Here is a 72,089-nt window from a genome sequence, read left to right on the forward strand (position 1 = left end):
AACTAACAATTCCAAAACTACTGTCTTGTACACAGTGTAAGGGGATAAAGAATATGTACATAAGGATATATGAATGAGTGATGGTATAGAGCTGCATAGGCAAGATACAGTAGATGGTATCGAGTACAGTATATACATATGAGATGAGTATGTAAACAAAGTGGCATAGTTAAAGTGGCTAGTGATACATGTATTACATAAGGATACAGTCGATGATATAGAGTACAGTATATACGTATGCATATGAGATGAATAATGTAGGGTAAGTAACATTATATAAGGTAGCATTGTTTAAAGTGGCTAGTGATATATTTACATCATTTCCCATCAATTCCCATTATTAAAGTGGCTGGAGTTGAGTCAGTGTCAGTGTGTTGGCAGCAGCCACTCAATGTTAGTGGTTGCTGTTTAACAGTCTGATGGCCTTGAGATAGAAGCTGTTTTTCAGTCTCTCGGTCCCAGAGGGTCTTACCAATGAGGAGATGGGAGAGGCAGGACTTGCAGCACGATCTGCGTCAGAAATAGAACTGACTTACATTTTAGCCCATGGCAACCCAGACGCTCTTTGGCGCGTGTGGGTGCACTAATTGAATAATATAGATTTCTAAATGTATTTTGCAACGCTCGCTCACAAGACTCGAGCATTGTAGTCAGCCTATTACTCAAGAAAACAAAAAAAAGAACACGTTTGTATGCAGCTTTATTAACTCAATTATACATATATATTTTGTTTTTACATTGTTTGCAAACTGATATGTTACACGAATTAATGTACTGAAATAAGTAGGACATGTGACATAGAGAGTTGTCTATTCATAGTATGAGGCTAGTTTAACGACTCTCCATTGAAACATGCGGTTGATGTCAACAAACCTACTTCCAAAATAGATTACAATAATGAGATGTATCCACCAATCCAAAGAAATGGAAGGTTGGAGCTCGACAGCCCGTCGTGCCAATTTGTGGAGAACGACTCTCATTGTTGGGGCGGAGAGACATGTATCTTGTCAGTATATCCATAATCTTTGGTTTAATGAAGCTTTAAAAAAAATGTTTTTTACATAAGTTCCGGGTAGCACGGTTTCCGTTTTGTCCGGGGAATGTTGATAGTGGGACACCATCTGCATTTGTGCAGAAACTAGCTGTCTCATACACATGTTTACTTATTTCAAGCGTTTTATCCACAGAAGTACACTAACTAATATAAATGAGTTGTAAAGGAGACTCAAATGACTCTCCTTCCAAACGCAAAGTTGTGTATGTCTATAGTCCTCAATACACCGAGACATGCGACTCGCTATCAAAAGTCCCCAACCGGGTGAGTTGAATGGGAACGCTAGCTAGCTATGGATGCTCGCCAGAGAGGCAATACTTTGGTCATTATTTACAAGTACTGAACGATTTTTTTTTTACTCCGTGTCTCTAGGCAAGTATGGTGCATTCACTCATAGAAGCTTATGGTTTACTTCAACACATGAGGTAAGTTTACTTTGCATGTTTGTCAAAAATAAGGGATTGAGCTAGCTAACGTTAGCTCTGGCAGGGCGTTGTTCTGTTGCCCTCTACTCTCGCACTGGGTAAGTTTGTTAAATGATTGACTAGACTGTAGAATGCTGTATGGAGTGCACCTGGTGTCATTTCTCCAAAATAGGAAACAAACAACTTTTACCCCCAGTCTAGCGCTGACCAACGCGCATTATATTAGCATGCAGCTCGAAGTGCAGAACGCATGCGTATGGACCAAAGCTAGTGCGTTGTCTAACTATGTTGGCTAACGTTAGCTAAGCCATTTCCTTTGTTTAACCAACTGAACTTGGTACTTGTTTTACCTACATTATATGGACGTTTGAGAAGTTATTGCTATTATTTTTCGGTTAGAATAAACCAACTAGTTAAATAGCTAACCTTACCACCCTGCTCCAATGCCAGTACCACATTCTGAACTCTATCTACAGTTCTCGAACAATATGGATTAGAATCCTGTAAAGTAACTAAATACAAACTCAAGAACAGTCCTTCAGTATCTATGGTCCGTTCATTCTTTCAGTGTTGTGAAGCCCCGTGTTGCGACCATTGAGGAGATGGCCAAGTTCCACACAGACGCCTACCTGGAGCACCTCCACAAAATCAGCCAGGATGGAGACAATGATGACCCCCAGTCCGGGGACTTTGGCCTGGGTAAGAGGAGAGGAAAGAGCAGGATCTCTTTTACTTACGTTGACTCACATCAATCCAATGTATTTATAAAGCCCCCTTTTTTATATAAGCAATTGACACAAAGTGCTTATACAGAAACCCAGCCTAAAATGCCAAAGAGCAAGCAATGCAGAAGTAGAACCACGGAGGCTAGGATAAACTCACTAGAAAGGCAGAAACCTAGAGGAAACAGGCTCTGAGGGGTGGCCAGTCCTCTTCACGGCTGTGCTGAGTGGAGATTGGAAGAGTACATGGCCATAAAGGCTATATAGTTTTTCAAGATGTTCAAATAATAATAGATAACCAGCAGGCTCAAGGGAGGAGGGGAGGGGATTGAGAGAAGGGGGGGTTGAGGGGGAGAGAGGTATGTACATAGTCAATGGTAGGCTTCGAGGGGACTTCTACAGTAGATTAACCTATAGCTCATCTCTTGGCAGTAGTACTGTAGACTACTTTACCACTGACCTCAACCGAGAGTTTCTGAGCATTCAGTCAGCCCACTGACACCCTTAACAGATCACAGCAAAATCAGTCTACTTAAACAGAACAATACTCAATCATGAGGCATCAACGCCAAAGGAACGGAATAATATTAATAAATTCTATAGATCGAAGGAAAGTAGTGTAGAAACTTACTAAGAAACGATTAGGCAACAACAAATTCAATCCCTTCTAGACAATTTGGACAAAATGTTTCACTGTAAGAGTGAAGGTGTAGACCTTGCAGTATAAAACCTAAACAACTCCAGAGTGGTGTGTTGGTCTAAGGCACTGCATCGCAGTGTTAGCTGTGCCACAAGAGATTCTGGGTTTTGGGTCCAGGCTCTTATTTGAAATGTTTCTAAAAAATCCCCTATGGGGAAAAATAAATGGTAGAAAAACAATTGGAACCATTTCCCTGTTTGACCCCCCCTAGGTTTTATGGGTATTATGACACCTCCACTGTGGGGGTCTGTAAGGAGGCCTGTGTCTTTTGACCGTAGTGTACCTGTAGGTATGAATGACGGGACCAATTTGGAGAGAGATGTAGGAATATGTCCATGTAATGCTTTGTAGGTTAACAGTAAAACTTTGAAATCAATGACTGAGAGGGAAGTGGGAGAGTACATTCATGCAATGGTCTCATGCTAGCAGTAGAGGGTGCTCTAAATCTGGAAAAGAAAACGACACACCACCGGGCGAAAGGTTTACACGGCTGTTTTTGGCAACACAATATGGTTACATAATCAATTTACATTAGAAAACCTCCATTGATGCTTAAATATATACAAATGACAGATTGGCATTCCTACTGACAGAAAACACTTCACAAATTTACCCCATATGTGTCTTTCAGAATTAAGATTTTGGGGGAATCTCAATAGTAAATATCAACCAAGGGTGAATCTCAATTGTTTTTCCTTTATTGTATTGGTTCCCTGTGTCCTCTCTCCTTGTCTCCTCAAAGCCCATTGGCGCAGAATATCTTATGTGTTTTGAGAGGGAGGTGAGGACATGAGGAATCAAAGAAATATAATTTAGATTCTCCCTAGGTCAGCATGTTATCAACACTCTAGGGCTGTGGGTGGGAGACAGGAAAGATGCAACCCCTTTCTGTTGTTATTTAATGGGTTAACACTCCTCTTCTGCTAACCTTTCTATTCTAAAAACGTCTTAATCTCACCTTATCTCCATCTTTCCATTGATCCCTCCCTTCACCACCTTTCCTTTTCATTGTCTCTATTTATCTTCTGCTTCCTCCCTTTGTTTCTTCTCCACAGCTCTGTCTGGTTCTCTCTCTCGCTCTCTCTCTCCATATTATGTCAATATACAGTGTTTAACGATGTGCAAATAGTTAAGTACAAAAGCGAAAATAAATATGGGTTCTATTTGCAATGGTGTTTGTTCTTCACTGGTTGCCCTTTTCTTGTGGCGACAGTTCACAAATATTTCTGCGGTGATGGCACACTGTGGTATTTCACCCAGTAGGTATGGGAGTTTATCATAATTGGGTTTGTTTTCAAATTCCTTGTGGGTCTGTGTAATCTGAGGGAGATGTCTCTCTAATATGGTCAAACATTTGGCAGGAGGTTAGGGAGTGCAGCTCAGTTTCCACCTCATTTTTTTGGGCAGTATGCACATAGCCTGTTTTCTCTTGAGAGCCAGGTCTGCCTTCTCAATAGCAAGGCTATGCTCACGGAGTCTGTACATAGTAAAAGCTTTGTTTAGGGGACTCTTCTCCAGGTTCATCTCTCTGTAGATGATGGCTTTGTTATAGAACGTTTGGGAATCACTTTCTTTTAGGTGGTTGTAGAATTTAACGGCTCTTTTCTGGATTTTGATAATTACCGTGATCGCCCTAATTCTGCTCTACATGCTTTATTTTATGTTTTATGTTGTACACAGAGGATATCTTCGCAGAATTCTGCATGCAGACTCTCAATTCGGTGTTTCTCCCATTTTTTTGTGAATTCTTGATTGGTGAGCGGACCCCAGACCTCACAACCATAAAAGGCAATGGGTTCTATAACGGATGAAAGTATTTTTAGCCAGATCTTAATTGGTATGTCAGATTTTGTTCCTTTTGATGGCATAGAAGGCCCTTCTTACCTTGTCTCTCAGCTCGTTCACAGCTTTGTGGAAGTTACCTGTGGCGCTGATGTTTAGGCCGAGGTATGTATCTTTTTTCGTGTGTGTGTGCTCTAGGGCAGTGGTTCCCAAACTTTTAATGTCCCGTACCCATTCAAACATTCAACCTCCAGCTGCATACCCCCTCTAGCAACAGGGTCAGTGCCCTCTCAAATGTTGTTTTTTGCCATCATTGTAAGCCTGCCACACACACACACACTATACGATACATTTATTACTCATAAGAATGAGTGTGAGTTTGTCACAACCCGACTCATGGGAAGTGATAGAGCTCTTATAGGACCAGGGCACAAATAATAATAATAATCAAGTTTTGCTCTTTATTTAGCCATCTTACATAAATGTATTTGTTCATTGAATATTGTGAATAACTCTACCACAAGTTAATGAGAAGGGTGTGCTTGAAAGGATGCACATAACTTGCAATGTTGGGTTGTATTGGTGAGAGTCTGTCTTAAATCATTTTCCACACAATCTGTGGCTGTATTTAGTTTTCATGCTAATGAGGGCCAGGAATCCACTCTCACATAAATTGCAATTTCGATGAGGCTCTCTTGTTCAGATATCGGTAAGTCTTGCACTGTCAGGGCAATTATGGAAAAAAAGAAAGAAAAAAAAAATATATGGAACAGTTGAAAACCTCACGGGTAGAGGACGCCAATGCATTTTGCCCCCCAGGATAGGGAGGAGGATGGTGAGAAGCAACAAAATCCCCAAGAATCACTGAAAGAATTGCAGGCCTTGGTGGCGTCTTTTGGAAGGGCTGCCACCTCCACAACCACAGGCTCTTTGGAAGGGCTGCCAGAAGAAAGTTGCTTCTGACCCCAAGACACAGAAGCAAGCGCTTGGAGTTTGCCAAGTGTTTTTTAAAATTATGACTGGAAGAAGGCGCTCTGGTCAGATACAGCATTGGCATGTTTGGCGTTGAAACAGAGCTGCATACAAGAAGAGGCACCTCATACACACGGTGAAATATTGAAATATGGTGGTGGGTCAGTGACGTTTTGGGGCTGTTTTAATTCCAGAGGTCCAGGGGCACTGGTTAAGATTGATGGCATAATGAATTCCAACAAGTATCGGGAAATTTTGGCTGACAATCTTTTTAACTTTTAAAAATGTATTTAACCAGGTAGGCTAGCCTTGTGTTACCTAGCCTCAGTGCAGTGGGCAGCTGGGAGGAGGTGCTCTTGTTCTCCATGGACCTTACAGTGTCCCAGAACTTTTTGGAGTTAGAGCTACAGGATGCAAATTTCTTCTTGAAAAAGCTGGCCTTTGCTTTTAAATTATGACTGACTGCGTGTATTGGTTCTAGTTGGTTCTTGACTTCCCTGAACAGTTGCATATCGCGGGGACTATTCGATGCTATTGCAGTCCGCCACAGGATGTTTTTGTGCTGGTCGAGGGCAGTCGGGTCTGGAGTGAACCAGGGGCTATATCTGTTCTTAGTTCTGCATTTTTTGAACGGAGCATGCTTATCTAAGATGGTGAGGAAGTTACTTTTAAAGAATGACCAGGCATCCTCAACTGACGGGATGAGGTCAATATCCTTCCAGGATACCCGGGCCAGGTCGATTAGAAAGGCCTGCTCGCAGAAGTGTTTTAGTGAGCGTTTGACAGTAATCCGGGGTGGTCGTTTTTTTTTTTTTTTTTTACCTTTATTTAACCAGGCAAGTCAGTTAAGAACAAATTCTTATTTTCAATGACGGCCTAGGAACAGTGGGTTAACTGCCTGTTCAAGGGCAGAACGACAGATTTGTACCTTGTCAGCTTGGGGGTTTGAACTTGCAACCTTCCGGTTACTAGTCCAACGCTCTAACCACTAGGCTACCCTGCCGCCCCGTTTGACTGCGGACCCGTAGCAGATACAGGCAGAGGCAGTGATCGCTAAGATCCTGATTGAAGACAGTGGAGGTGTTTGGAGGGCCAGTTGGTCAGGATAACGTCTATGAGGGTGACCTTGTTTACATATTTAGGGTTGTACCTGGTGGGTTCCTTGACGATTTGTGTGAGATTGAGGGCATCTAGCTTAGATTTTTAGGACTGCCGGGGTGTTAAGCATATCTGGTTGCCTCTGCCAGAAGGCTGGGACTTGGCCATAGGTGGACTTTCCAACAAGACAATGACCCAAAACATACAAAAAACATACAAAACAAAATCCACACAGAAATGGTTCAGTGACAACAAAATCAATGTTCTGCCATTATCGATTGGTTTGGATCTCAATCCAATCGATAATCTGTGGGCTGAGTTGAAGAGGGCAGTTGATAAGCGCAAACCCAAGAATGTGAAGGATCTGCATAGAGGAATGGTCCAAAGTCCCTCCAAATGTGTTCCTTAATCTTGTAAAAAAGACTCCATGCTGTTATCCATGCCAGAGGTGGTTGCTCTAAGTACTAAATGAGGAGTACCAATAATTATGAAAGCTTGATTTTGGTGAAATGTGTTTGTATTAAATATTTGTATGATTTTGGTTGGTTCCATTGAAACATTAATAAAGTATAGTATTTCTCATGTGCATATTGAGTTTCTCTCTAATTATATTGTTTATTTTTTAAAGTATTGTTTGTGCTTTGCCAGTCAGGGGTGGCAGTAATTTTGGAGCCCACTGTAAATGGACTGTTTGAAAATGGTGAAAATTATTAAAAAAACTAAATGTGACTCGCGTTGTTATTTGGCATACCTACGACGGGGGTACGTGCACCCCATTTTGGGAATTACTGCTCTAGGGCAGCGGTGTCTAAATGGAATTTGTATTTGTGGTCCTGGGAAGTGGACCTTTTTTGGAACATCTGGGGTAGAGGTCGACCGATTATGATTTTCCAGAACCGATACCGATTATTGGAGGACCAAAAAAGCCGATATCAATTTAAATCGGCTGATTCAATACTGAAATAACACTTATTTTAACTTAATATAATACATCAATAAAATCAATTTAGCCTCAAATAAATAATGAAACATGTTCAATTTGGTTTAAATAATGCAAAAACAAAGTGTTGGAGAAGAAAGTAAAAGTGCTATGTAAGAAAGCTAACGTTTCAGTTCCTTGCTCAGAACATGAGAACATATGAAAGCTGGTGGTTCCTTTTAACATGAGTCTTCAATATTCCCAGGTAAGAAGTTTTAGGTTGTAGTTATTATAGGAAATATAGGACTGTTTCCCTCTACACCATTTGTATTTCATTAACCTTTGACTATTGGATGTTCTTATAGGCACTTTAGTATTGCCAGTGTAACAGTATAGCTTCCGTCCCTCTCCTCGCTCCTCCCTGGGTTCGAACCAGGAACACATCGACAACAGCCACCCTCAAAGCAGCGTTACCCATGCAGAGCAAGGGAAACAACCACAGGCTCAGAGCGAGTGATGTTTAAAACGCTATTAGCGCTCGCTAACTAGCTAGCCATTTCACTTCGGTTACACCAGCCTAATCTCGGGAGTTGATAGGCTTGAAGTCATAAACAGCGCAATGCTTGAAGCACAACGAAGAGCTGCTGGCAAAACGCACGAAAGTGTTTGAATTAATGTTTACGCGGCTGCTTCTGCCTACCACCGCTCAGTCAGATACTTAGATGCGTGTATGCTCAGTCAGATTATATGCAACGCAGGACACGCTAGATAATATCTAGTAATATCATCAACCATGTGTAGTTAACTAGTGATTCTGATTGTTTTTATACGATAAGTTTAATGCTAGCTAGCAACTTACCTTGGCCTGCTGCATTCGCGTAACAGGCAGTCAGTCTCCTTGTGGAGTGCACAAGGACAAGTTACCTGTACGGTTGCAAGATTGGATCCCCCGAGCTGACAAGGTGAGGATCTGTCGTTTTGCCCCTGAACGAGGCAGTTAACCCACCGTTCCTATGCCGTCATTGAAAATAAGACTGTGTTCTTAACTGACTTGCCTAGTTAAATAAAGATTAAGTAATGGTGTAAAAAAATGTTATGAAAACTTGAAATCGGCCCTAATTAATCAGTCGACCTCTAATCTGGGGCTATATGCTGCTGTAGGCTCTCCTTGGTTGGTGGCAGAAGCACCAGATCATCAGTAAACAGTATACATTTGACTTCAGATTCTACTAGGGTGAGGCCGGGTGCTGCGCACTGTTCTAGTGCCCTCACCAATTCGTTGATGTATATGTTGAAGAGGGTGGGGCTTAAGCTGCATCCCTGTCTCACCCTCCCCTCCGGGCCTGTGGAAAGAGATATGTGTGTGTGTTTTGCCAATTTTAACCACACACTTGTTTTCCCAGAAGTGGTTAGTCTATGGATTCTTAAATTACTTTGAGCTGATTTCTGACGTGCTGTTCCTTTTTCCATAGTGTATTTCTCTCTCTCCTCTCATATGTTTCCACTTCTTTTGCTTATTTACTTTTCTGTCATTTGCTTCTCTCTCCTCCTTTCACCAGGTTATGACTGCCCGGTGGTGGAGGGTATCTATGACTATGCTGCAGCGGTCGGTGGTGCCACCTTGACTGCTGCCCAGTGCCTGCTGGATAAGAGGGGTGAGGTGGCGATTAACTGGGCAGGAGGCTGGCACCACGCCAAGAAGTAAGGTTAAACTGTGTGTGAGGTGACCGGACAAGGACCAGGGTGACATGTTGATGAATGTGTTACCAAACCGTTCCTAACAGGAGGACACACTGAATTATGTTAGACATATATGATCATCTACACAGAAGGCCTCTAAGTCATTTAAAAGACAGCAATGCTTTAAGTATTTTCTGCGTCTCTCTCCTCTCTTTCATTCTCTCTCTCTTTCCCCGCTCTCTCTCGCAGGGATGAGGCATCAGGCTTCTGTTATGTGAATGATGCTGTGCTGGGGATTCTCAAGCTGAGAGAGAAATATGAGAGAGTTCTTTATGTGGATGTGGACCTTCATCATGGAGATGGTACACACACCCCTTTATCCTTTACCTGAATTCTCACATCTAAATGTGCATTGATATTGTGTAAATATTATCGCCATATGAGTACTGTATGTGGATACAAATGTTTTGCTACGGTTAATTGTTTTGGTCTGTCAAGGAACAAAATCATTGTGTTTTTAGAGAACAATGTAATGTTTCTCAGGTGTGGAAGATGCCTTCAGTTTTACCTCCAAAGTGATGACTGTGTCTCTGCACAAGTTCTCCCCCGGATTCTTCCCAGGTCAGTGGCTACATCTAATACAGTACTAACGACCTTTCTACTACAGTTGGAAATCTTCTGTGTGCGGGCCTCTCATTACTTTATTTCAGTATTATTGTTTAGCTTAGCACTGGTATTCTCAAGTTTGGGATGTGCATACCACCCTCCATTTCATCATAAGCTTCCTTTACCTGTGGTCCTTCCTCCTTGGGGGACCGCTTGCATTAAAACTTAAAACTGTACAACTAAAATCGGTGTGAAATCCGCTAACAATCTGAAATCAACCAACTAGTTTGAGAAACATTGATACATTATACTCCCACTCTCTCTCTGTCATAGTAACCCTACCATCCTGTTTTAGGTACAGGGGACCTGTGTGACACAGGGATGGGCAAAGGAAGATGGTACGCTGTCAACGTCCCTCTGGATGACGGCATCAAAGACGACAGATATTTCCACGTCTTCACCAGGTTGTTAAAGCTAGTTACTTTTTATTTACGCTGGTTATGACATAAGATACAAGTCATCTTTTAATGGTTAACACTATCAGCAACATCAGAGACATGCTGCATGTCCTCTGCTTTCTCAGTAACGGAGATTTACAGACCTAATAAGCTAGAATTGCATGTTAGTAGTTTTGTTGATACTCTGCAACCGTTTTTCTTGTTGCAGAACCGTGATATCGTCTTTGTATATCTTGTATGCTATGGAAACAACAATTTTCAAAGTCAAATGAAAACATTGTGTTCAGTACATAGTCTTAACTGTAACTGTCTTCTATTATAATTGTTGTGTTAATATTTAACCTCTGTTTTGATGATTGTTGTACCCATCAGTGTGATGCAGGAAGTGCAGGCGTTGTTTAACCCAGAAGCAGTAGTGATGCAGCTGGGAGCTGACACCATGGCTGGGGACCCCATGTGCTCCTTCAATATGACCCCTGTAGGGGTGGCCCAGTGTCTTGGCCACGTACTAGACTGGCACCTACCCACACTGCTGTTGGGAGGAGGTGGGTCTGACAACACACACACACACCAGGGTTTCTGTTAGCTGGTAATTGTCGGCTTTGGCTGAAAAAATACATTTTAAAGAGGGAGAGATTGAGAGAGGGGCTTTGGGCTACTGTTGATTGCGATGATGGAAGCCTTTTTCATTCAATTAAAACAAAAGTTAGAGAGTAGTCCCTTGTGAAAAGCCTACAACGGGACACGTTTTAATATTGAATTGGACAAAGATGATGAGAATGTTGGCGCTGCCAACAGCAGGCTACTGTGCAACTCGCTATTCAGGTAGGATGCCTTTTTCCCTCCGTTATTATTATTTTATACCATTGTTGTTATTGTAGGCCTATTTATTCATTTAATCCAGGTTTTTAAATGTACCAAACGTATTTTGTTTAGACTTCTTCTTTGGCTGAATTAAGTTCGATCTGTCTTTTTAATCGTGCTCCCTAGGTTAGAAGTAGGCCTGTTGTAAAATAAATATTATTACCATATTGCTGCTGTTTGTTGGGTAAGGTAGGCACTAGTCTTTCTTAGTAATTGCTGCAATATAGCCTGTTCCAAACTTTTGTGAAGGTTTAAGCCAGTTAGCATGCGTTTTGTTTTATTCTGTTGAGACATTTTCTTTGGCCAAATTAAGTTCCAACTGTAATATTGTGATTGCCGCAATATAATATCCTGCTCATATTTCCCCAATGAACAATTGCTTGACTTTTGATATTAACATAATAAAGTTTAAACTTTTGCAAAGGTGTGACTATTAGCCTATTATACTGCAGGCCTATTATATGAAGGCAGTGTGCCCAGCGCACTGAGGTGAGGATTTCTTTTTAAGTCTACCAGAATTAGTCCTGTAATCTAACAATATAATGCTTCTATTTTATTGGAAAAAATATTCTGAATAATATCTGTATAACAGACGCAGTAGCCTATCTGACAAGGATAAATAAATGCATGCCGCTGGCATATTTTGAACTCTCTCTCTCTCTGAGGCTAGTCCTAAGCTTCTTTTTTATATTTAAAATGTTTATATCACACAGTGGATGCCTAAGCGCGTAGGCTTATGCATGCAATGCCCTGATGCATTTAGTGCTCAAATCTCCAACAGGTGGACAATTATTGTTTAAGGAAAGTAAAATCAAGAAAACAATAGGCTATAAAGGGCCGGCGGCCATCTTTTATTAGAGGGAATGACTCTAATATGCTACACTTCAAAAACAGTGTTTTTGTCATTTATTATAGGCTGTTTTTGAGGACACGTAAATGTAATTAATTTGGCTGATAACCTCGTTTATTGATGGCGCTGGCTGTGTGGGTGGACGCCCTTAATGGATTACGCACCCAAGGCATATATGTATGACCGATCTCAAATATCCGATAAATAAGAATCGCAATCCTAACGGAAACCCTGACACACACACCGCCTGAATCCACAGCCCAGTGTCTACGCCACGTACTAGACTAGCACCTACCCACACTGCTGCTGGGAGGAGGCGGGTCTCATATCCGCTCGTACACACCGACACACGCACACTTACACAAAGACAACGGCACACACACATCTGAAACCATAGCCCAAGCTCCAGACCCCTCCGCCCTGTACCAGATGATACCTGTTAATTACACCAGTACAATGAAGCCTTTTTACTCACTACAATCCCTCTTTTTCCTCCCTCACTCTTTCTCTCTTTCCTCTTCTCTCTCTTTAGGTGGGTATAACCTAGCCAACACAGCCCGTTGTTGGACCTACCTGACTGGGGCCGTACTGAGACAAACACTGGCCTCTGAGATACCTGACCATGAGGTGAGAGTAAACACACACACCATACATAGCCCCAAACACACACAGCTCCTCACACAGACATGCACGCACAACCTCAAATACGCTGACACACACACCTTTCAGTCAGTCTTCGCTGAGTCATTCCCTCTAATAAAAGATGGCCGCCGGCCCTCAAAGGGCTTGTTTCCAGGTGAATCAGGAGGGATGGAGGGAGTAGGAGAGGAGAGAGGGGACAATGCCACTCTGTCCCCTCCAGACCTGACAGAGAGGGTCTCTGTGCTTCTCTTTCTCTCCATCTCCATCCCTTTCTTTATCTATGCTTCTCTATCAATCTCTGCCCTCATCTTTTTTTAGTCTTCTTAGAAGGACCTTGTGTGTTTTATTCCGGGGGGGGGGGGGGGGGGCTGGTTTCTTTTGGCAGAAAGGTTGGCGAATTCCCATATAATTACATCAGTAGAAAAATGGAGCAAATGAGGGATAGAGCTACAAAGAGAGAGATTTGTGTTCCATGTACAGTGAGGGGTAGTTATCTTACTCTCCTGAGACAAAGAGGGTCTTTCTGTAGTGTGTGTGCGCGCGTGCGTGGGCCATGATAAAGGCACCTTTTGTTTCTCCTCCACCAGGTCGGGCTGTTACATCATGTGACCTTTAACCTCATTAAGAAGGGGCTTACAGCAAACAAGTCTAACCAGCTGCTACAACACACACAGCCACACAAAATCAAATACCCCCAAAAGTCTCCCCTATTTTGACCCTCTTGCTCTGGCCATCAAAGAGTGGTATCCCTTTTCCGTTAAACACATACTCTCCACAGCCAGCTACCTCCTGTTATTGTGTGTCTCCACTACTACCCAAACAAAACACTATTTAACTCTGGCCTGCTGTGGTCTGGAGAGGATGAGGTAGAGAAAAGGATGGAGAGGGTGAGCAGGAGAGAGAGCGAAAAATGGCCAGAGAGAGACTTGTAGTAGTATCGTCGTGTGTGTGCGTGCGCCGGAGAGGAATATTTATCCACAATGACCAAGCAAAGTGAGTTTCTGAGAAGGGAAAACAAAAAGCACTTTGTTGTACCTGAGACTGAGGCCAGAGCTCCCCTCTCCTTCCCCAATAGGCTGCAGCTTTTTTGGGCTGCCAGTACAGCTCCTAACTAGAGGTCGACCGATTATGATTTTTCAAAGCCGATACCTATACCGATTTATTGGAGGACCAAAAAAAGACGATACAGATTACTTGGCCGATTTTTAATTACGTTTTTTTATTTTTTATTAAATTTAAAAAAATATTATATGAAATGTTTTTATTTTATTTATAGTAATGACAAATAGAACAATACTGAATGAACAATAATATTTTAACTTAATATAATGCCTCAAATAAATAATGAAACATGTTCAATTTGGTTTAAATAATTCAAAAACAAAGTTTTGGAGAAGAAAGTAAAAGTGCAATATGTGCCATGTAAAAAAGCTAACGTTTAAGTTCCTTGTTCAAAACATGAGAACATATGAAAGCTGGTCGTTCCTTTTTACATGAGTCTTCAATATTCCCAGGTAAGAAGTTTTAGGTTGTAGTTATTATAGGAATTATAGGACTATTTCCCTCTATACCCTTTGTATTTCATTAACCTTTGACTATTGGATGTTCTTATAGGCACTTTAGTATTGCCAGTGTAACAGTATAGCTTCCATCCCTCTCCTCGCTCCTACCTGGGCTCGAACCAGGAACACATCGACAACAGCCATCCTCAAAGCATCGCTACCCATCGTTCTGCAAAAGCCGCGGCCCTTGCAGAGCAAGGGGAACAACTACTTCAAGGTCTCGGAGCGAGTTACGTCACCGATTGAAACGCTATTAGCACACACCCCGCTAACTAGCTAGCCAATTCACATCGGTTACACCAGCCTAATCTCGGGAGTTAATAGCCTTGAAGTCATAAACAGCGCAATGCTTGAAGCACAGCGAAGGGCTGCTGGCAAACGCACGAAAGTGCTGTTTGAATGAATGCTTACTAGCCTGCTGCTCAGACTGCTGTATCAAAGGTCAAATCATAGACTTAATTATAATATAATAAAACACACAGAAATATGAGCCTTAGGTCAAATCCGGAAACTATAATTTCAAAAACAAAACGTTTATTCTTTCAGTGAAATACAAAACCGTTACGTATTTTATCTAACGGGTGGCATCCATAAGTCTAAATATTCCTGTTACGTTGCACAACCTTCAATATTATGTCATAATTACTTAAAATTCTTGCCAATCAGTTCGCAACGTGCCAGGCGGCCCAAACTGTTACTCTGACTCTGCGTGTAATGAACGCAAGAGAAGTGACACAATTTCCCTAGTCTAATATTGCCTGCTAACCTGGATTTATTTTAACTAAATATGCAGGTTTAAAAATATATACTTCTGTGTATAGATTTTTAAAAAGGCATTGATGTTTATGGTTAGGTACATTCGTGCAACGATTGTGCTTTTTTCGCAAATGCACTTTTAAGTTTGACGAAGTTGGTCTTCACACAGTTTGCAACGAGCCAGGCTGCCCAAACTACTGCATATAGCCTGACTCTGTTGCACAGAACACAAGAGAAGTGACACAATTTCCCTAGTCTAATATTGCCTGCTAACCTGGATTTATTTTAACTAAATATGCAGGTTTAAAAATATATACTTCTGTGTATAGATTTTTAAAAAGGCATTGATGTTTATGGTTAGGTACATTCGTGCAACGATTGTGCTTTTTTCGCAAATGCACTTTTAAGTTTGACGAAGTTGGTCTTCACACAGTTTGCAACGAGCCAGGCTGCCCAAACTACTGCATATAGCCTGACTCTGTTGCACAGAACACAAGAGAAGTGACACAATTTCCCTAGTTAAAAGAAATTCATGTTAGCAGGCAATATTAACTAAATATGCAGGTTAAAAAATCTATACTTGTGTATTGATTTTAAGAAAGGCGTTGTTAAAATGGTTAGGTACACATTGGTGCAACGACAGTGCTTTTTTTCGCAAATGCGCTTGTTAAATCACCCATTTGGCGAAGTAGGCTATGATTCAATTATAAATTAACAGGCACCGCATCGATTATATGCAACGCAGGACAAGCTAGATAAACTGGTAATATCATCAACCATGTGTAGTTAACTAGTGATTATGTTAAGATTGTTTTTTTTTTATAAGATACGTTTAATGCTAGCTAGCACCTTACCATGGCTCCTTGCTGCACTCTCATAACAGGTAGTCAGCCTGCCACGCAGTCTCCTCGTGGAGTGCGATGTAATCGGTGTCCAAAAATGCCTATTACCGATTGTTATGAAAACTTGAAATCAGCCTCTAATTAATCAGCCATTCCGATTAATTGGTCGACCTCTACCCCTAACCCCCCTGGAACAATGGAGTCCATTCAGACCATCACACACACACACAGGCAGAGAGAGACATACACACACATACAAACAGTGACATTGCAGAACCTCTAGAGTCACCACCATATCTGAAAGTGTGGGAAGGGTGGTTGTTGAAGAGCGTAGAAGAGATTAAACTTAACTGTGAATACATGGTGAGTCCGATTATCAAATGTTACTGTCATCTCCTTAGTCTATTCTCTTTTCATCAAATAAAAAAAGACATTGAAAAATCGTATACATGCATGGCTGTAAGTCCTTTGGATAAAAGTGGCTGCTAAATGGCTTTTATTAATAGATGCCCATAGCTCCGGGTGCCTGTCTGTTTCTGCTCTTTTGCTTATGGAATTGTCATGCAATGTTTGGCTTGACAATGGAGTAGGCAAAAGCACAAATCGGTCTGGGACCTGGCTACAGGGACAAGGCTAGGTGACCTGTATTGTCTGTTAACCCCGATGTCCTAATCTCTGACTGAGTCTTTAACACCTAAAAATACTAATTAGGGTCAAAGGTCATCTAGCCGAGATTAGCTGAGTCGGTTGTTTTTGAAGGCTGTGGGTTTCTCCCTAAATGGCACCCTATTCCCTATGCAATGCACTACTTTTGACCAGGTCCCATAGGGTGCCATTTGGGACATGGCCTGTGGGTTTGTTCACATTCAGTTCTTATCTTAGATTGAGGAAACGGTTTATTTTGGACCCAACCCACTCGAGGGGTTCTATAGGCCTGAACTTGCCTCAGTGTGTGTGTGGAACCGGCCTGTCTCCAGCCATTCAACATCTTTATTTCCTCTCTCTTTTTCTCTTTAGTCTGTTTTTTCAGATTTACACTGAGTGATTCCCAGCACAGCCCCATGCAAAAACAAACACAGAACTCAGACTCCCCTCTTATACCCCTCCCTCTCACCCTCTGTCCCTCCCATCCTCCTCCTCCACCCTTCCCTCTCTCACCGCAGCAAGACTGTGTATGACCAAGGCCCCTCCGTGATACCCAAAACAGAGTTCAGTAGAAAATAAATTAAATGGGTAAGAAGTAGAAGGTATGGCTATTAGGCCCAAAAAAATCCCAGGGTTTTTGGTATTTCTAGTACAGCGTTCTCCAACCCTGCTGTTCCTGGAGAGCTACCGTCTTGTAGGTTTCCACTCCAAACCTAATCCAGTGCCCCTGATTCTAGCAATTAACTGATTGATAAGATGAATCAGGTTAGTTACAACTGGGGTTGGAAAGCCCTGCTGTAGTGAATAGGCTGTGTTCCATTATCCACACTAACAACATACTACTTAGTATGAAACCATGTATTGAGCATGCATTAGTAGTATTCTAGTATGTACATTTGAACATAGGATAAGTACTATAGGCTTAGCCTGTCCCGCCCCTGTACTTCCTGTTTTCAGCCTTGGTACTTCCTGTCCTCTCTGGCGCGTGTCTCTTCCGTCTGCTCGTGGGGAAGTACTAGGCTCCCGGAATACTGGCCTCAATCACCGGAAAACTGAGCTGGGATGAGGATGTGAGTGTGAGAGAGAAACAGCCTGTTCTAAATAGAACAGAAGAGGTACATCACAAATGTAGTGCACTATAAAGGAAATGGGGTCCCATTTAGGATGGGCCGCCAAGGACAATGAGGATCAGTGGGCCCTGACCTGGTGACTGACTGACTGTATTCTCTGTTTTACTACCTTTTTGTAGAAGTTCAGGCCACTTGAGAGAGGTGGTTAGATTGGGGGGGGGGGGGGGGGGGGTCATTTAGGAAGGACAGTGAGAGAATGGGGATAGGTAGAGAGAGACACAATGACTACAGAGAGAGCTTGACATTAGTTTCAGGACTGCGGAGAGGGGGAGGTGGGAGAAGGAAAGATGGATATCGAGACAGCGAGGGAGAGACCCCCGTTGTAGGGCTGAAAGATAGACAAGCCTACGTGCGCTATGTGACTGGGTTGACATTTTATTTAGGAACTCTCTCGATTTGTTTCCCCAGAGCTTTTTCCACAACATTGACTCTTTATATCTGGAATTGTAGTCATTTCTGAGATGTAGAGGAGAACAGGAACAATAAACAAGGGTTGGATTCCTTTTCTATTCTGGCCGAGGCTAGTCTCTCCAAACCACCAAACACAGAAAGATGGGAAGGGAGACAGAGGGAGGGAGAGACATACAGGGGAGAGAGTGTGGTGGGGGGGATTTAGTTACAGTATGGTACATTTATCTGGGCTATGATATGACATTTGAGCATGTTGGGTATTTTGACATGGAGCCTATGGGGTTTGGGCTCTCAGCCCATTCGTATTACCCTATCCCCTTGTATCTCTTCACCCCATCTTTCTGCCCATCTTTTTGGTCTCTCGTCACCCTCATTCAATCCATTTCCCCCTATCCCGATCTGTGGGTTATGATCCGTTCCAAACTGTCTGTCAGTCAGTCCCCTTTTCTGTCTTCCTTGACCCCCCCCCCCCCCCCGCGCGCTCCAGTCTCCCCCAGTTCTTCTCCTCCAGTTTCCCTCTTAATCTCTCTCCTCTGTCCCCCCTCATCTCAGTACTGTAGTTCCATTCCAACCCAAATATCCTGACAGCAGGAGACACACACAGCAGGAGACAGGACTGTACTACTATGGGAGCGTTAGGTTCATGGGAAAATTGGTCATCTTTGTGTTTCCTGTTTTTAGTAATCCCTTGCATGTTGAGTTGCGTCAGGACTGGGGGGAGGTGTACCGGAGAAACTCAATGGGGCTAATTGGGAACAGACGCGCGCACACACAAGGGTCTGCTAAATTACTAAAATGTAAACACAGACACAAACACACTGATACACACACACTCTGCCTGAACCACTATGAAACAGCTATTTGACAAAGACAAAGCACCCAGTGTATTTCAAATGAGCAGGAACACACACACACACACAGCTGTGGGAGTGTGTGTGCGTGAGCTTGTGTTAAGGTGTGTGTACACTCCATGTCTCCTGGCGTTCCTAATGTTCCTTTAGCCATTATGTATTGTTCATTTTTTCCACCAGTGCTATGCCGGATTTACATGATACTTCACTGGGGGGGGGCTAGGTGGCTAGCCAGGGTCTTATCGAGACTTTACACTGATGTTTGTCTCAATAAGATAGCATCTGTTTGAAATGAAATAATGTCTTGCTGCTTCATCACGTCTTTCACTTGCAAAGTTCCTTCAAAGTGACTCTGTTGTGGTTAATTCTGGCTCTGTGTTTGCTTCCGTTTTTGTCTTTCCTGAATCAGTTCTTAACTTAACATGTAACATTTTACTCCCTTCAGTTGTTTTGAAGTGGTGTTTGTAGTGTTTGGCTTCTGTTCCTAGACCAGATCTTCACAACTCAATGCGTGTTTGTGGATGTTTGATTCCTAGACCAGTTCTGCACTGTGGCTAATGCATCTCTTGTTTGTTCATTTCCTGGACCAGTTCTTACTAGAGGTCGACCGATTATGATTTTTCACCGCCGATACCGATTTAAAATGTACATTATTTTTTTTATTTGTAATAATGGCAATTACAACAATACTGAATGAACACGGATTTTAACTTAATATAATACATCAATAAAATCAATTTAGCCTCAAGTAAATAATGAAACCTGTTCAATTTGGTTTAAATAATGCAACAACAAAGTGTTGGAGAAGAAAATGAAAGTGCAATATGTGCTATGTAAGAAAGCTAACGTTTCAGTTCCTTGCTCAGAACATGAGAACACATGAAAGTTGGTGGTTCCTTTTAACATGAGTCTTCAATATTCACAGGTAAGTTTTAGGTTGTAGTTATTATAGGAAATATAGGACTATTTCCCTCTACACCATTTGTATTTCATTAACCTTTGACTATTGGATGTTCTTATAGGCACTTTAGTATTGCCAGTGTAACAGTATAGCTTCAATCCCTCTCCTCGCTCCTCCCTGGGCTCGAACCAGCAACACTACGACAACATCCACCATCGAAGCAGCGTTACCTATGCAGAGCAAGGGGAACAACTACGAGAAGTCTCAGAGCGAGTGACGTTTGAAACGCTATTAGTGCGCGCTAACTAGCTAGACATTTCACTTCGGTTACACCAGCCTAATCTCGGGAGTTGATAGGCTTGAAGTCATAAACAGCGCAATGCTTGACGCACAACGAAGAGCTGCTGGCAAAACGCACAAAAGTGCTGTTTGAATGAATGTTTACGCGCCTGCTTCTGCCTACCACCGCTCAGTCAGATACTTAGATGCTTGTATGCTCAGTCAGATTATATGCAACGCAGGACACGCTAGATAATATCTAGTAATATCATCAACCATGTGTAGTTAACTAGTGATTATGATTGATTGTTTTTTATAAGATAAGTTTAATGCTAGCTAGCAACTTACCGTGGCTTACTACATTCGCGTAACAGGCAGTCTCCTTGTGGAGAGCAACGATAGAGAGGCAGGTCGTTAATGCGTTGGACTAGTTAACTGTAAGGTTGCAAGATTGGATCCCCCGAGCTGACAAGGTGAAAATCTGTCGTTCTGCCCCTGAATGAGACAGTTAACCCACCGTACCTAGGCCGTCATTGAAAATAAGAATGTGTTCTTAACTGACCCAGTTAAATAAAGGTATAAAAATATACAAAAATCGGCGCCCAAAAATACAGATTTCCGGTTGTTATGAAAACTTGAAATCGGCCATTCCGATTAATTGGTCGACCTCTAGTTCTTACACGTTAACTCTCCTCTCTCTGCAGTTGGACGTTTGGTTCCTAGACCAGTTCTAATCATTGATTTAGCACCATCTCTCTTTGTTTCCCATACCAGTTCTTACATTTGAACCCAAGTCTTGTTGTATTTGATTTAAATCTGTTCTACATTGTGGTTAACACGCTACTCTCACTGTTTTTGTTTATGTTGTTGTTTACTTCAGTTCTTCACAGAGTACGGTCCTGATTACTCTCTGGAGATCAGTCCCAGCTGTCGACCGGACCGCAATGAGACCAAACAGCTGGACAAGGTCATCTCCACCATCAAAGGTATCAGACGGCGTAACCACACTCTAAACTCACACACTCTAGTGTTAGCATTTACTTCACAACCACTACCAAAAAACATAACGGTCAGACACTTAGAGAAACCACTCGCAAGCAACAAATGGTCAAACTTTGACCACTCTCTCACACATACACCAAATGGTGTCTTTTGTTGACTGTTGAGTCCAGATGGGACTGCTTTAGTTTAAGGACAGGGTTCTTTTTATTTAAACGTCCAGGCCATCAGTTTATTTAGACACATTAAAAGACCAGAGCGCTGTGTGTGTGTTAGTGTTGCACAGTATACCAAAACCTCACTTATTTTTATACTAGAACATGAAAACGGTACAGTACTAGAATTTTTTACTTTCAGTACTTCTGTCAAATGTCTCATATCTACTGATAGAGATGATCAACTCTTTCTTATAGCGCAGCCGTCCTCTTATTGCGCTGTGCCTGCTCCACTTACTCATTGCTAGCTCTAGCCTGTCCTGAGGAACCACTGCACTCACTGGGAGTCTAGACTGCATCATGTTGGCTCCCCACTCATGCTGCTCAGAAGTAAACGCCCTAGAATAATGCAATACGGCATGTATAAACTTTGCAACTATTAATTACAGTTTGCAAAACAATGTCCATTACAGGCTAGGACACTTTACAATGCAAGAAGATACTGGTAGCTTCCAGCGTTGTAGGCTAAATTTCCTTGCTAGCTTACAGCTGAAGTTAGCTTCAGTTCACTACCCTCATACTTTGTAATTAAGTTGCAAAATAAGCTGATTTGAAAGCTGATTGTCACCAAAAACCAAATGTATTGCCGAAAACGTTATTAATTCACTTCTTCTCTCCTGTCTCTCTCACTGTGTGTGAATGATGTCATTATGTCTTAGAGACAGTGCACACTTTAACAAAAGAAGAGATTGCTTCTATGCAAGTGTTGATCAGTACAATACAATGAGTCCCAAATGGAAGGAAAACAGATTGTTTTTAATCTGTAGCCCCGTGAAAACAGCCAAAACAAGCTCAATAATTCAGTGCCTGCAAACACTCCTAGTGAATTGGTTTAGTCTGTCTTGATTTACCTAGTTTATCAATAAAGATTTACAATTGTGTAGTTACATTGGTAAAAATTCAAATTGATTGTATTATTGATTGATTAATGCATACCTGGCTCTTTTGAAAAATTGACATCAAACATTTAAAATATAATTATATTGAACTCAAAAGATGTCTGGATCAAATAAAGGCACTTTAATTAATTATAAGATTGCATTGGTCCTCCTTTATGATGACCGATCTGTGACATTGGCTTTTTTCCCCCCATGAAATAGTGTCATGATACTCAACCTGGTATCGAAGTAAAAATGTGGGTTTCATGACAAATTTTTGTGTGCCCCCATATGGCCCCCACAGTATACACAGCAGGGGGTGTTGTCAGCACCCCAAGGAGACAAATATACCCCTCACCTAAAACTCGTCACCCGACCTCCACATATACACACACTCCTTGACCCCCTCTTCTTTGGGAGGGCACAGGCCCAACATTTGTCAGCCTGCTGGCCTGGTGTGTTCTGTTCTGGCTGTGGTGAAAACACGGATGTGTGTTTTAATGTTTCCGGTTAATCAGAATGTCAAACACTACTCTCTTTGTTACGACTGGAAAAGTGGGGGGTGAAATGTTAGACAAATTCATCATACAGTCAAACGTACTCAATACTCAGATTGTCCAATTTTTATAGTACATCTGTATGTGGATGAACAAGTTTTGATGTACACACATTTGCACACGTGTTAGGGATTTGTCTGTGTATATGTGTGCTGGAGTGTTGACCCCTGTCTCACCCCCTACCCTGTCGTTCACTCTGGATAGGGGGTGTGTGTGGTGGTCTCTTGGTGTATATGCTGCTGACAGCCACACTACACTACTCCAGGGGGACCAGCAGTAGTTTGGTTGGGATAGACTATGGGCTAGGGAGTAGAAGCAGGGTGATTAGTGGAGGTATGGGGGTGTCTCTGTCTTCAGGGCTGGCTAGGGAGTAGGAGGCTGGGGAGTAGGAGCTAGCGTTTGGGGTCTACGGACCCAAATGGAACCAGACCACTGACCTGTTGAAAACAACGCGGATCCATCAGTGGATGGACCGAGGGATGGAGCGGTAAAATGAAAGGCAGACAATGTGCGGTCGGTCTAGTGTCACATCTGCTCCTTAAGTTCAGAGATCCCTCGTTTCCTTTCCTCCTATTCTGATGGGATTTCAATCCATACATTTAAATGAAGGTGATGTCCTTCCTTCCCTGTGTTCCTTTCTTTTCTCTCCGCTCTTCCTAATTTTTTTCTGTGACTGGGGGTTCAGGTGCTCTTGGTTTTACCAAGTGTATGTGACGACAAAACACACACCCCTTCAACCATGTTGTGTGAGAGAAACATACCACATACAGACAACTGTGGTACTAGTTGAGAGCAGGATGTGGTTGCTAGACAGCTGTGCCAGAGTGCAGACTGGAAGCTAATGTTTACCGCAGTTTCTAATCTAGGGAAACCAATGATTACAACCATTGGTCCCAAACAAGGGAAACCATTTGAACTGTGTCAGGCCTGGAAACAGACGCACAGCACCACACAGGCTTAGGTTATCACGCCATGAGCCGGGAGCTTGAGTCTTGACACACGAATGCACACTATGGCCTAACAATGTGGTCTACTGCCCTGGCATGGCATGCCAGCCGTGGCATGCCAGCATCTATCACCACCACTGCACAGCTGTAGTTAACACAGCATCAACAGAGACCATGTCTTGCCGTTTAGGTTGATTTGTTTTAATAGCTTTTATGTGGAGCGACCAGGGGCAGTTATGAGCCCCGTGGGGAGTCTGAATTAAAATGACTTGTTTGTGTGTGTGAGACTGACTGTCTCGCAGAAGTTTCCTTCTGAAGATGATTACCAAACTTTAAATCACACTTTTAAGTCTGTCCAATGTCCTTGGTGGCCATTTTGGAAAGATTTCAACAATCAGGAGGGAATAAAACCGTTTCCTTTGCCGTCTCTATTGGGCGCACTGCCAAATTACCGACTGAGCTTAATTAATTAAGCAGCGTTTTCATTAGAGTTCTACCGCATGACGGCAGCGGCAGGAGCCGTCTCTCCGATGTTTATCGGTTTATTTACCACATAGTCATGTTTATGAGCATTGAAATTAGTGGATTCGGCTATTTCAGCCACACCCATTGCTGACAGGTGTATAAGATTGTACGTCTGTTCAACATTGGCAGTAGAATGGCCCTTACCGAAGAGCTCCGTGACTTGCAACGGGGCACTGTTAGAGGATGTCACCTTTCCAACAAGTCAGTTGGTCAATTTTCTGTCATGCTAGAGCTGCCCCGGTCAACTGTGTAAGTGCTGTTATTGTGAAGTGGAAACGTCTAGGAGCAACAGTGGCTACGGCGTCAAGTGGTAACAGAATGGGACCGCTGAAGTGCATAGTGCATAAAAATTCTGTCCGAGCAGCTGCACACAAGCCTAAGATCATCATGTGCAATGCCAAGCGTCCGCGGTGGTGTAAAGCTCCCTCCATTGGACTCTGGAGCAGTGGAAATGCATTCTCTGGAGTGATGAATCACGCTTCACCATCTGGTAGTCCGACGGATGAATCTGGATTTGGTGGGTGCCAGGAGAACACTACCTGCCCCAATCCATAGTGTCAACTGTAAAGTTTTGTGGGCGAGGAACAATGCTCTGGTGCTGTTTTCATGGTTAGGCCCCTTAGTGAAAAGTGAAGGGAAATCTTAACGCTACAGCATACAATGACATTCTAGACAATTCTATTTTTCCAACTTTGCGGCAACAGTTTGAGAAAGGCCCTTTCCTGTTTGATAAAGCGGGGTCCATACAGAAATGGTTTGCCAAGATTGGTGTGGAAGAACTTGACTGGCCTGCACAGAGCCCTGACCTCAACCCCATCGAATACCTTTGGGATGAATTGGAACGCCGACTGCACGCCAGGCCTAATCACCCATTATCAGTGCCCAACCTCACTAATGCTCTTGTAGCTGAATGAAAGCAAGTCCCCACAGCAATGTTCCAACATCTAGTGGAAAGCCTTCCCAGAAGAGTGGAGGCTGTTATAGTAGCAAAGGGGGGACCAACTCCATAAATGCCCATGAGGGGCGGCAGGTAGGCTTTCCACTAGATGTTAGAGCGTTGGACCAGTAACTGAAAGGTTGCTGGATCGAATCCCCGAGCTTACAAGGTACAAATCTGTCATTCTGCCCCTGAACAAGGCAGTTAACCCAGTGTTCCTAGGCCGTCATTGTAAGTAAGATTTTGTTCTTAACTTACTTGCCTAGTTAAATAAAGGTAAAATAAAAATATTTGTACAAATGATTTTGTAATGACATGTTCGACAAGCGGGTGTCTACATACTTTTGTTCATGTAGTGTATTTCCCAAGGCACGGATAAACCAATCCACCCTTTTCCCTATGTAGTGCACCACTTTTGACTATTGCCCTTAGCTCTGGTCAAAAGGAGTGCACTATATAAAGGATAGGGTGTATTTGGGATGCAGACATGTAGCCTACATTGGGGAGACTGGCAGGCAGTAGTGATGGTGGAAATAATCGATACAGATACATAGTAGTATGTTATTTTTTGACTATATTTTTGACAATATCACAATATTATTTTGTCGCTAGTTGACTGAACCTGCACCAGAACTTGTTTTTCCTTCATAGCTTGTTCTCCATCTTTTTAAACAGGAGCCAATTTTGTTTTCAGCATTTTAATTTATAACTGATCAAAACTCAGGTTCTCATGGCTCTCATCCCTCTGCAGCAGACATACAGTGCATTTGGAAAGTATTCAGACACCTTTGACTTTTTCCAAATTTTGTTACTTACAGCCTTATTCTAAAAATGGATTTAAAAAATTCACTCTTCAATCTACACACAATAACCCATAATGACAAAGCGAAAACAGGTTTTTAGAAATGTTTGCATATTTATTCAAAGTAAAAACGGATACCTTATTTATATACGTATTCAGACCCTTTGCTATGAGACTCGAAATTGAGCTCGGCTGCATTCTGTTTCCATTGATCATCCTTGAGATATTTCTGCAATTTCATTTGGAGTCCACCTGTGGTAAATACACTTGATTGGACCTGATTTAGAAAAGCACACACCTGTCTATGTAAGATTCCACAGTTGACAATGTATGTCAGAGGAAGAAACCAAGCCATGAGATCAAAGGAATTGTCCGTAGAGCTCCGAGACATGATTGTGTCGAGGCACAGATCTAGGGAACAGTACCAATAACTTTATGCAGCATTGAAGGTCCCCAAGAACACAGTGGACTCCATCATTCTTAAATGGAAGAAGTTTGGAACCACCAAGACTCGTCCTAGAGCTGGTCACCTGTTGTTCATCCTGATCAGTCAGGTTTTTTACATGGACAATACACTGGAGATTATGTACGACAACTACTAGAAATAATAGAACATCATGAAACGTATAAGAAGCCTGGAATGGTATTTATAGCGGATTTTGAAAAGGCATTTCATAAAGACTGGATTTTATTTATAAATTCATGGATTTTTTTTCAATTTCAGTAATTCTCTTATGAAATGGGTAAAAATAATGTATAGCAACCCCTGGTGTAAAATAGTAAACGGCTACTTCTGAGTTTTGAATTGTCAAGAGGAGTTAAAAAAGGGTGTCCACTGTCACCATATCTATTCGTAATGCCCATCGAAATGCTAGCTATTAAAATCAGATCCAATAACATTTAGAAGATTAGAAATCCAAGGCTTAAAAACAAAGGTATGCCGATGACTGAAGTTTTATATTAAGTCCGCAAGCTAGATCCCTGCAATGTCTCGTTAAAGATCTAGATTACTTTTCTGTGCTCTCTGGACTAAAACCAAATTATGATAAGTGTACAATATTCCGTATTGGATCTTTAAAAAAATGCAACTTTTACATTACCCTGCAGTTTACCTATAAAATGGACTGATGGTGAAGTAGACATACTCAGCGTTCATATCACAAAAGAGATAAATAAGCTCTCCACAATGAATTTTAATTGAAAACTTGTAAAAATAGACAAGATCCTGCAACCATGGAGCGGTACATTTCTGTCTATGGAACAATTGCCCTGATCTAACTCCTTAGTCCTATCAGTTTACTCACTTGCTTATGGCGCTGCCTACTCCTGATGATTCGTTTTTCAAATCATATGAGCAAAAAATATTTAGCTTTATCTGGGACGCTAAACCAGGCACGTTTTATTTTGTCTATCTATATAATGAATATGAATTTGGTGGGTTGAGATTATTAAATATAAAAGCACTTAACCTCTCTTTAAAAGCCTCACTCATTCAAAACTTTTATTTGAACCCTAAATGGTTCTCAAGTAGAAGGTTGCAAGTTCAAACCCCCGAGCTGACACGGTACAAATCTGTCGTTCTGCCCCTGAACAGGCAGTTAACCCACTGTTCCTAGGCCGTCATTGAAAATAAGAATTTGTTCTAAACTGACTTGCCTAGTTAAAGGTTTAAACATTTTTTGGGAAATTTGCCTTTGTGCAGATTGCCATGTCTCATTTTCGATTAATTGAAAATGATACTTTTAATATTATGGCTGAACTCAAATGTGTTGGTTGATAAAATACCTGTATTTATGGGAAAGATGTTTGAAAAGGGTATTTTGTTTGTAAATTATATTGTAAATTGGAATGGTAGTTATGTCCTTCATGGAGTTATCAGAATTGTACGGGAAGGTCTGCTCAATCCAAGAGTACAACCAATTGATTACAGTATTACCCCAAAAATGGAGGAGGCAGGTGGCAGCGGGAGGAGGTAGGGAACTGGTCTGTCTGCCCAATACAAAATATCAAAATTGGCGGAGGAATAAAAATAGCATAAATAGGGAAGTATACCAGTTTCATTTGAGGACCAGGATGTTGACAACTGTGCCATACAGATTGCAAAATAGTTGGGAAGAGATTTTTGATGTACCAATTCCATGGTATGAGTTGATTATATAAAACTATGCAAGATTCAAGACTTTGTGCTTTTCAGCTAAAATTACTATATAGAATTCTTGCCTCCAACAAAATGTTTAATATTTGGGACATAAAGTCATCGAAGCTCTGCAGATTTTGAGGATACAGAATCAATAGACCCATTTATTTTGGTATTGCCCTCGGGTAGCCTGTTTCTGGTCTCCGGTTCAGGAATGGCTGAAAATGCATAGCATTGATCTAAAATTGACCTAAGAAATAGTACTGTTAGGACATCTGGAGAGATGTCAGTCAATTACTAATACTCTTAGTAAAAATATTTATCTTCAACTCGCAATCTGTGGATTAGATAGATTGAAATTGTACGTTAAACATCACGGCATGGTTGAAAAATATGTATTGCGTAGAAACCCGAAGTGGGTGGCCGGCAGAGATAGATGGAATGGGCTGAGGGTTGGTATGTGGAACTGGAGACAAGTGGGAGGGGAGTTGCTGTGTGGGAGATAGAAAGATGGTCAAAGATAAAAGTAAGAAAATAATAATAAAACGTACATTTGAATTACACTGAGGGGCAGTGTTTTTACAACTAATGGCGGTTTGCCTGAGGCTGATGTCGTGCAGGTGTTTGTACACATGCATAAACAGTGGCTAAAAGGTACTATTTAATGAAGCTGCAAGTTGAGGACTTGTGAGGCGTCTGTTTCTCAAACTAGACACTATAAATGTACTTGTCCTCTTGCTCAGTTGTGCACCGGGGCCTCCCACTCTTTCTATTCTGGTTAGATCCAGCTTGCGCTGTTCTGTGAAGGGAGTAGTAAACAGCGTTGAACGAGATCTTCAGTTTCTTGGCAATTTCTCTTATGGAATAGCCTTCATTTCTCAGAACATGAATAGACTGACGAGTTTCAGAAGAAAGTTCTTTGTTTCGGGCCATTTTGAGCCTGTAATCGAACCCACAAATTCTGATGCTCCAGATACTCAACTAGTCTAAAGAAGGACAGTTTTATTACTTCTTTAATAAGCATAGCAGTTTTCAGCTGTGCTAACATAATTGCAAAAAGGTTTTCTAATGATCAGTTAGCCTTTTTAAAATGTTAAACTTGGATTAGCTAACACAACATGCCATTGGAACACAGGAGTGATGGTTGCTGATAATGGGCCTCTGTATGCCTATGTAGATATTCCATTTAAAAAATCTGCTGTTTCCAGCTACCATAGTCATTTACAATATTAACAATGTCTACACTATATTTGTGATCAATTTGATGTTATTTTAATGGACAAAAACAATAAAATTTCTAAGTGACCCCAAACTTTTGAACGGTAGTGTATATTTTAATGTTGTGAGAGCTCCGACAGCTTTCTCATTAATGTTGCAGGAGATGATAAACGTGTGTGAGATAACATGACAAACACTTAGCTCCCAGAGAGTTGTCGAATACGAGCTGCGATTGATTAACACACAAGTAGTAAATACCTCTGCTCACTGCTCGTCACTTTACCGGAATTTCCAAACAACATCTGGGGGACATTTACGAGACTCTGAGCTCTGTTTAAAAATAGAGAGGGATAGAAAACATGGTTGCTTTTTGCCAGGCGCTGATTGGAATGGATGCTTGGGTAGTGCAAGTGTGTGTGCGCGCACACACACACTGCTATGCAAACCCCCTAGTCTGTTAGCGCAGGCTGGCTTTTAAGCATATGCAACAGGACGTGCTATAATGATGGGTTTACCACACACACACACACACACACACACACACACACACACACACACACACACACACACACACATGCAAACAAATAGGAAACCAAACCATGCCTCTATAAAACGGTTGTTTGTCAAAAAACAATCTATACGGTGCCTTCAGAAAGTATGCACACCCCTGAACTTTTTCCACGTATTGGTACATCCTGCATTTAACATTGATTAAATTGAGATTTTGTGTCACTGACCTACACACAATACCCTATAATGTCAAAGTGGAATTATGTTTTTAGATTTTTATTTACTTATTAATAAAAAATGAAAAGCTTTGTCTTTTGTCAGTAAGTATTCAACCCCTTTGTTATCCCAAGCCTAAATACATCCACGAGTAAAGATTTGCTTACATGGACTCTGTGTAATAATAGTGATTAACATGATTTTTGAATAACTACACCACACACACAATTATCAGTATGGTCCCTCAGCCGAGCAGTGAATTTCAAGCACAGATTCACCACAAAACCCGGGAGGTTTTCAAGTGCCTCACAAAGAACGGCACATATTAGTAGACCGGTAAAAATAAAATAAAGCCTACATTTGAATATCCCTTGGAGCATGGTGAAGTTACAAATTACACTTTGGAGGATGTATCAATTCACCCAGTAAGTACAAAGACGCAGGCGTCCTTCTGAACTAAATTGCTGGAGAGGAAAGAAACCACAAGGATTTCACCATGAGGCCAATGGTGACTTTGAAACAGAGTTTAATGGCTATGATAGGACAACTGAGGATAGATCAACAACATTAGTTACTCCAATACTAACCTAAATGACAGAAAAAATAAAAGGAATCCTGTACAGAATAAAAAATATTCTAAAACATACATCCTGTTTTGCAATAAGGCACTGAAGTAAAACTGAAAAATGTGGCAAAGAAATGGACTTTATGTCCAGATTACAAAACACTATGTTTGGGGCAAATACAACACATCACTTTTCATATTTTCAAGCATGGTGGTGGCTGCATCATGTTATGGGTATGCTTGTCATCGGCAAGGACTAGGGAGTTTTTAAGGATGAAAAGAAACAGAATAGAGCAAACACAAGAAAAATCCTAGAGGAAAACCTGATTGTCTGCTTTCCAAGAGACACTGGGGGACAAATTCACCTTTCAGCAGGACAATAACCTAAAAACACAAGGCCAAATATAAATATATACTGGAGTTAACTAGTGGACTAGTTTTCACTTAAATCGGCTTAAATCTTTGGCAAGACTTAAATTGCTGTCTAGCAATGATCAATAACCAACTTGTCCGTTTTTAAATCATTTTAATAATAATGTGCAAATTTAGTACAATCCAGGTGTGCAAAGTGCTTAGGGACTCACAGCTGTGATCGCTTCCTAAGGTGACTAACGTGTATTGACTCAGGGATGTGAATATTTATGTAAATTCGATTTCTGTATTTAGTTTTCAATAAATGTGCTAACATTTCTAAACCATGTTTTCACTTTGGGATATTGTGTAGATGGGTGAGAATCTATTTAATCCATTTTGAATTCAGGCTCTAACACAACAAAATGTAGATTAAGAAGAGGGGTATGAATACTTTCTGAAGGCACTGTATGAGTGTATGATTGTCATTCTCACAGCTTTTGTTGGTTAAACGTGAAACAGCCTGTTAATAATAGGAAATCAAAGCAGCATTGTCTGTATAGACACAGACGTGTTTGACCAGCCCCTTCTATTCAACACATATTCACCATCGCTATGCATTCACAGTGTTTACCTAACCATATTCAGACATGCATCGCTCTGAAACATGATATTGAAAGCTACAGATGGAGACCCAGGACAAAGGTTGTAAAGTGTGTGGCTGGTTATTCATTGGTTGGAAATAAGCTCTCTATCACCATGTTATGCAAGTGAAGTGTTACCTTTGTGTATTTACCTATTCTGTTTCCTCATTTGCATATCTGCTCTTGCTGAGGAAGTACATCACTTATGCGTTTTGCATTTTGAATAACTGTCCGTCTGGGGAACTGCTGCAGTGTACACGCGCACACAGATCACAGAGAGAGAATGCAGTGTAGACAGACAACACAAATCATTTGTTGCATCTGGAATGTAGTTTTTTTTCAACCCTGGTACTGGATGCCCACAGTCTCCACATTTTTTTTATTTTTATAAACGCAACATGTAAAGTGTTGGTCCCATGTTTTAATGAGCTAAAATTAAATATCCCAGATATTTTCCATACACCCAAAAAGCGTATTTCTCTAATTTTGTTCACACATTTTTTACATACCTGTTATTGAGCATTTGTCAAGATAATCCGCCCACCTAACAGGTGTGGCATATTTAGAAGTTGATTAAACACCATGATCATTACACAGGTGCACCTTGTGCTGGGAACAATAAAAGGCCACTCTAAACTGTGCAGTTTTGTCACACAACACAATGCCACAGATGTCTGGAGTTCTTAGGGTGCATGCAATTGGCATGCTGACTGCAGGAATGTCCACCAGAACTGTTGCCAGAATTGAATGTTAATTTCTCTACCATAAGCTGCCTCCAATGTTGTTTTAGAGAATTTGGCAGTACGTCCAACCGGCCTCAACTGCAGACCACGTACAGTACATTCAGGAGGTATTCTGACCCCTGGTCTTTTTCCACATTTTGTGACGTTACAGCCTTAATCTAAAATGGATTTTTTAAAATGATAAAATCCTTATTCTATACACCATGCCACATAATGACAAGGCAAAACATTTTTTTATACATTTTTGCAAATGTATTAAAAATAAACTAATCATATTTACCTAAGTATTCAGACCCTTTACTCAGTACTTTGTTGAAGCACCTTTGGCAGCAATTACAGCCTTGAGTCTTCTTTGGTATGATGCTACAAACTTGGCACACCTGTATTTGGGGAGTTTTTCCCCTTCTCTGCAGATCCTCTCAAGCTTTGTGAGGTTGGATGGGGAGTGTCGCTGCACAGCTATTTTCAGGTCTCTCCAGAGATGTCCGAGCTCTGGCTGGGCCACTCAAGGACATTCAGAGACTTGTCCCTAAGCCACTCCTGCATTGTCTTGGCTGTGTGCTTAGGGTCGTTGTACTGTTGGAAGGTGAATCTTCGCCCCAGTCTGAGGTCCTGAGCGCTCTCGAGCAGGTTTTCATCGAAGGTTCTCCCATCTCCACAGAGGAACTCTGGAGCTCTGTCTGTGATCATTGGGTTCTTGGTCACCTCCATGATCACGGCCCTTCTCCCCCAATTGCTCAGTTTGGCCTGGCGGCCAGCTCTAGGAAGAGTCTTGGTGGTTCCATACTACCTCCTTTTAAGAATGATGGAGGCCACTGTATTCTTGAGGACGTTCAATGCTGCAGACGTTTTTCTTACCCTTCCCCAGATCTGTGCCTCGACACAATCCTGTCTCAGAGCTCTATGGACAATTCCTTCGACCTCATGGCTTGGTTTTTGTTCTGACATGCACTGTCAACTGTGGGACCTTTTATATAGACCGGTGTGTGCCTTTCCATATCGTGTCCAAGGTGTACTCAAAGTTTTGTTGAAACATCTCAAGAATTATCAATGGAAGCACGATGCACCTGAGCTCAATTTATACTCATAGCAAAGTTTCTGAATACTTACGCAGATAACGTATTCCTGTTTTCCCTTTGTCATTATGGGGTATTGTGTGTAGATTGAGGGGAAACATGTGGAAGAAGTCTTAATACTTTGCGAATGCACTGTATAACCACGCCAGCTCAGGACCTCCACATCCGGGATCGTCGGAGACCAGCTACCCGGACAGCTAATTAAACTGTGGGTTTGCACAACCAAAGAATTTCTGCACAAACTGACAGAAACTGTCTCAGAGGAAACTCATCTGCGTGCTTGTCGTCCTCACCAGGGTCGTAACTGACGTCAGTGGCCAATGCTCACCTTTGATGGCCACTGGCACATTGGAGAAATGTGATCTTCACGGATGAATCCCGGTTTCAGCTGTACCGGGCAGATGGCAGACAGCGTGTACAGCGTTGTGTGGGTGAGCGGTTTGCTGACGTGAACAGAGTGCCCCATGGTGGTGGGGTTATGGTATGGGCAGGCATAAGCTACGGACAATGAAAACAATTGCATTTTGTCAATGGCAATTTGAATGCACTTAATGCCATTCATCTGCCGCCATCACCTCATGTTTCAGCATGACTAATGCACAGCCCCATGTCACAGGATCTGTACTCAATTCCTAGAAGCTGAAAATGTCCCAGTTCTTCCATGGCCTGCATACTCACCAGACATGTCACCCATTGAGCATGTTTGGGATGCTCTGGATCAACGTGTAAGACGGCGTGTTCCAGTTCCCGCCAGTATCCAGCAACTTCACACATCCATTGAAGAGGAGTGGGACAACATTCCACAGACCACAATCAACAGCGTGATCAACTCTATGCAATGGAGATGTCGCAGTTAACGACGAAATGGTGGTCACACCAGATACTGACTGGTTTTCTGATCTACGCCCCTACCTTTTATCTGTGACCAACAAATGCCTATCTGTATTCCCAGTCATGTAAAATCCATAGATTAGGGCCTAATTCATTTATTTCAGTTGACTTATTTTGTTATATGAACTGTAACTGAGTAAAATCTTTGAAATTGTTGCATGTTGCATCCACATTCTCTTTCTTCCTCGTTACGACAGACAATGAATCGCTGAACGAACAAACTCAGCAAAAAAAGAAACATCCCTTTTTCAGGACCCTGTCTTTCAAAGATAATTTGTATAAAACAAATAACTTCACAGATCTTCAGTGTGAAGGGTTTATACACAGTTTCCCATGCTTTTAATGCAATTAAGGTCACAGTTATGAGAAGTTAGGACACTAAAGAATCCTTTCTACTGACTCTGAAAAACACCAAAAGAAAGATACCCAGGGTCCCTGCTCATCTGCGTGAACATGCCTTAGGCATTCTGCAAGGACGCAAGAGGACTGCAGATGTGGCCAGGGCAATAAATTGCAATGTCCTTACTGTGAGACGCCGAAGACTGCGCTACAGGGAGACAGGACGGACAGCTGATCGTCCTCGCAGTGGCAGACCACGTATAACGACACCTGCACAGGATCGGTACATCTGAACATCACACCTTTGGGGCAAGGTACAGGATGGCATCAACAACTGCCCGAGTTACACCAGGAACGCACAATCCCTCCGTCAGTGCTCAGACTGTCCGCAATAGGCTGAGGCTGGACTGCAGGCTTGTAGGCCTGTTGTTAGGCAGGTCCTCACCAGACATCACCGGCAACAACGTTGCCTATGGGCACAAACCAGACAGGACTGGCAAAAAGTGCTCTTCACTGACAAGTCACGGTTTTGTCTCACAAGGGGTGGTGGTCAGATTCACATTTATCGTCAAAGGAATGAGTGCTACACCAAGGCCTGTACTCTGGAGCGGGATCGATTTGGAGGTGGAGGGTCCGTCATGGTCTGGGGCGGTGTGTCACAGCTTCATCGGACTTGTCATTGCAGGCAATCTCAACGCTGTGCTTTGCAGGGTACCCTTCTTGCAGGCTCATCCTGACATGAACCTCCAGCATGACAATGACACCAGCCATACTGCTTGTTCTGTGTGCAATTTCATACAAGATAGGAATGTCAGTGTTCTGCCATGGCCAGTGAAGAGCCCAGATCTCAATCCCATTGAGCACGTCCGGGACCTGTTGGATCGGAGGGTGAGGGCTAGGGCCATTCCCCCCCAGAAATGTCCGGGAACCTGCCGGTGACTTGGTGGAAGAGTGGGGTAACATCTCACAGCAGGAACTGGCAAATCTACTGCAGTCCATGAGGAGGAGATGCACTGCAGTACTCAATGCAAGATGCCAGATGCTGAATGTTAATTTTGATTTTGACACCCCCCCCCCCATTTGTTCAGGGACACATTATTCAATGTGTTAGTCACATGTCTGGAAGTTGTTCAGTTTGTCTGTTGTTGAATCTTATGTTCATACAATTATGTACACGTTAAGTTTGCTGAAAATAAACACAGTTTACAGTGAGAGGACGTTTCTTTTTTTGCTGAGGTTACATTACATTTAGACAAGTGAACTCTTAGTCACCGCTAGGCTACTCCTCCCGCACACACATACCTCTTATCTAAACCAGGCTAACAGGAGGTTACATCTCCTTTCATCTACAGATAAATCTGAATTATCACTGACAGCACTTCTGTCCACACTTAGCGGCATGCTAACGCTAACTGATGACGAGGCTGAGGTGTGTGTGTGCGGGTACATGCTCTGTATGGACACTGTGAGAGAAATTAATGAATTTTTACTGTGTGTTTTGACTTTGTCATGAGTGTTTTCATTGTGCTTATTTCTAAGTATCTATGATTAATTTAACCCTGTTTTTCCCTCCCTCCATCCCTCCCCTCTGTTGTTTACAGGGAATTTGAAGAATGTGGTTTAAGAGCGGAGTCTCATGTTTCCAATCAGGGCCTCCTGGGGTAATGAACACACACACCAGGCTGATGAAGACCGTATGTTGGAGCTCCATCCTTTGCCAACGGGGAGGAGAGGGAGATGTTGGAGTGTGAGGGGGGGGGGGGGGGGCAAGAGAAGTGTGGAAAAACATGACTTGAATGTTTCCAGGGGGATGTTTTATTGTAGGGGACGAGGAGGAGGGTAGGGTGCTGATGTTGCCGGTTTGCTGTTTCCGTTTTGTCTTTGTATAGTTATTTTTTTTTTTAACTGTGGGGAGGAGATTCTGGTTCGACTAGCCATGGACCAGACTGAGAATATCTGCTCTAAAAATGGCTTCCAGGGCCCGTATACCCAAAGGGTCTGAGTATGAATGCTGATCTAGGATCAGAATTTGAAGATGGTTTTAGCCTTTTAGATCATAATGAATAAGATTGCATGGCCCAGAATTCCTACCTTTGTTATATTTTGCTTCTAAATTTTCAGTTTAGAACCTGGGCTATTGGTGGGTTGTAATATTAGACTTAAATGTGTACATATTTAGGCGAGGGAAACATTTAGGATGGGCTATGTTAAGATTTGTGCTAGACGAGTAAAGCAGACATGTCGGGGGCTCGTGTTACCTCTTTAGCTGCTTCCCTGGTGCTGTATGTTCATGCCTCCCTGGGGTGAGTTTCCCAAAAACAAAGATAATCTTACACCCCATATAGAGTATCCTGACAAGAACTTTGATGTTTTATGATCTTAGTGCTACAGATGATCTTCACTACATGAGTGCAGTACTTTTCGAGAGCTTTATATGGGCATTTTTCTTAACTGAACAAAAATATAAGCGCAACTATTTCAAAGATTTTACTGAGATACAGTTCATATAAGGAAATCAGTCAATTTAAATAAATTGGACCCTAATCTATGGATTTCACATGACTGAGCAGGGGCGCAGCCATGGGAGGGCATTGGCCCACCCTTCTTGGGAGCCTGGTCCACCCACTGGGGAGCCAGGCCCTGCCAATCAGAATGAGTTTTTCCCCACAAAAGGGCTTTATTACAGACAGAAATAATCCTCAATTTCATCAGCTGTCTGGTTGGCTGGTGTCAGACGCTGAAGAAGTCTTATGTGGAGGTCCTGGGCTGGCATGGTTACAAGGTCCACGGTTGTGAGGCAGGTTGGCTCTACTGCCAAATTCTCTAAATTGACGGTGGTCGGCTTATGGTAGAGAAATGAACATCCAATTCTCTGACAACAGCTCTGGTGGACATTCCTGCAGCCAGAATGCCAATTGCATGCTCCCTCAACTTGAGACATCTGTGGCATTGTTGCGTGACAAAACTGCACATTTTGGTGGCCTTTTATTTTCCCCAGCACAAGGTGAACCTGTGTAATGATCATGCGGTTTAATTAGCTTCTTGATATGCCACACCTGTCAGGTGGATGGAATATTTTGGCTAAGTAGAAATGCTCAGTAACAGGGATGTAAAACAAATTTGTACACAAAATCTGAGAGAAAAGCTTTTTGTGCGTATGGATCATTTCTGGGACCTTTTATATCAGCTCATGAAACATGGGACCAACACATGTTTATTTTTGTTCAGTATATATTGTACAGACTGTGTGTTTTTAAGTGGCATGTCAATGATCTGATCTCTTGTCTAATGAAATCTTTTACGCAAAAGCATCGGGCAAATTTGATTTCAGTCCTGTTCAAACCGCATGTTTTACTTTCAACTGTAAGTACATTAGGAGTGTAGAACAGTTTTTTATAATTTTGCTTTTGGTTTCACAAAAGTACAACTTTTTTTTATGGTTCACCTTTGCCTTCTATATGGTGTAAATAACATTTTTTTTTAAAAATACAAACTGATTAAAACATGAGCTTCAATCACATCCAGTATAGGAAACTCACCAAATGTATGTCTGTGTCCCAAATGACACTGTTCGCTATAGTGCACTACTTTTACTTTTGACTGGAGCCCTATGGGAATATAGTGCCATTTTGGGTGCAGCCTAGAGGTGGGGAATCAAAGTGGGTTCCATGTGTGGAACAGAAGTTCTGTGTGATCTTTATGGATTTCATTTAAACATTATGACCACAACCAGAACACACACACAGAGTACGCACACTCACCGACAAACACACACACTTTATGGATTCTGTGGTCAGAGTTGTGGTTTTCCTCAGAGTGCATGTGAAACTCATTAGTCTGTTTATGGGTTCGGAGGAAAGACGAAACTGATTGAAACTCCTATCTTGTAAACAGCTCTGTGACAGCCTATTGCGCAAAGACTCAGTAAAAACGGATGAATTTATACAGAGTAGGGTAGTTCTGTCTTCCACCTCCTCCCCCAAACTTCCCATATGACATTGCATGGAGACCAGAACAAGACAACTTCAGGGCCTAGGGAGCTGGATTCCAAAAAATATTTTAAGACATACTGTTTCTCTATTTAAAACATTGATAATTCCTCAGATTTCTTAAAGACAATTTTGAACATTTGGTATAGAGCTGTTGCATGGCATATCACTTTATTTTTGGATTGGCAATATGGCCAAATTATCAGTCCTTTGCCAAACAAAAATGTTTCTCAATCCACTTTATTTATTGGGCCTTTAATCATTTGAAGAAAAGTCCGTCCTCCACACCTCTCTCTCTCCCTCCCATGACCCAGAAACCGATAAGTGGTCAGGTGGTGATGACAATTCGTTAGTAGGCGACGGATGAGTGTCCTTCCCTCCTTGATAGCCACCTTTCAAGTTGTCATTTGTGTAAGAGTTTTGAAATCTGCCACACCCCCTTTGATTTAGCTTCTTTTTTTTTGTTGAAAAGCATACACACGTTTAAAAACAATATGGAACTTATTGTGCCTTTAAAATGTCCCACACAACTAATTTAATTTATTTTTAATCACTTTTCACTTATTTTGGGCTCCACCACTGTAAATGTAATTCAACAGATGAAGCGCGGTCATGTCTAGAAGGGATGCCGCTAATGTGAAAGTGATGTCAGTTTACATATTAAAGTCAATTCGGAAATCATTTTAGGTAACCCTAACACTTTTCCTAACCTACTACCTTAATTATCCTAACCAGCTGCTTAAGTTTTGCTGATTTAGGAAAAGGGAGGCAAGAGAGGGCAAGAGTAAAGAGGACGCAGGAGTTGCGCAAATCCAATTGAGAAAAAGCATGGCTTCCATACATTAACCATACACATCCTATCTGCCTGACGGCTTCACTAAAGAAACTCAGAGCCTTGTGTATAGATAAGAACGTTTACTCTCCTCCCCAGCCTGAAATCAAACTCCCAACTCTATTCATGCTGTTGAATAGCACACCTGCCTGCCATGTCCTGTATGACGACTAGACTGACTGCATCAGGCCTTCCCAACGACATTTTATGCAAAACATCATGTTTCCCTCCATAGGATGTCATCATTTGATTTGAATACGACATCAGTTGACCTTTTTAGATTATGAATTGTTTTGTCATAAGATAAGTGTTTGCTTTAGGGCTCAGTCTATAATATAACTAGGCTTGCAAAAAAAAAAATGTATCAAAGGAGAGTTGTTGGACATTACAAGCTGACGTTAATTTGCGTTTATGTGGGTCGGTCTGTTTTTACCCGTTTTTTTCTAGTTTTACATTCAAGAGGGAAATTGAAAACCGTTCGTCTCATTTGCATAACGTTTTCTCACCGGGGAGAAAGAGGACTCCCCGTACTTCCATACATCATGCTCGAGCCTCATCTACATGAGAACTGTCCCCGCGCACTGACGGGACTTGACCACAATAAAGACAGATGCTCGCAAGCCTTTATGTGGTTAACTGAAAAGGAATTCAGGCGCGTGGTGTTTTAAAAGAAGGTGCCTTGGCATGTTTTATTTTCTCTCTCTGACAATATTGAGACGAATTGTTAAAAATCAATGTATGAATGAACAGAGGATCTGAAAAAAATGCTGTGTTATCAATGGGTCTGGGTTGATAGGACAACCTCAAATTTTGGGAAATGTTTAGGTCTGTCATTTTATTTCACGATGACATGAGTTATTTGACCTATAGTTGTAACAGAGGACTTTAAAATATTAAATAGGCCTACCTAATTGATGACAGCATCCACGGTGTCTGTCTAAGTAGGCTAGTGCGAGTGTGTTGGCCCACACTGTTTTTCATTTTGGTGTCACATTTTATGTTGTGCAAATCATCAGTTATTGTTTCAAGTGCATTAAGGGGTGTTGGGGCTATGCGTTCCCTCATGAATGATAATCAGTGAGATGGCTGTTGAGAATAGAATAGAACACTATTTGATCTGTGATTGTAGAGAAAGGCGCTCGCTCTTGAGAATAAAGAACATCTGCCTCAGTTGAGCGCTTTCATGACGGGCACACGGAAACTATGGAAACTGGATCACTAAGGTACTGGAATTAACCGAACCGTTTGTTGGGCGATAGCCCTTGTGCGTCTGTCCGATTCTCTTCATACTCTTGGCCGGGATTTTGATGCTGTCCAGCCACAAACGCACTTCGCCCGCCGCTTCTTGAGGGTCGAGTGTGTGTGCGAGTGAGTGAGCGAGCGAATGAATAATCCTTTAGATTCAGTAACAACACCATTGAGGGAACTCTGCCCGAGTCGTCCAGTCTAGAGAGAAATTGAGAGTGAAGGCGAGACGCTGCACGGGGACAATGTCCTGATCCACAACCGTTTACTTTATGGCTACAGTTTAACAGGACCTAACGGATGACTTGCTAAATATAGACAACTATTAACAAACGTTTTAGTTGATGACAACATTTACTTACTGGTGTGGTTTTGCGAGTTGATTTGGGTTCATTAGACATCTCACCAATCCTCTCCACACACGGACCTTCTCTGCTGTGCTGAACGTTTTTTCTAAAAGGTTTGTTCTTGCCTGTATACATTTTCTGTTAATGCTATTTGTAAGTTATGCGTTAGGCTAATGTTTATTTGACATTGCCCATGGTTTGCTTTACTATTTGTTTTCGTTCGCAGAGCAATAAGGCAGAATGTACACTTGTTTTTTTCATGTTTTTTTTTACAGTTTCCCGATCTGCATTCTGAAGTTTGCCTACACCCTGAAATGAAATACATTTTACGCGCTATTTGAACGATTTATGACACTACTCAATAACATTCATCTCCTAAAAGCCTGGTTTGAATAAGCTATTTAGTCAATTTGACCAAATTTGCAAATGGGGTCAAAACATATTTGTCACAAACATGAGTTAGACTATATGTGTTATGCAAAGTAGGCTGGCTATACGTTAATGGCATTTTGTAGGGTGATTAAATATCCTTTCTGCGTTGTTTCCTCCACCCCATAGTTAAATGTGTTGATTCAATTAAAACAAGTGGCCATGCTAAGCCTCAGCATATGGTGAAGGTGTGTGTGCAGATTGACGTTTCAATTTGTTCGTCACGCATGGTAATTGACACCGCCGTTGTTGGGAGAGATGAGACGCGTTTTATGCTCTTTCAGGTCTGACACTCAAGTCCACCGGGAGACCGATATGATTAACCATATTACTGAAAACCTGTTCCAAGTAACTTCTATAGTGATTGTCTGACATAATGTGATTAGTTTATATAGGCTAAATATACTAGCCTTGCTAATTGACAAAGGTAGGCTATTCAATCAACAGTTTGTCTTCTTGGCAATAGGTTTTAATGAAGCAGTTTAGTGAGACACATACCACTTCAATAGGCTCTGTTGGAATACTTTCAAAACGCATTCTCCTTCCTTGAGGAAGGCATAATCACGGATATAAATGGAAGGATATTTGACAGTGGTTTAAAGTACTTAAGTAAAAATACTTTAAAGTACTGCTTAAGTAGTTTTTTGGGGTGTCTTTACTATTTAGAATTTTTATAACTTTTACTGCACTACATTCCTCAAGAAAATAATGTACTTTTTACTCCATACATTTTCCCTGTCACCCAGAAGTACTTGTTACATTTTGACAGAAATGGTCAAATCCACACACTTATCTAGAGAACATCCCTGGTCATCCCTACTGCCTCTGATCTGGCAGACTCACTAAACACAAATGCTTTGTTGAAGTGTTCCCCTGGCTATCCGCCAATAAAAAATAGACTACATTGTGCCGTCTGGTTTAAAACCAAATACTTTGACTTTTACACCAGTAGTAGTAAACTTTTACTTCAGCCATTTTCTATTAAGGTATCTTTTTACTTTTACTCAAGAATGACAATTGGGTACATGTTCCACCACTGATATTTGAACATGGCCCAGTGTCTCTCCTTCCTCCTATCGGTCTGTCTGTCTGCCCGTCAGCATCATCAGTGTAATAGAAAGCTGTTGTGTTGAGGAACCATGTGCAGTCAGTCTGCCTCTGACAGTAATCATCCAATGAATAATGAACACAAAGGACCAGAGAACACACACAAAGTGGTGAATACCAAACAGCTGTCAATGGCAGGCCACAGAAGATGACGGGTGTGTGTGTTCTATAGGCCCAGTGCAGCTGCATGCATGCCTGTAGCAATTATCCTCTCCCTAAATATGGGCTGGGGAAGGAAGGGGGTTGGATGAGTGTGTGTCTCGGGAAGGGGGTTCCAGTGGATCAGCACATACAATTAAGCGATTAACTGCCTAAAATGACAGCCTCATGACTGGACGTGTGTGTCCCTCTTTCACGCAAACATGCACGCACCCACATACACACTCCTTTTCTCAGGGCGATATGTATGTATGTTATCATGTGACTCAGACCTCAATGGGTCTGTTGTCTTTTAACCCTATTATGAACCCCAGACATCCAACCAGACAGTCAGTCAGTCCCCTCTCTCTGAGCCTATGGTATTTTCATGGTTAATTGACTTAGTCCCTATCCCAAGTTCCCAAACCTTGGTTGGTTCTGGTCAAAAGTAGTGCACTATAAAGGGAAGGGGGTGCCAATTGGGATACAGACCTTTCTCTTTGCAATGTAAAAAGCAACAAAAAATGTTTTGTTTGTTTGTGTGACCCACCAATTAAATTAGACAATTTTTAGCTGGGACAGTCTCCAGTCTCAACTTAGTAGGTAGTAAAACAATTGACTTCAGGCTGTTAAAGCAAAGAAAATTAGTCTTATCACTGTGATCCAGCTGCTATGATGTCATATCTCTTATCAGAACCTTGTATGTTTTTAGTACTCTCTGTTATCTCTTCCGCCTTGTGTAGTGTCCCTGTTTGATGACGTCATCGTAACATCTTTTCCTCTTCCTTATTCCCAGGCATCCCCAGGTGATGACCTCACTACTGTTCTCCAGCCCCACCCACGTTGTCATGAAGGACCGCGAGCTGCCGTCATCCTCCCTCACCCTCCTCCACTACACCGGGACGGCAGTGCCTGTCAAGACACCCGGGGGTGGCCCCTTACCCTCCTCCTCCACCACCCTCCACACCTCCACCTCTCCATCCCTCTCCAAACCTCAGCCATTCTGCCTGCAGACCCTCCAGACCGGCCCTCACCTCCTCGCCAGCATGCAGCTCCAGAAACTCAACTCCCACTACCAGAGTCTGGCTGGAGGTATAAGTGGGGGCGTAGCCTCTGGGCCCACGTCAGGACCTCAGAGGGGGTTTGGGGCCTCAACGCTGGGCTCGGCGGGGCAGCTGGTGGGGGTTACCCCTGGAGGTGTTGGAGGGAGGAATCAGGGCTGTGGGGGGATTATTGACTCTGACCCGGTGGATGAGGAGGTTCTGATGTCGTTGGTCGTAGAGCTGGGGTTGGACCAGGCTAACGAGCTGCCTGAACTCTGGCTAGGACAGAACGAGTTTGACTTCATAGCGGATGTACCTGCCGGATGCTGACCCACCCAAATGGAGGGATGAAAGGAGGGGATCTGTGCTCTCTCATTCTTTCCTTTTCATTACTCTCTAGGTTGGATTGACATAAACTCTAATGTCCCGGCTGGGTGCTCACCCAAACACACGAAATTAGACATTTTTTGGGGGGGGGTCACCCTCTGTTTTTCTCTAAAGGACAAGTTATGGACACAACCTGACGCAAAAAGATCATGCTGTTCTCTTGTTTTTCCTCTGTGTCCCATTCTAAATTTAAAGGAGAAAGGATAGACACAGGGTCTAATGTTTTTGTGTGTCTCACTGAAAATACTATGTTACTGAGGGAACCTGAGCCTCGGGCCTGTCTGTCAATTTCACTCTACTTCCCAAGGGCCCCCTACACACACACCGGCAGAAGGAGGGATGGATGGTATTACGATCCGGTAATGGAAGTAGCAGCCGTGAAACAGGCACTTGTCACTTATTCAGTTACCCCAACATTCAGGAGAGTTCAGCAGGTTTGATGGAACACCAGGGTGTGTGTGTGTGTGTGTGTGGGGGGGGGATTGTTCAGGTCCCTGTGACATAAGACAGACATGACAGGAGGCATCAGAAGCCTGTGTAGTCTCGGTGGACCGGTGTAACCTGACCTGTATGGTGCTGTCAGTGTCTGTATCTAAATAAATGAATGAGTCTTAATGTCCGTGGTCTTCGTGTACCTGGTAACTCTGTAGGTGAAATGAATCATAGTTCCTCCCCCCTGCCCCATCATTCTCTCTGTCTATTATAAGTCCCCCCCCCCCCCCCTCCATCTCTGTCCCCTGTGGTCCTAGAGCTAAGATGCTCCATTACTACCTACTCTGCTGTTGTACCGTCAATGTGTATGTCCAAAATGGCACCCAATTCCTTATATAGCGCACTACTTTTGACCAGGGCCCATGCACTACTTTTGACCAGAGCCCTGTGTGTCCTGTTCAAAAGTAGTGCTGTGTGTTTTTATATGTATATATGAGAGAATAGGGTGCCATATAGGACATGTACAATAGTTCCTGAGGGTTACAGGTAATGAGGCGGTTAAAGAAGGGTGACTTTAAAAAATATTGTATTTTTTTTGGAGAGGGGTTGACTTGTGAGAGCTGAAGGCTAATTAATTATAAACTAATGATTGTGTAAATTAATTATTTTTTTGAACAGTACCTGTTAATAAAGAGGAAAAGTTCCAATTGACTAAGTTCCCATGTTCCAAGTGTGAGTCACTTGGCATCATCATGCTTCTTTCACCATGTGATACGATGGTGTTTTTACCTTTTCGAGTTAGTCAGTCAGTAGGCCGGCAGTAGACTAAAGCAGGAGTAGGCTACATATCTAAACAGGGTCCTTATTGTTTTGTAGTTTTAGTTGCTGGATCACTTGATCGTAAGAGAGCACGAGTGTGTGTGTGACTGCTTGCATGGGAATGTATTCCTGTAAGTTTCCCTTTAAGTTTTGACTCCAAGGAAATGCAAGATAACTACACCAACTTATTTCCTAATCAGAAACCCTTTGAGCTTCCAGACTAGCAAGAACATTTACTTTTCATTAAATGTTTGTTTTACTTTCCTTATGACATATCTGATATTTTTGTGGTCATTTTCTTTTTGTTTTAGCTTGAGAAACACTTCTTGCTATTGATTTTGTAAAGGAAAAAAAATGTTGGAGAAAAAAAAAAGAATCACTTGTCTAGCTACTGCACTGATTGTATGGTCCTAAGTTTCTCTCTTTAAATCACACCTTTTTTTTAATTGAGGCCTTATTTTAGAAAGGGGGAGGGACCTATTTCTTTTTTCTCTTTTTTGTTTTTGAAATGACAGGTGGAATCATAACTGATGTTGATTTTTGTTTTAGCACTTTCTCCGTTTGCATCTCATTTGTATCTTTATGAAAATATGTACTAGATCATATTTAAATGCTTGTATTTTTGTTACTTCTCTGCATTTGGGGGAAAATAAAGAATACAAACCTGAATCGTATTTGTCATTACGCCGACCAGATGCAACATTTGTACATATTATTTTAGTAAATTCATTCATAAACCCTTGATTGCTGAGAACTGTTAACATTTTATAACATGTCGCCATCTAGTGGTGACTTGTCAAATCAACAGGTCACGCAAGTCCAATAATGAAAGGAAAATGGACTGTTGGCCTATACAGAACAGAATATTCGTAGGCATGATTTTTAGAAAGATTTGTCAAACATATAAAAACACACCATTGATAGGCTACAACAGACACACTGTTGCATGTTTGAGGGCCAGGGGTCAAGCATAATGCGGTGCCTTTGTGTAAATCCTTAACTTCTGTAACTATGAGAAGATAAATAGAGCATACACTTAAAGCATATGAAAGCAAGCTGCCAGAAAGAAGGACGTCACTAGTGACATTTGTCATGGGAATTGGAAACACATGCGCCTCAGAACAGCTTTATTATCTCGCGCAGCATAAACTGAAAAGCCCGCTGGCATTTCCTGAGAGATATGGACAATTTACATTTGAGAGGCTCGGAGAAGACAAAAACACATAGGCTACAGTACATACCAATATATATATTTTTATTAGGATGAAGACATGTAGGCTAGACTTGCGAATCAGTATATTCATTTTAGGAAAATAAGTTAACCTGTATGTGCGTTGCTTAGGCATATTACAATTTGAGAATATAGTAATGAATGTAGGGCGCGGGAAGCAAACCCAGATCTCTGGCGTGTTAGGCAAACATCCTACACATCACGCCAATAGTGTTAATACACTTGGTGAGAATTATAACATGGCCCATATAGCGAGGATCGCTACACTGAAATATAGAAAATATTTACAATTATATAAGAATCAGTGAGAGCCATATCAGTATTTGTACCATTCAATACAATACAAATACTGACGTATGTGTACCTGGCCTGCTAAAATAACCATCTTCCATATTTCTAACAAGTTCAAGGAACATCCAGTTGCAGTTACTCTCCGCGACACTAGAGAGTGGACCATATAAACTCCGCTCTGTTTGGCCCTCGTCAGCACAATACTCGGTCTTATTTTCTAAGGCCTGAAAGTGGGAGGTCCTTTTCCCCGCAGACTCCAACATGGTGAGCTGTGTTTCCGAACGATTCTCGCCAGAATCATCGTCAAACATCACTTTTTCTGAATATAATATCCCACATATAACTGTGATAATTTGAAAAGACAAACATTTGGCGATGGCTCGTCCCTGTATTGAAATAAGGACTTAAGTTTTGGTCTATGAAACGATATTCGAAAAAACGAATTATTTCACCATCGGCTAGCTAGCTAGTGTCAATTCTGCCCATTTGAACCAAATGTTTCTGTTACCAATACTTTTACGTTCAAAAGTCTATTTCAAAAGTGTTTACCTGAGCACAAACTTTTTGCAGAGAGAATTGGGTCAACATAAACCCTGTTGTGTTTTTATCGAGTAGGCCACGGTCGGAATTGTCATTCAAGGACCGTGCAGGAAATGAAAATATTGTACGCCGAACTCTGCTAGCCAGACAGGTCGCATGGTGTTTCGAATGAAACTGAGTTGTCTGTTGTTAGGCTGGAAGTTTAACTACATTAGTTGGGTTGACAAGTTATTTTTCTGGTTGCTAGGCACGAGGACCGAAGAAGCACCTGAAGCGCGTTGCAGCGCCCAAGCATTGGATGCTTGACAAGCTCACCGGAGTGTTCGTAAGTACATGCTACTTCATACCTAAATTATAAAACCACAATGTTACTTGTTAGTTGCAGACTATCATGCCGATTATTAGCTAAATTGAGGGGCATATCTATGGCCGCGTCGCATAGAAACGACTAGTTCCTGCAAAGATGTTGGGAAATGCAAGATGTCAAGAAGCTAAAATGGTGGGATGACTTAACTCTTTTTCTGAATATTCTCTGGTGTATGGCGAACCACCTGCAACTGAACAGACATTTATGAGACACACAAAGAAAGTATAGGCAATAACATGTTTGTTGAAAATTACTTGACACATTGCTATTTTAATGCATAGTTATGTCTTCCTGTGTATACTTGTCTGCTGAACCAACGTGGTCTATAGCTGTCATTGTTTACTGCTCATATAGTAGTTAAAATAGCACACCCAATTTTATCTATGTAGGCGCCTCGTCCCTCCACCGGTCCCCACAAGCTGAGGGAGTGCCTGCCCCTCATCATCTTCCTCAGGAACCGTCTGAAGTACGCCCTGACCGGAGACGAGGTCAAAAAGATTTGCATGCAGAGGTTCATCAAGATCGATGGCAAGGTCCGCACCGACATCACCTACCCCACTGGCTTCATGGGTGAGTTGGGTTTAATGAGTGAGGAAGGGAAGGGGTGAGTATGTTCTGAGGAAGGGAGAGGAGTATAGTTTGCAGTGATGTGACCTTCCCTATTGACTTCATAGGGGAGAGTTGTGGAAGATGATAGGTGTGGGTGAAGGGTAATGAGAATGAAGTGAAGGACTAGAGGGAAGAAGGGGGAGGGTACTGTTCCACTCATTCACTCATTTCACCTAACCCGTGACTAGAGCTGGAAATAAGAGCAATGAAGACAATATTTGGTTTTGATCAATGAGCTGAAAAAAATCTCACCAATACCTCTAAGAAGTTCTGAGCTCTAACTTAAAGTAGGGGTGCATTTTGTAGTATTTGAGCAGGTTATATGACGTGTATCTCCTCGTTGCTGTGAAATTGCATATGTAAATGTTTCTCGTTGTGTGTCCCAGTCTAAGGATGGGATGTTGTTGTGATGAGCATATCACTTTGGATGCAAGGCACTGAACTGACCGAAGACTTCTTCTTTAAATATCTAAAGAGTTTTGCACTTAGCCTGATTTGGTAGATGGCACACTTAGTGTTTGGAGTGAGTTTCATTTAGTTGTAGCTAGTCTGGGCTTTGGTGGTGTCTTGATCACGCTTGTCAAATTATTCCTCACTTGTTTTCTCATTTGGTCTTCATGGCTTCTGGTTAGATAAGTGCACAACACACCTCACATCAGATGGAGGGACATCTGTGGACCCACTTAAAGGAATTTAATCTCTTTTTGGATCTTCACCCATATCCTCCTAGGGGCTCAAGCAAACTTGTACACACACCAGTAGACATTCACTCTCATATTCACACGGTTTCTCAGGCACACATCTTCACATGTACCCCATTAGACTTTCATGCACACACCATCTTGCACGCACACACACTTCTGTACGACTTTTATTCCTGCCAAGAGAGCTATGATTGTGTTGTGATTCATTTCCCGGGCTAGGTGAAACCTCACATTATGTAAATGCAGACCATGTAACACGTCTCCTTTAAGGCTAGCTCACACACTGCTGTTAGAACATACAGTGGGATTTTAGCCGAGCCATCTAATGTACAATCGAGTGGATTTGTCGCTGGACCATGCCTTCCCGCATTGGTGCACCACAAGGCTAGATCACATGCTTTGATGGAAAAACAGTGTGAGATGTTTTCCTCTGATACACAATTGAGTCTAGAGGATTTGTATAGTGCCCCTCTAGTAGTCTGATATTTTGCCTAGCTAACTGGTGTACAATGGAATGGGTTGTGTTGTGCTTTTTGTTAGTATCTGACCTGGGTGGTAGATGGGCCAGTAACCAACAGGTTGCTGGTTCGAATCCCGAGCCGACAAGGTGAAAAGGGAACTTGACCTTAATTGCTCTGTTGATAATGGCAGACCTTGGCCATGACCCCACTCTCCGGGGGTGTCGCAGGAGTGAGATATGTAAAAACAAATTTCCAATTCACCTGTATTAATACACACTTGTACCTGTGTGAAATACGACGAATGTAAGCACCAACCTAATTATTACTATTATGAACGGACTAAATATTGTTGGGTTGACTGTCATTCAGTTGGTTTGACTGTCATTCTAACTACTGGTATCTGAAATGCGCAGTGTCATTTTGTTCCCAGTTATGAGAATTTGATCCTGACTGACTTTATTGAATTTGGTCTGATGCGTCCTATTTTGGTGTTGGCCTGTTCTGGATTTGATCATTGATATGAATGCGTGATGTCTGTCTGTAGATGTGATCAGCATTGAGAAAACTGGAGAGCATTTCCGTCTGATCTATGACGTGAAGGGACGTTTCACTGTTCACCGCATCACCGCTGAGGAGGCCCAGGTATGCCACGTTGTCACACATGGTTGCGAGTCTAGTTATTCACAGCTCAAGCCTGTCTTTTTAAACCAAGCAGTACAAGTACAATATGATTTTCTGTATGGAGGGAGCGATGAAGACAGTCTTTGGTTTTGATCAACGAGCTGAAAAAACCCTCACCAATACCTCTAAGAAGTTCTGAGCTCCAACCAAAAGAATTGGATGAATCCTAATGTGAAAGGGTTACAAATTCAACATTTTGTGTAAACGCCTGCCTGGCCTGGTTTCATTTGGAGTAGTTATGCCTGTTTATCACATTAGGATTTAGACTTCAAAACCAAGTGGGTAATCAATTTTTTTAAAGTCATATCTTACATTTTACGTGTCAGTACAAAAACATTTTACTGCTATCAGCAGTTGACTAATGAAACATTCTAGTGGATTTTCCCTTTTAATTAAGCATTTACACTTCCGAGTCTAGGTTTGGGAAGCCATGCCATAACAATCACTCATTCTCCCCCTCTCCTTCCCTCTAGTACAAACTGTGCAAGGTGAAGAAGAACCTCATCGGCACTAAAGGAGTCCCCCACCTGGTGACCCACGACGCACGCACCATCCGCTACCCCGACCCCCTCATCAAGGTCAACGACACAGTCCGCATCGACCTCGCCACCGGCAAGATCACAGAACACATCAAGTTCGACACAGGTAACATCACGGTTAAAAATATATACTTTTAAAGTGATTGAAAGGGAAATGTATACATGTGGGGAAAGGTGTCTTTAAGGTTTGCCTGATAGATTTTTGAAGTGTTACATATCAAATCTATTACGTGTGCGGGGTGGTAGTAATGTCTGGCTTGTCTTGAATTTAGTCAAATTGAAAAATTATTATAAAAGCAGGATAAGTTACAGTGCAGCTTGTTCAGTGCTGCACACATCAGCTAGTTTCCTACTATCCCTGTTTATCTTGCATCCCACGGCTGGCAGGGACCGTTGATCTCAGACACTTACACGGGCAGAGTAATTAAATTAAGATTTTGTGTAGTCTTGCTTATCCCATGGTAGAGGGGTTACATTTTCTTCAATGGTGAATGTAGAACTGGATTGTTGACTCATTTTGACACTTTGTAGGAAAAATAAATTGTGAAAAATGGTGGTCTGTTGGATCCACTAAGCACCACCTTTGAAACTTTTTGCAGACTTGACTGACGCAAAGCAAAAATACTACCCAATCAAATTTGGCATACTTTTGAAGTACCGTCTTTACCCTCATCGCTCTCTCCCCTTTTGTCTCCCCTCTCTTTTCCCTGTAGGTAACCTGTGCATGGTGACCGGTGGTGCCAATTTGGGGCGTATTGGTATCATCACCAACAGGGAGAGGCATCCCGGCTCGTTTGACGTTGTACACGTCAAGGATAGCGCTGGAAACATCTTCGCCACCAGGCTTGGAAACATCTTCATCATTGGCAAGGTAAGTAGAGAAGACTCATGCACGCGCACTCAAACACATACCTGCACATCCACACACACCTTCGCATACAAACATGAGCTATACTACACCCTGACGACACTGCTCATCCCCTCCATTTCTTGACACTCATGTAGTTGCTCAGTACTCATGTGTGATTGTACGGAGGTAGAACAAAGCCAATGCTATGTCTTCGGTACCAGCGTGTTATTGTCTGCTGGTTCTATCCTCAATCGCTGGCACACTTGACAATGATGAACAGTAGCTTTACCAACCATCCCAAAACGACACTACTTCAGATTTGATAGGAAGTATGTTCTATAGACAGAACCGTTCAAGGGACAGTTCACCCAAATTACACAATTGGTCCTTACCATGTAAGCAGTCTATGGACAAGTTATGACAGCAATCCATGCTTTGGTTTAGTTTCCCTGGCACTGTTTCTACATGCTAATGTTTCAGCATTTGTGGCACAAATCCCATTTAATGTTAGCATTTTTGCACCTTTTCAAATCATCTGTAAGTGACTTTGAGCTTCACAATACATTTTAGTTCATCTATAAGTGACTTTGAGCTTCACAATACATTTTAGATCAATTGTCTCCAACCTTTCATGGCATGAGAGCTCCTTTTAAAAAATGAAACATGTTGAGTGTTGTTTTTCTAGCTTTCAAATGTTCATGTTCTCTTCCCTGTGTCGGTAATATACTGTGAGCTACTCCTAGGTGGGCTATGAGCTCGCGATCTACCTGTTGGAGACCCATGCTTTTAGATATTGACAGACGGTTTGGACATGATAAGCGAAAAATGCTAATATCGGTCCTGCTAGCATTTGGAAACTGTGCCATGACAACTAAACCAAAGCATGGATTGCAGTCAAACCTTTTCCATAGACTATTGACAGGGTAAGAAAACATGTTATTTGGGTGAACTATCCCTTTAACACAAGTAAATACTACAGCCTGATCAATGTATCAGTCCCAAGCGTTATAGACAGGTTTTTGGTTGTTTTTCATTTTTAATCCCCTCCCCAATTTTCAATCTTGTCTCATCGCTGCAACTCCAACAAGCTCGGGAGAGGTGAAGATCAAGTCATGATTCCCCAAAACATGACCCGCCTACTCATGCTCTTAACACTCGCCAGCTTAACCCGGAAGCCAGCCCCACCAATCTGTTGGAGGAAACACGGTTCAGCTGGTGACCGGGGTCAGCCTACCGGCACCCACTTGCCACAAGGAGTCTCTAGAGCGCCATGAGCCAATTTAAGCCCTTACCGGTCTAACCCGGACGACGCTGGGCCAATTGTGTGCTGTGCTATGGGACTCCCACAGCCCGAGAAATTAACCCGGGTCTGTAGTAATACCTATAGCACTGCATGCGATGCATTGCCTTAGACCGCTGTGCCACTCGCAAGGATGGTTGTGGTCTTTTTAGACTAACATCAGTATTTGTCACAGCTAAGATGAAATGTTCCTTTTTCCTAAGAATCAGCATTCACTTTCTTGGGCTGTGCATCATCTTTTGTCCAATTACTTTTGACCACTTCCTGTGCCATGTCTGTAGATTCCCTCTTTACCAGCATTCTTCCGTTTACTCTCTCCCTCCCCCATCTCCAGGGCAACAAGCCGTGGGTGTCCCTGCCCCGTGGAAAGGGTATTCGTCTCACAATCGCTGAGGAGAGAGACAAGAGAATCGCTGCCAAGGCCGGCAGCAGCTAAGTCCTATATGTAGTTCTAGGCATCCTTGCTTTGAAATAAAAACAATGTTATTTACAACAAAATCCAACCCCTGACTTGACTATTGTTTTCCATGTTGTTGGATTAGTGAATTATCGGGGTTGTAAATTATTTGAAAGGGAAATGTATTTTGATGAAATGTTTATGTAGGTTTCTTGTCAACTAGTGAGAGGTGGATGAGTATTTTGTTACAATTAGGCCTGTTATTTACACAGGCTAGTGCTTATATGATCATCTCACTGAACATTACAGTATGTGCTAAGCATGTTGTGATACTTGCCATTTAACACTATTCACATTTACTTAAACCAGTATTCGGGTCATTGTGTATATTGGCACTCAGTCTTCTATGAACATTGTCATGCACTGGAAGGTGTGGTTTGGGTGATGTGGTATGTTATTGCTGCTGGTCATTAGGGGGATGTCTTCTGTTTTTCACCTTGCAGAAGACCATGGAGAAGAGGGCTGCAAGCAGCAATGGTAGGGTTCAAGCTACGGCCCCACAGTGCCACCATCAGGACACATTGCCCTAGGGCACGCTACACAACAAAAATGTAAACGCAACAATTTAAAAGATCCTACTGCGTTAGTTAATATAAAGACACTGGTCAATTGAAAGAGGTATATTAGGGCCTAGTCTATGGATTTCACATACCTTAAAGAAGTAGGGGTTGTGGATCAGAAAAGCAGTTGGTATCTGGTGTTGCCGTCTGCCTCATACTGCACAACACGTCTCCTTCGTATAGTTGATCAGATTGTTGATTGTAGCTGTTGACTAGGGACAGTTTCAGCTTTCAGGAATTGAGTACAGATCCTTGCGACATGGGGCTGCGCATTATGTTGAAACATGAGGTGATGGTGGCGGATGAATGGTGCGACAATGGCTCTGAGGGTCTCGTTACCTTTGTACATTTAAATTACCGTTCATGATTGTGTTTGTTGTCTGTAGCTTATGGGGCACTCTGTTCACAACATTGACATGTCCACACAATGCCATCTGCCCGGTACAGTTGAAACCGGAATTCATCTGTGAAGAGCGCACTTCTCCAGTGGCCATCGAAGGTGAGCATTTGTCCACTGAAGTTGACCCTGGTGAGGACGATGAGCACACAGATGAACTTTGGTGAGATGGTTTCTGCCGGTTCAGACATTTTTCAGATGAACAAACCTGCAGTTACTTCAGCTGTGCCTTAGTGCCTGGTCTCCAACTATCTCCCAGCTGAAGAAGCCGAATGTGGAGGTCCTGGGCTGGCGTGGTTACACGTGGTCTGCGGTTGTGAGGCAGGATGGACGTACTGCCAAATTCTCTAAAAGGACATTACAGGCGGCTTATGGTAGTCACAATTAACATTCAATTCTCTGGAAAGAGCTCTTGGATATTCCTGCAGGCAGCATGCCAAATTAACGCTCCCACAAATCTTGAAATGGCTGTGGTGTTGTGTGACGAAACTGCACATTTTAGAGTGGACTTTTGTCCTCAGCACAAGGTCCATCTCTGTAATGATCATGCTACACCTGTCAGGTGGACGGATTATCTTGGCGAAGGAGAAATGCACACTAATAGGGATGTAAACAAATTTGTGCACAACATTTGAGAGAAATAAGCTTTTTGTGTGTATGGATCATTTCTCAGGAACTTTTATTTCAGCTCATAAAACATGGGACCAATACTTCACATGTTGCTAATGGTCAAACTCAAAATCGAACAGATTGAGTGATATGCTTTGATCTATTATGGACCCTTTTAACCCTAAGTGTCAATAAATACATTTTGACCCCAACTGGTCAAAAATGTCCATGTCCAAATATTATTTTGATCCTTCTGTAATTTTAGGAGTTTGTCAAGCAACTACTTACTGGACAAAAAACTATATACCATGATTTCTGTGTTAATATGGAAGAATTAAAAAATGATCTCTTGTATACTTAACTGAAAATGTAGACAACAGTAAATTTGTGATAAAAGCACCAAATTTGGCACCCTTACACTTTTCTTAAAGGGTCACTGTGTTAATGGGGGTTTTATTATATGTCCACACTACGGCATCGAAATAACACTGAAATAATGAAAATGATAATGCCCTTTTTGTGTAAGAACTGGAATTTCAGCCTGTTCAGGAGTTTCTGCGCCAGATCTTGACGTCACCATCTGATTTGATTATAATAGGCCAGTGACTGTTCATCTTGGTAAGGGGGTGGGCTCTAGACCATCCTATCAGCCAATCAAGGCTGTGCATGTACATTTATTTCCTAACTCCCACACAATCAGATAGCATTTCAATGTTCAAAGGAGGCTCAGGGAAATAAATGGTAAAAAAAAGGGAGTTTTTTTCATTAGCTCACAAAAACTTTCAACATTGCAGAACCAATTTTGTTTTTTAAAAACTTTTTTTGTTGTTGAATTTTACCCCTTTTTTTTCTCCCCAATTTCGTGGTATCCAATTGTTAGTAGCTACTATCTTGTCTCATCGCTACAACTCCCGTACGGGCTCGGGAGAGACGAAGGTTGAAAGTCATGCGTCCTCCGATACACAATCCAACCAAGCTTCTTAACACAGCGCGCATCCAACCCGGAAGCCAGCCGCACCAATGTGTCGGAGGAAACACTGTGCACCTGGCAGCCTTGGTTAGCGTGCACTGCGCCCGGCACGCCACAGGAGTCGCTGGTGCGCGATGAGACAAGGTGTTTATTTACATAGTGAATCCAGAAGAAAAACAACAGTACTGCCATCCAAAGTCTCCATTATGGGACAGCTCAAAACAATGCTGCCGCATCAACAGCTCAATCCAAAATGGTTCCCCCCCTTGAACTCTAAGATAGGCTCCTTTTGTAGGGTAAGCCCCTCCCATTAGAACATAATAATGGGTTTCTCATGATACAATATACCAATATAACATTTACAAAATCACACCACTACTGACATGGTGTCTTTCAATATGCACATTTACATGAACGAGCCATTCGGGACAGGCACTACAAAGTCAGCCCAATTACCGTAGCTTGGTCCTTATCCCAGCATACCCGGAAGCAACAGAGATGAAGAGAGAGGAACAGAACCAAACAACGCGCTCATCCATAACATTGATAGGTACAATAAACGTTGCTTAAATTAAACATGAACGCTTGTCTGTAAATTCTTTATACCATAAACTGTTACAGACTGGAGGTAAGAATAAAATGTGAAATGTATGTATTAAGATAGAGAAGTTAACTTGTGTGTCGACCCACATTGTTAACGTAGCTGATAACGGAACAGGGAGGCGCCATGAATGTGTGTGTGTGTTAGTGTACCGAACGCTGCCCGTGGCCAGTGACGGACGCAGGCAATGAGGCAGTGATTGCTGAGATCCTTGTTGAAGAGAGTAAGAGTTGTATTTGGAGGGCAGGTTGGTTAGGATAATATCTATGCGGGTGCCCGTGTTTACATATTTTGGGTGGTACCTGGTAGGTTCATTGATAATTTGTGTGAGATTGAGGGCATCTAGCTTAGATTGTAGGATGGCTGGGGTGTTAATAAGCATGTCCCAGTTTAGGTCACCTAACAGCACAAGCTCTGAAGATAGATGGGGGGAAATCAAAGTTTACCGTTTAAACTCAGCTTCCCACAATAAGTTGGGTGAATTTTGGCCCATTCCTCCTGACAGAGCTGGTGTAACTGAATCAGGTTTGTAGGCCTCCTTGCTCGCACATGCTTTTTCAGTTTTCTATAGGATTGACCACAAATTTTCTATAGGATTGAGGTCAGGGCTTCGTGATGGTCACTCCAATACCCTGACTTTGTTGTCCTTAAGCCATTTTGCCACAACTTTGGAAGTATGCTTGGGGTCATTGTCCATTTGGAAGACCTACTTGCAACCAAGCTTTAACTTCCTGACTAATGTCTTGAGATGTTGCTTCAATATATCCACATAATTTTCCTCCCTCATGACGCCATCTATTTTATGAAGTGCACCAGTCCCTCCTGCAGCAAAGCAGCCCCCGTGTGGGGGTCTTGCAGCCCCCGTGCCACCCCCGTGCTTCACGGTTGGGATAGTGTTCTTCAGCTTGCAAGCATCCCCCTTTTTCCTCCAAACATAATGGTCATTATGGCCAAACAGTTCTATTTTTGTTTCATCAGACCAGAGGACATTTCTTCAAAAAGTACAATCTTTGTCGCCATGTGCACATGCTGAGTGGCCATTCAGGTTATGTCAATATAGAACTCGTTTTACTGTGGATATAGATACTTTTGTACTTGTTTCCTCCAGCATCTTCACAAGGTCCTTTGCTGTCGTTCTGGGATTGATTTGCACTTTTCGCACCAAAATTACCTTAATCTCCAGGAGACAGAACGCATCTCCTTCCTGAGCGGTATGACGGCTGCGTGGTCCCATGGTGTTTATACTTGCATACTATTGTTTGTACAGATGAACGTGGAACTTTCAGGTGTTTGGAAATTGCCCCCAAGGATGAACCAGACTTGTAGAGGTCTACAAAAATTTTTTATGAGGTCTTGGCTGATTTCTTTTCATTTTCCCATGATGTCATGCAAAGAGGCACTGAGTTTGAAGATAGGCCTTGAACTTCATCCACAGGTACAAATCCTAATGACTCACATTATGTCAATTAGCCTATCAGAAGCTTCTAAAGCCATGACATAATTTTCTGGAATTATCCAAGCTGTTGAAAGGCACAGTCAACTTAGTGTATGTAAACTTCTGACCCACTGGAATTGTGATACAGTGAGTTACAAGTGAAATAATCTGTCTGTAAACAATTGTTGGAAAATGTACTTGTATCATGCACAAAGTCGATGTCCTAACCAACTTGCCAAAACTATAGTTTGTTATTAACAAGAAATGTGTGGAGTGGTTGAAAAACGAGTTTTAATGACTCCAACCTAGGTGTATGTAAATTTATGACTTTAACTCTTATCTGTTTTTTTAGCATTGGATGCATCGCAATCCACTGCATCAGCCAGTGTCGCACTTCCGCATCTGCGGTGAAAGGTTGCAGAGCTACATAGGTAATTGTCAGACCATAAGACGTCCCGAAAAGAAAGTAAACTTCCATAGCGTCCGAATGGTTTGACCTACAAACTATTATGACTCTGTTTTGCTCTATGACCCCCACAATTGTCACGGGAATCTTCTGAAGGTAACCGGTACCGTTTATTTTAAATGAATAGAAGTATGAAGTTAGTTTTGTGCCTACCCCCCAAAATGGTGTTAAATATGTTTAAATACAAATATATATTTCCTGAGTTTTTTTATCTCCTAGATTTAGGGCAGACACTTCAAAACCTTTTTTCTTGTGATTTATTTATTGACTCTCCTTTTTGCCATTCGTGAATGTGTTATTCATTGCTTTTCAATGGGCTTTAGTAGTAAAGGCCAACATCTATATTTGATCAAATTATAATTTTTAGTATGTATCTAAAGGGTCCTAAAAGTCCAAATAAAATAGCTAAATGATCCATAGTTTGACCATCTAAAGGATCGGGAGGATAGAAAAGGATAAAAAAAATTAAAAATCGCCTAACCTACAGAATAAATCAATTATGATGAATTTCACAGGGTGGTGCAAGGTAATGAACTTGATCCCCATTTTTCAAATAAATACAGAGGGTCTTATTCTGGTGACATGATAATCTATGTTTGGCTGACATTTGACAAATAAAAATAATCTTGCTCTTTTGTCCATAATAATAATGTCATAATGTAGGCTATACATGCGTGCCAATACCAGTGTGCACACGCGCTATATAACGCAAACTTTTTTTTGTGAGAAAACCATCAGTAGAGTTTAACGCGATGTAAACCCATTTAAGAAATTTATGATTTCTTCTAAAAGAACCATCAGCAAATTTGAAAATGTGATGGAAACCAATTCGTATTTTTATTCGGTTCATGGAAATTTAACAGCAGTTATTTTTATGTGCACAATTTCATCAAGCACAGACTTTTATCCACAACAAGTCAATTTGATGGAAACATCTTTGGTGAGAACATGTGCATATTGTTTTTATGCAGGTTTTAGAATATTCGCATGAAAATCTGGGTCAGTGGAAACCTAGCTATTAACTCAACAAAAATATTTATCTTGCAGTCAATATGCAGGTTTCCACTGACCCAGGTTTATTCAACAACAAAAAATGCTGCCAAAACAAACATTGTAACGTGTAATGGAAACGGCAGCTATAGGAGAAATGTTCTTAAGATCAACAACCTTTTATCCATTTGACAGGGGTGGATTTATCTTTTACCTAACTTTCTTTATTGCGAAAAAAAATGTATGACGGAAAGGTATTTTTTTAAAATAAGTTATGATTGCCGAATCATTTGGAAGGTTCACGGGGCACCTGATGTCATCACTTAACTATAAAGCTCCACTCCACATTTTATTCTAATTATAAACTTTGTGGTTCCAGCCCTGAATGCTGATTGTCTGACAGCTGTGGTATATCAGATCGTATACCAGGGGTATTACAAAACATTTATTTTTACTGTTCTAATTACATTGGTAACCAGTTTATAATAGCTATAAGGCACCTCTGGGGTTTGTGGTATATGGTCAATATACCACGGCTAAGGGCTGTTTCCAGGCACGTCGTGCACAAGAACATCTCTTAGCCATGGTATATTGGCCATATACAGTGCCTTGCGAAAGTATTCGGCCCCCTTGAACTTTGCGACCTTTTGCCACATTTCAGGCTTCAAACATAAAGATATAAAACTGTATTTTTTTGTGAAGAATCAACAACAAGTGGGACACAATCATGAAGTGGAACGACATTTAACAAATCAAAAACTTAACAAATCAAAAACTGAAAAATTGGGCGTGCAAAATTATTCAGCCCCTTTACTTTCAGTGCAGGCAGCAAACTCTTTCCAGAAGTTCAGTGAGGATCTCTGAATGATCCAACGTTGACCTAAATGACTAATGATGATAAATACAATCCACCTGTGTGTAATCAAGTCTCCGTATAAATGCACCTGCACTGTGATAGTCTCAGAGGTCCGTTAAAAGCGCAGAGAGCATCATGAAGAACAGGGAACACACCAGGCAGGTCCGAGATACTGTTGTGAAGAAGTTTAAAGCCGGATTTGGATACAAAAAGATTTCCCAAGCTTTAAACATCCCAAAGAGCACTGTGCAAGCGATAATATTGAAATGGAAGGAGTATCAGACCACTGCAAATCTACCAAGACCTGGCCGTCCCTCTAAACTTTCAGCTCATACAAGGAGAAGACTGATCAGAGAGGCCCATGATCACTCTGGATGAACTGCAGAGATCTACAGCTGAGGTGGGAGACTCTGTCCATAGGACAACAATCAGTCGTATATTGCACAAATCTGGCCTTTATGGAAGAGTGGCAAGAAGAAAGCCATTTCTTAAAGATATCCATAAAAAGTGTTGTTTAAAGTTTGCCACAAGCCACCTGGGAGACACACCAAACATGTGGAAGAAGGTGCTCTGGTCAGATGAAACCAAAATTGAACTTTTTGGCAACAATGCAAAACGTCATGTTTGGTGTAAAAGCAACACAGCTGAACACACCATCCCCACTGTCAAACATGGTGATGGCAGCATCATGGTTTGGGCCTGCTTTTCTTCAGCAGGGACAGGGAAGATGGTTAAAATTGATGGGAAGATGGATGGAGCCAAATACAGGACCATTCTGGAAGAAAACCTGATGGAGTCTGCAAAAGACCTGAGACTGGGACGGAGATTTGTCTTCCAACAAGACAATGATCCAAAACATAAAGCAAAATCTACAATGGAATGGTTCAAAAATAAACATATCCAGGTGTTAGAATGGCCAAGTCAAAGTCCAGACCTGAATCCAATCGAGAATATGTGGAAAGAACTGAAAACTGCTGTTCACAAATGCTCTCCATCCAACCTCACTGAGCTCGAGCTGTTTTGCAAGGAGGAATGGGGGAAAATTTCAGTCTCTCGATGTGCAAAACTGATAGAGACATACCCCAAGCGACTTACAGCTGTAATCACAGCAAAAGGTGGCGCTACAAAGTATTAACTTAAGGGTGCTGAATAATTTTGCACGCCCAATTTTTCAGTTTTTGATTTGTTAAAGTTTGAAATATCCAATAAATGTCGTTCCACTTCATGATTGTGTCCCACTTGTTGTTGATTCTTCACAAAAAAATACAGTTTTTTATCTTTATGTTTGAAGCCTGAAATGTGGCAAAAGGTCGCAAAGTTCAAGGGGGCCGAATACTTTCGCAAGGCACTGTATTTTATAGAGTTCCGAGACTGGATTGTGTTGAGGCACAATATGGGGAAGGGTACCCAAAAAATTCTGCAGCATTGATGGTCCCCAAGAACACAGTGGCCTCCATCATTCTTAAATGGAAGAAGTTTTGAACCACCAAGACTCTTCCTAGAGCTGGCCGCCCGGCCAAACTGAGCAATTGGGGGAGAACGGCGTTGGTCAGAGAGGTGACCAAGAACCCGATGGTCACTCTGACAGAGTTCTAGACTTCCTCTGTGGAGATGGGAGAACCTTCCAGAAGGACAACCATCTCTGCAGCACTCCACCAATCAGGCCTTTATGGTAGAATGGCCAGACAGAAGCCACTCCTCAGTAAAAGGAACATGACAGCCCGCTTGAAGTTTGCCAAAAGGCACCTAAAGACTCTCAGACCATGAGGAACAAGATTCTTTGGTCTGATGAAACCCAAGATTTGGCCTGAATGCCAAGCGTCACATCTGGAGGAAACCTGGCACCATCCCTACGGTGAAGAATGGTGGTGGCAGCATCATACTGTGGGGATATTTTTCAGCAGCAGGGTCTGGGAGACTAGTCAGGATCGAGACAAAGATGAACTTAGCAAAGTACAGAGAGATCCTTTATGAAAACCTGCTCCAGATCACTCAGAACCTCAGAAAAGGGAAAAGGTTCCCCTTCCAACACGACAATGACCCTAAGCACACAGCCAAGACAACGCAGGAGTGGCTTCGGGACAAGACTCTGAATGTCCTTGAGTGGCCCAGCCAAAGCCCAGACTTGAACCCGATCGAACATCTCTGGAGAGACCTGAAAATAGCTGTGCAGCAACGCTCCCCATCCAACCTGAAAGAGCTTGAGAGGATCTACAAAGAACAATAGGAGAAACTCTCCAAATACAGCTGTGCCAAGCTTGTGGCACCATACCCAAGAAGATTCGATGCTGTAATCGCTGCTAAAGGTGATTCAACAAAGTGCTGAGTAAAGTGTCTGAATACTTATGTAAATGACATATTCCACATATTTTTTTTAAATAAATTAGCCAACATTTTTAAAAACCTGCTTTTGCTTTGTCATTATGGGGTATTGTGTTTAGATGGATGAGGAATTGAATCAATTTTAGAATAGTGCTGTAATGTAACAAAATGTGGAAAAAGTCAAGGGGTTTGAATAGTTTCCAGATGCACTGTACATCTTGTTATTTTTAGTCCCATCCTTCAGCTCCACTCAACCCATCACATCTTCCATATATTTTCTGAACCTTTCTATTCTCGTTTCTAAAGATTGTAAAATACATGTTTTTGTTGTTGCTAAGAGTATTATTATATTAGGGATCGATTGACTATGACTTTTCAAATCACCCAGCAGTGCTATTTACAGAGTTAGCTCCAGGTAAATGTTGCCATTCTTCAACTATTCCTGAACCTGTGACCAAAAACAAGCTATATATGAACAGTACAAAAATAAATGAAATAATGATTCTGTCTCTTTGCAGCAAAATCTGCAGAGCTGGGATGGTTGTATCCGCCATATATATATATATTTTTTTATTTCACCTTTAAATAACCAGGTAGGCTAGTTGAGAACAAGTTCTCATTTACAACTGTGACCTGGCCAAGATAAAGCAAAGCAGTGTGACAGACAACAGAGTTACACATGGAGTAAACAATAAACAAGCCAATGACACAGTAGAAAAAAGAAAGTCTATATACAGTGTGCGCAAAAGGCATGAGGAGATAAATAAATAGGCCAGAGGAGCAAATAGTTACAATTTAGCAGATTAACACTGGAGTGATAAATGAGCAGATGATGATGTGCAAGTAGAGATACTGGTGTGCAAAAAGAGCAGAAAGGTAAATAAAATAAAAAGAGTATGGGGATGAGGTAGATAGATTGGGTGGGCTATTTACAGATGGGCTATGCCCAGCTGCAGCGATCGCTTAGCTGCTCCGATAGTTGATGTTTAAAGTTGGTGAGGGAAATAAAAGTCCAACTTTAGCGATTTTTGCAAATCGTTCCAGTCACTGGCAGCAGAGAACTGGAAGGAAAGGCGGCCAAATGAGGTGTTGGCTTTGGGGATGATCAGTGAGATTGTTACGCACGCCTCTATGAAGAGGGAACGCAACACCCTGCTACAACTAAACTCTGTGAAGCGAAAAAGGTATGGACTGTAGGTGTGAGTAAGAATGACAACAGACAGAATGTGGTACCGTTTACAAGGACTTTATTCCTTTACACGGTAATATGGGGAAAAGGGGCTGGACGGAACCAAAGCAAAGAAAGTAAATCTCAAAGCCCTCCCCTCTCCTTATCTTACCTGCCTACCCACTACTTACCTAATTTAGCACCACCTGGTGCCCTAACCAAAATACAGGGGGTGGTCCGCCCAGGTCTTACCTAGTGTGCCTAGACAGTGAATATACTACGGGTATATGTATGCCCGCGGGCCTCTTGCCTAAGCACTCCCAAGGTGCCTTCCCCTTTTCCCCTGGGAACAAATGAAACATGGGAATAACAATTTCACAAACAAACTAAAAAAACAAAGGACATCAAATAAGCTCTACCTGAGCAACAAAGTCACAGAACATACCAACTTCCCAGCAATGAACTCCCATCAAAATCAACCTCTAGCAAAAAACTCTATCACAAACAATCGCTCTGCAATGACCTCCCAGAAAAAAAAAATCTCTAGCAAAATCTCTCTCAGCAATCCCTACCTCCAAAATCTCTCTCTCCTGAACAGAACACTGGCTTTTATATAGCTTCAGAACGAATGGGTAATTGGAGACAGCTGTGTCTTGACGAGGGGGCGGGGTCAGCTCTCCAATTAGCCCTGGAGTCGACCAATCAGCTGCTTGAGGGATTTCAGGAAGCCATTTCCTGAAATAAAACACATGCAAATACACAAACTACAACACATAAACTGGGGAACGTAACAGAGATATACCTGCTGGAACGTGTGCTACGGGTGGGTGTTGTTATCGTGACCAGTTAGCTGAGATAAGGCGGAGCTTTACCTAGCATAGACTTATAGATGACCTGGAGCTAGTGGGTCTGGCGACGAATATGTAGCGAGGGCCAGCCGACTAGTGCATACAGGTCGCAGTGGTGGGTGGTATAAGGTGATTTGGTACAAAATAGATGGCACTGTGATAGACTGCATCCAGTTTGCTGAGTAGAGTGTTTGAAGCTATTTTGTAGATGACCAAAGTCGAGGATCGGTAGGATAGTCAGTTTTTCTAGGCTAAGTTTGGTGGCATGATTGAAGGAGGCTTTGTTTGCGAAATAGAAAGCCGATTCTAGATTTGATTTTTGATTGGAGATGATTAATATGAGTCTGGAAGGAGAGTTTACAGTCTAGCCAGACACCTAGGTATTTATAGTTGTCCACATATTCTAGGTCGGAACCGTCCAGGGTGGTGATGCTAGTCGGGCGGGCAGGTGCGGGCAGCGAATGGTTGAAAAGCATGCATTTGGTTTTACTAGCGGTTAAGAGTAGTTGGAGGCCACGGAAGGAGTGTTGTATGGCATTGAAGCTCGTTTGGAGGTTAGTTAGCACAGTATCCAAGGAAGGGCCAGAAGTATACAGAATGATGTCGTCTGCGTAGAGGTGGATCAGGGATTTGCCCGCAGCAAGAGCGACATCATTGATATATACAGAGAAAACAGTCGGCCCTATAATTGAACCCTGTGGTACCCCCATAGGGACTGCCAGAGGTCCGGACAACATGCCCTCCGATTTGACACACTGAACTCTGTCTGCAAAGGAGTTGGTGAACCAGACAAGGCAGTCATTAGAAAAACCAAGGCTATTGAGTCTGCCCATAAGAATACGATGATTGACAGAGTCGAAAGACTTGGCCAGGTCGATGAGGACGGCTGCACAGTACTGTCTTTTATCGATGGCGGTTATGATATTGTTTAGTACCTTGAGCGTGGTTGAGGTGCACCCGTGACCGGCTCGGAAGCCGGATTGCACAGCAGAGAAGGTACGGTGGGATTCAAAATGGTCAGTCATCTGTTTATTAACTTGGCTTTCGAAGACTTTAGATAGGCAGAGCAGGATGGATATACAGTGCCTTGCGAAAGTATTCGGCCCCCTTGAACTTTGCGACCTTTTGCCACATTTCAGGCTTCAAACATCAAGATATAAAACTGTATTTTTTTGTGAAGAATCAACAACAAGTGGGACACAATCATGAAGTGGAACGACATTTATTGGATATTTCAAACTTTTTGAACAAATCAAAAACTGAAAAATTGGGCGTGCAAAATTATTCAGCCCCTTTACTTTCAGTGCAGCAAACTCTCTCCAGAAGTTCAGTGAGGATCTCTGAATGATCCAATGTTGACCTAAATGACTAATGATGATAAATACAATCCACCTGTGTGTAATCAAGTCTCCGTATAAATGCACCTGCACTGTGATAGTCTCAGAGGTCCGTTAAAAGCGCAGAGAGCATCATGAAGAACAAGGAACACACCAGGCAGGTCCGAGATACTGTTGTGAAGAAGTTTAAAGCCGGATTTGGATACAAAAAGATTTCCCAAGCTTTAAACATCCCAAGGAGCACTGTGCAAGCGATAATATTGAAATGGAAAGAGTATCAGACCACTGCAAATCTACCAAGACCTGGCCGCCCCTCTAAACTTTCAGCTCATACAAGGAGAAGACTGATCAGAGATGCAGCCAAGAGGCCCATGATCACTCTGGATGAACTGCAGAGATCTACAGCTGAGGTGGGAGACTCTGTCCATAGGACAACAATCAGTCGTATATTGCACAAATCTGGCCTTTATGGAAGAGTGGCAAGAAGAAAGCCATTTCTTAAAGATATCCATAAAAAGTGCTGTTTAAAGTTTGCCACAAGCCACCTGGGAGACACACAACATGTGGAAGAAGGTGCTCTGGTCAGATGAAACGAAAATTGAACTTTTTGGCAATAATGCATAACGTTATGTTTGGCGTAAAAGCAACACAGCTGAACACACCATCCCCACTGTCAAACATGGTGGTGGCAGCATCATGGTTTGGGCCTGCTTTTCTTCAGCAGGGACAGGGAAGATGGTTAAAATTGATGGGAAGATGGATGGAGCCAAATACAGGACCATTCTGGAAGAAAACCTGATGGAGTCTGCAAAAGACCTGAGACTGGGACGGAGATGTGTCTTCCAACAAGACAATGATCCAAAACATAAAGCAAAATCTACAATGGAATGGTTCAAAAATAAACATATCTAGGTGTTAGAATGGCCAAGTCAAAGTCCAGACCTGAATCCAATCGAGAATCTGTGGAAAGAACTGTAAACTGCTGTTCACAAATGCTCTCCATCCAACCTCACTGAGCTCGAGCTGTTTTGCAAGGAGGAATGGGAAAAAGTCTCTCGATGTGCACAACTGATAGAGACAACCCAAGCGACTTACAGCTGTAATCGCAGCAAAAGGTGGCGCTACAAAGTATTAAGGGGGCTGAATAATTTTGCACGCCCAATTTTTCAGTTTTTGATTTGTTAAAAAAGTTTGAAATATCCAATAAATGTCGTTCCACTTCATGATTGTGTCCCACTTGTTGTTTATTCTTCACAAAAAAATACAGTTTTATATCTTGATGTTTGAAGCCTGAAATGTGGCAAAAGGTCGCAAAGTTCAAGGGGGCCGAATACTTTCGCAAGGCACTGTAGGTCTGTAACAGTTTGGGACTAGGGTGTCACCCCCTTTGAAGAGGGGGATGACCGCGGCAGCTTTCCAATCTTTAGTGATCTCGGACGATACAAAAGAGAGGTTGAACAGGCTGGTAATAGGGGTTGGAGCTGTTGGCGCCGGGGTTGGAGTAGCCAGGAGGAAGGTATGGCTTTTTGACCGGGGAATGCTTATCTAAGATGGTGAGGAAATTACTTTTAAAGAATGACCAGGCATCCGACTGACGGGATGAGGTCAATATCCTTCAAGGATACCAGGGCCAGGTCGATTAGAAAGGCCTGCTCGTAGAAGTGTTTTAGGGAGCGTTTGACAGTGATGAGGGGTGGTCATTTGACCGCGGACAAATAGCGGATACAGGCAATGAGGCAGTGATCGCTGAGATCCTGATTGAAAACAGCGGAGGTGTATTTGGAGGGCAAGTTGGTCAGGATAATGTCTATGAGGGTGCCCATGTTAACGGATTTAGGGTTGTACCTGGTGCGTTCCTTGATGATTTGTGTGAGATTGAGGGCATCTAGCTTGGATTGTAGGACTGCCGGGGTGTTAAGCATATCCCAGTTTAGGTCACCTAACAGAACGAACTCTGAAGCTAGATGGGGGGCGATCAATTAAAAAATGGTGTCCAGGGCACAGCTGTGAGCGGAGGGGGGTTGATAGCAGGCGGCAACAGTGAGAGACTTATTTCTGGAGAGGTTAATTTTTAAAATTAGAAGTTCAAACTGTTTGGGTATAGACCTGGAAAGTATGACAGATCTTTGCAGGCTATCTCTGCAGTAGATTGCAACTCCTCCCCCTTTGGCAGTTCTATCTTGACGGAAAATGTTGTAGCTGGGTATGGAAATCTCAGAATTGTTGGTGGCCTTCCTAAGCCAGGACTCAGACACGGCAAGGACATCAGGGTTGGCGGAGTGTGCTAAAGCAGTGAGTGAAACAAACTTAGGAAGGAGGCTTCTGATGTTGACATGCATGAAACCAAGGCTTTTTTGATCACAGAAGTCAACAAATGAGGGTGTCTGGGGACACGCAGGGCCTGGGTTTACCTCCACATCACCCAGGGAACAGAGGAGTAGAATGAGGGTATGGCTAAAGGCTATCAAAACTGGTTGCCTAGAGCGTTGTGGACAAAGAATAAAAGGAGCAGATTTCTGGGCGTGGTAGAATAGATTCAGGGCATAATGTGCAGACAGGGGTATGGTGGGGTGCGGGTACAGCGGAGGTAAGCCCAGGCACTGAGTGATGATAAGAGAGTGTGTATCTCTGTAAAAGCTGGTTATAATGGGTGAGGTCACCGCGTATGTGGGAGGTGGGACAAAGAAGGTATCAGAGGTATGAGTGGAACTAGGGGCTCTGCAGTAAACTAAAACAATGATAACTAACCTAAACAACAGTATACAAGGCATATTGACATATGAGAGAGACATACAGCGAGGCATAAAGTAATCACAGGTGTTGATTTGGAGAGCTAACTAAGACAACAACGGGTGAGACAACAACAGCTAATCAGCTAAAACAACAAGTAAAATGGCGATGACTGGGCACAGAGGGTGAGAGCCTGAGTTCGCGGCTAGGGCCGACAGATATTAAATAAATAAATAAACAGAATGGAGTACTGTGATTAATGGACAGCCCAGTGGGCATCAGCTATGTAGCCAAGTGATCATAGGGTCCAGCGGCAGCAATAGAAGGAACAGGGGAGCCGCGGAGTAGTCGCTACCACGCTATCACACGGGCAACACAGCGTTTAAAGTTAGTAGCCCGGGGCTAGTAGAAGCGCCTGCTCCGACGTCCGACAGGGGCCGATGGAAGGCAGTATTTGTCGGCAGACCTGTCGTGGTGGTGCGGCGGGGCGTCGTGTCGAATACGGATCCAAGCCAGATGGCGAAAGAGATATTGTAGTTGTAGTAATTTAGTTTTCTATCCGGGAGATGTGCCTGGCTCACAGCTAACTGTTGCTAGCTTCGGTTAGCCACTATAGCCACTCGGTAGCAGCGGTGAGCCGGTGCCATGGTCCAGAGCTTACGGCAAGGATCCGGTGGAGTAGTGTGTTCTAGTAGTGTGTTTGGGTGGAGTCCGGGTGAATAACTGAGTAGGCCGGGAGATGGGCCTCAGGGATAGCTTCGGTACTGGGTAACTCGGTGGGTGCTAGCTAGCTGTGAAGATCAGGAGAATGGTCCAGGGATTACGGCAGGAATCCGGCGTTGTAGTGGAGAGACAGTCCGTTACTGGTAGGCTGGCGAGTATTATCCAAGCTAAAAAAGGGCTGGTACCTGTGCAGAAGGTAAAGGCCGCTAGCAGTGGCTAAATAGCTTGTAGCTAATTAGCTGGTTAGCTTCTGATGGCTAGGTGGTTCTTGCTATAAGGTTTAAAAATTAAAAATAATAGCGGTTCCATATCACATTGGGTGAGGCAGGTTACCGGAAGGTATAATTGAACTAAAATGGAGGAGGGATTGAAAATACAATTTTAATATATACAAAAAAAGACGAAAAAATACAAAAGTACACGAGAGGACGAACAAAACACGTCTGCACTGCTACGCCATCTTGGATATACAGTACCAGCCAAAAGTTTGGACACACCTACTCATTCAAGGGGTTTTCTTTAGTTTAGCTATTTTCTACATTATAGAATAATAGTGAAGACATCAAAGCTATGACATAACAAATATGGAATCATGTGGTAACCAGAAAATTGTTAAACAAATCAAAATATATTTTGGATTCTTCAAAGTAGCCACCCTTTGCCTTGATGACAGATTTACATACCTTTGGAATTCTCTCAACCAGCTTCATGAGGTAGTCACCTGGAATGCATTTCAATCAACAGGTGTGCCTTGTTAAACATTAATTTGTGGAATTTCTTTCCTTCTTAATGCGTTTGAGCCAATCATTTGTGTTGTGAGAAGGTAGGGGTGGTATACAGAATATTTGGTAAAAGACCAAGTCCATATCATGGCAAGAACAGCTCAAATAGGCAAAGAGAAACGAAAGTCCACAACTTTAAGGCATGAATGTCAGTCAATCCGGAACATTTAAAAAACGTTGAAAGTTTCTTCAAGTGCAGTCGCAAAAACCATCAAGTGCTATGACGAAACTGGCTCTCATGAGGAAAGGAAGGCCCAGAGTTTCCTCTGCTGCAGAGGAGAAGTTCATTAGAGGTACTAGACTCAGAAATTGCAACCAAAATAAATGCTTCACCGAGTTCAAGTAACAGACACATCTCAACATCAAGGAGGTTCAGAGGAGACTGTTTGAATCAGGCCTTCATGGTTGAATTTCTGCAAAGAACACAACGAGTCCAAATTTGAGATTTTTGATTCCAACCGCTGTGTCTTTGTGAGACTCAGAGTAGGTCAATGGATGATCTCTGCATGTGTGAAGGAGGTGTGATGGTGTGGGTGCTTTGCTGGTGACACTGTCTGGGATTATTTTAGAATTCAAGGCACACTTAACCAGCATGGCTGACATCCCATCTGGTTTGCGCTTAGTGGGACTATCATTTGTTTTTCAACAGGACAATGACTTAACAAGCTGTGTAGGGCTATTTGATCATGCAGGAGAGTGATGGAGTGCTGCATCAAATGACCTGGCCTCCACAATCACCCGACCTCAACCCAATTGAGATGGTTTAGGCTGAGTTGGACCGCAGAGTGAAGGAAAAGCAGCCAACAAGTGCTCAGCATATGTGGGAACTCCCTCAAGACTGTTGGATAAGCATTCCAGGTGAAGCTGCTTGAGAGAATGCCAAGAGTGTGTAAAGGTGTCATCAAGGCAAAGGGTGGCTACTTTCAACAATCTCAAATATAAAATGTATTTTTAATTTGTTTAACACTTTTTTGGTTACTATATGATTCCATGTGTGTTATTTTATAGTTTTGATGTCTTCACTATTATTCTACAATGTAGAAAAGAGTAAAAATAAATAAATAAATAAAGAAAACCCCTTGAATGAGTACGTGTGCCCAAACTTTTGACTGGTACTGTATAACATTCTATTGGTTGCAAGAATTCTATATCATAATTTAAATTTAAAAACTCAAAGTTTTGAATCCAGCGTCATTTTGTGTATCAGTTCATAAACCATATGTCAGGGAATCAGTACATCGAAAATCTCTTCCTAATTTTGGCCTTTAATGCAGGGCCGACAGGCAAACTCCTCACTTTCTCTCTCTTCCACTTGCCTCTTCCATTTTTTGCGGTAATGCTGCAATTAGTTGGTTGTAATTTTGGGTAGAGCAGACATTTCCATATACAGTGGGGCAAAAAAGTATTTAGTCAGCCACCAATTGTGCAAGTTCTCCCACTTGAAAAGATGAGAGAGGCCTGTAATTTTCATCATAGGTACACTTCAACTATGACAGACAAAATGAGAAAAAAAAATCCAGAAAATCACATTGTAGGATTTTTAATGAATTTATTTGCAAATTATGGTGGAAAATTTGAAGTGTACCTATGATGGAAATTACAGGCCTCTCTCATCTTTTTAAGTGGGAGAACTTTCACAATTGGTGGCTGACTAAATACTTTTTTGCCCCACTGTAAGTAGGTACAGTCAATGTGGGGACAACATCGTCGTGAACTTATTAATACAGCCGGCAACTGATGTGGTAAAGTCCTCAATGCCATCGGATGAATCCTGGAACATATTCCAGTCTGTTCTAGT

General features: G+C 42.2%; 3 protein-coding genes and 3 non-coding genes across 6 annotated transcripts; all 6 read left to right on the forward strand.

Moving 5' to 3' along the window:
- Window positions 1-888: 888 nt before the first annotated feature.
- Window positions 889-38,007, forward strand: hdac8 (histone deacetylase 8). Its single transcript, XM_036957748.2, has 11 exons — window positions 889-1,318; window positions 1,427-1,479; window positions 2,048-2,178; window positions 9,232-9,373; window positions 9,602-9,714; window positions 9,896-9,973; window positions 10,314-10,422; window positions 10,789-10,961; window positions 12,663-12,757; window positions 21,030-21,135; window positions 36,301-38,007. Exons 1-11 carry the CDS (start codon window positions 1,208-1,210, stop codon window positions 36,321-36,323), a joined length of 1,134 nt encoding a protein of 377 aa, XP_036813643.2. The 5' UTR covers window positions 889-1,207; the 3' UTR covers window positions 36,324-38,007.
- A 2,042-nt stretch (window positions 38,008-40,049) lies between these two features.
- Window positions 40,050-46,136, forward strand: cited1 (Cbp/p300 interacting transactivator with ED-rich tail 1). The gene is made up of 2 exons (XM_021577611.3): window positions 40,050-41,225; window positions 43,583-46,136. Exon 2 carries the CDS (start codon window positions 43,596-43,598, stop codon window positions 44,157-44,159), a length of 564 nt encoding a protein of 187 aa, XP_021433286.1. The 5' UTR covers window positions 40,050-41,225; window positions 43,583-43,595; the 3' UTR covers window positions 44,160-46,136.
- A 1,079-nt stretch (window positions 46,137-47,215) lies between these two features.
- rps4x (ribosomal protein S4 X-linked) lies at window positions 47,216-53,541 on the forward strand. Its single transcript, NM_001165051.1, is given in 7 exon segments — window positions 47,216-47,253; window positions 47,777-47,854; window positions 48,286-48,466; window positions 50,215-50,312; window positions 50,825-50,996; window positions 51,604-51,761; window positions 53,375-53,541. Coding segments are annotated over 7 exon segments (792 nt in total). The 5' UTR covers window positions 47,216-47,250; the 3' UTR covers window positions 53,477-53,541.
- Window positions 48,708-48,783, forward strand: LOC118943013 (small nucleolar RNA SNORD61). Its single transcript, XR_005038750.1, has one exon. It is a non-coding gene; the product is annotated as a small nucleolar RNA SNORD61 (small nucleolar RNA).
- Window positions 50,419-50,494, forward strand: LOC118943014 (small nucleolar RNA SNORD61). Its single transcript, XR_005038751.2, has one exon. It is a non-coding gene; the product is annotated as a small nucleolar RNA SNORD61 (small nucleolar RNA).
- LOC118943010 (small nucleolar RNA SNORA57) lies at window positions 51,871-52,005 on the forward strand. The gene has a single exon (XR_005038747.1). It is a non-coding gene; the product is annotated as a small nucleolar RNA SNORA57 (small nucleolar RNA).
- Window positions 53,542-72,089: the final 18,548 nt, after the last annotated feature.

This window comes from Oncorhynchus mykiss, chromosome 21 (genome assembly GCF_057628025.1).
Source record: "Oncorhynchus mykiss isolate SJ-2025 chromosome 21, ASM5762802v1, whole genome shotgun sequence".
Taxonomy (NCBI): Eukaryota; Metazoa; Chordata; class Actinopteri; order Salmoniformes; family Salmonidae; genus Oncorhynchus; species Oncorhynchus mykiss.

Coding starts and splice junctions, on each gene's coding strand:
- hdac8 (XM_036957748.2), top strand. CDS start 1,208: ATGAGTTGTAAAGGAGACTCAAATGACTCTCCTTCCAAACGCAAAGTT. Junction 2,179..9,231: donor GTCCGGGGACTTTGGCCTGG/GTAAGAGGAGAG, acceptor TCCTTTCACCAG/GTTATGACTGCCCGGTGGTG. Junction 12,758..21,029: donor CTGAGATACCTGACCATGAG/GTGAGAGTAAAC, acceptor TGTTTACTTCAG/TTCTTCACAGAGTACGGTCC.
- cited1 (XM_021577611.3), top strand. CDS start 43,596: ATGACCTCACTACTGTTCTCCAGCCCCACCCACGTTGTCATGAAGGAC.